This window comes from Elaeis guineensis, chromosome 13, assembly GCF_000442705.2.
Source record: "Elaeis guineensis isolate ETL-2024a chromosome 13, EG11, whole genome shotgun sequence".
Taxonomy (NCBI): domain Eukaryota; kingdom Viridiplantae; phylum Streptophyta; class Magnoliopsida; order Arecales; family Arecaceae; genus Elaeis; species Elaeis guineensis.
In genome coordinates, this window is record NC_026005.2 from 43,366,790 (window position 1) to 43,438,878 (window position 72,089).

The following is a 72,089-nucleotide window of genomic DNA, read 5'->3' on the forward strand; positions in this document are numbered from 1 at the left end:
AGATATGTTAAATAATTATTATTTTAATTCTTGTGTTTCCTTATACTTCTTTTGAAAAATATGGAGAAACAAAAAAAAAAATATAAAAAAATTGTCTAAAATTGGCACACTTGCTCTAATCTAGAAACTCTCAAATGTTATCTACAAGACTTGGTAACTATATCTTCTTTTCCATACTCATGGTCATGGAAAATAGGGGAAGTATATGTTCCTCAACTAAGAGAGAGTGTGTATTTGTATGTAGTAGAGCCTTGCAGACGTATGATCTCCAAGCCATGACTTGCCCTCATTTGATCTTGATAGAACCGTTCTTGGTCATCTTTTTCTTTGTTGTTGTGTATGACTTAAGGTAGATATTCTTCTCAATAGTATTGGAGTGACTTGATGGTTAAATAGCTGTTTGAGCTGCCATTCTCTTTCTGGCTGTTATGATAGGTCAAGTGGATAGCAAATTTTGCTTCTGTCGTAGCTGAGAATCACAAGGGGTAGATAGACAATAATGGAAGATCATGTAATGGTCTAGAATCTACAATCCTTATGTGATCTTAACTAAATGACCTCTAGACCAATGATAGTCATTTTACTACCTTTAATGCATGACCCTTTTTGAATAGCTACCAGATGAGGCTAGGTGGCCCAATGGGACGATTGTCTCTTCTTGTATTCAAATCAATGAGGAGATCTTCCTTGACCGATCAAGTGTAGTATCCAGTAGAACAAGCCGTTACTATTTTCAAAATGGGAGAGGCGGTCTCAACACAAGTGGAACGATTTAAACATGCTTTTTCCACCTGCTTCATAGCTTAATCTTCACGGAGCAGGAGCATATTTTGATTGCTGGATGGTTATCTGATAAAAGAAAGGATGTGAGGTTGTGCCACTCATAAAGATGAGGAGGTTCAAAATCTCCTTTTGGGGGGTTTGGCTACAGAAGCCCACATAACGATATGGAATGGTTAGAAGGTCAACGAAGGATGATAGTTTCAATTGTGTTTATTTGCCAATTGAAACGACATATTATTTCGTAATGGCTTATCGGCATGTCCAAAGATGTGACTTTTTCTAGTCGATTAAATTCTGCTCTGAATCATAAACCAAAAAATAAAAAAAAAAGGAACCGCAGATTGTGCTGCTTGAGATTATTCTAGTAAGAGAACAAGAAAGAAAAAAAAAAAAAGAAAAGAAAAAGGAAAAAAAAGGTCTCTACGCTTATTCCAATACTTACACTATATGATCTAGTTCTGACTACAACAGTTCCGCCGGTTCCAGCTTCAAGACCTACTCAAAAATATATACATAAGTATGTATGCATGGTAAATGACCATCCTGGAATATTGGGACTTTGGCTCCAAATGAACAGCATAAAGCCTATAATCTAGGGCCATGAAGATGACTTTCAGGGTATAGTTGAACCGGCCATAGATAACATGACAAGGAATTAAATAAGTGGCTTCATATTGGAAGTTTTGAATACATAAACACTCATGGTATTCTACAATAGCACCGGTCTTTAATTTAGAGTTGTGGATCACAAGTACATACATAAAAGATTTGTGCGCCAGTATTGTAAACTATGAAACAGCAGAGCCAAAGCATAATGGATTTGGAAACAGTACTTTTTAAAGCTATTGCCACCATTACGGACAATTAATTGTCTTCAATCAAACTAAAGGCCTCTCATCCGCTGCTCCCACCTCAGATCCTCAGAGAATTGCAACATAGCAGCCCTTGGATCACCATCTGAAACAGACAAATAGTATTCTGCAGTTCCATCATCCACTTGCATACTTCGCTTCACTGAGTCGAGTATTGTCCTTCTGGCTCTGTCTGTAATAGCCCGGTTCCCCAGATAACCAGCTTTCTGGTCAGGACCACCCTCCAAATACAATACTGCAACTTCTCTTTTTGCGTGCACATCCAACTCAATGTAGCAGGTGCTGTTGTGAAGAAGCTCCGGTTTGCTAATGGGGACCAGAAGCCTCTCTCTGGAGTATATTCCATGGTCGCTCATCATATTGTTCAAACGCTTGACGTCCATTACCTACAAACACAAGCATATCTAGCATTCAATCAAAAACTATAGTCACAAGCACAAAAAGATGAATTAATAAATCCCGTAAGAATCTTTGAAAACTTCAAAAACTTTTGGGGCGTAGACTAACAAGTTAGAAAATGCGGGATTTAATGCAAGGGAGGAATTCAAGGAAAGAAATCTCCTAAGAACATGAATTGAAATAAGATAACAGAATATTGTGACCGAATCATATTGTAGATCAAATTTGGTGGTACAAAAGGTTAAGGGCCTGTCGTAGAAAAAGGGTAAGTAATGTACTCAAAATTTTTTTCAAGTTACATTACAGTGTCATATTTTACAAGATTAATGAATTATAAATGGATATAGAGCAGCTCATACTAATAAACTAGACCTAATAACCTATTAAACACTGGGAATTTTCCATCCGTGTGCGTGTGAGTGTATCATTTTTTGTCTTGAGCGAGGTGATTGGAGTCATAATAAAATTTTTCAAAAAGTTTTCATGCATGACCAAGTAAGATTTGGTAATTCCAATAGTACCAAAGATAAAGGACCAGTAATTTGATTAAAACACTCATCAGCGTTATATCAGTCAGGCATATAAGAATTTTTTTATGAACAAGCTCCAGCTGTAAATGGGGTACTTCATGTACGAAATTCATCAAGCACAGTGTTTCCCATTTCAGCATCCAACAATATCATCTACCCTAGATATTTCTACACAGCTACTTCTTTGTGGAGCAATACTTTTCTCTTTGAGATCAAGAAATTTGATAAAAGAATAAAACAAATTCATCTACTTACAAGAGATAAGGCCAAACATCGCTTCAGCAATATGCTCTACCTTTTGCACTGTCTCTAAATGTCCTAGCTTTTCTCCCTCCAAGAATCCCATAAAACTTCGAAGGAAAGCTCCAAAGACCACATAAATAATCCAGAGAAACACCCATAACCACCATAAAATTAAAAGGTTGATTCAATGTTCTTGTTTACACACTTGAAGTCAACTTTAGAGGTTTGACATTCCATGTCAGTCCTGAGACAACCTACTTCCATTCACTTTCCTCCACAAACCAGCCCCCTCCAAACCACCATCCTCTTTGAAATCAGTAAAAGATTCACTGATAAATTCCATGGCAAGTTAGGTCCATCCTTGTATATCTTGTTAGCTAAAGGACTACTGCAATTTATTTCTACATGATGTATTGACCTTGTAACTCACAAACAATGTGATCTTAATTATGCTAGACAAGATGCCATATCACTGGAGAAACTCCTACATCACAACAAGCAACAAAATATCAACAGCCTCTATATCAATAAATTAATTATTGTGCTCCTGAATTTTTCTTTCGTCAAGCCAAACAGATAATACTGTTTTCCCTGATAAGTTCTTCCATTTTTTACATGTCATATATATATATATGTGTGTGTGTGTGCACGCGCGCGCGGGTGTGCGTGCGTGGGTGTGTGTGCATGTGTATCATTTGTCTTTTCCTCCCATCATATTCTTATATTTCTTCACCCACTCTCCAGATAACTAAGCAATGTAGAAGATTCAATTGTTATCTCTCCATATTGGATGCCACATCGTAGAATGATATGTTGACATTGTGAAGTGCCCCATACTCTGAAAACGGTCCACTTGGCTATTGATCCAACATTTTTTTGATATGTTCAAACTAGGCTCTTTTGAGGCCTAGAGGAGAGACAAGTCCACATGATGAGAAAAAGGATCTTGCATAAATAACTGCATTTTTCATTCCACAAGCTCATGAACTCTCCTTCAAATGAGGTTTGCAATCTAAATTCTGGTTTTGGTTTCAGCCATGTGAAATGAGTTTGGTTTCTCGTAATCTTGGACCAAATGACATAAAAAAAATAAAGTTTGATATCATTTTAAAGAATATTATAGTGTTTGGAGGCCTTCTGGTTTTGTTATATTGTTTGCAGTTTGCAACCTTTTAGACACTATTTAGAATTATTTTGGAAAAAAAGCAAAAAGAAAACAGAAAGCCAAAAATATGAATCAGACAACATTTTATAATTAGGAGCATCTACCACACCAAATGTATGAACACATATTCAAACACCAAAAGTTTTAAAACTATAAGAGAATAATATATCAATCCAAGATTCTATTAATTGGATCTTGTAACAACATGTAATGTGAGAGTAAGGAAGGTCTACATGACCTCTATTTGTATAAACTTTAAATTAATCAAGTTCTCCCTAAAACTTACATGCTTTATGTTTAATTGTATTTGACAGAAAGTGAATTCAATCTTGCAAAAATGCTTTCCAAATGCTTAATTGACTACCCATGAAAGTACAGCTTAAAATAGCAAAAGTTAACCTGAAATATGTTATAGTCTTATATATGTTACTTTTTGCCAAAGCTAGTTAGTTCTGATTGAAAGTGCAACAAAACATAGGCAGATAGAAATTGATTTCAGTCTTAACATTCAGGTTTTCAAATTTCAGATCTTTATAGAGCCTGTCCTTTGCATTGTCAATGAAATGGAAGGGAAGGAATAGACTAGCAAAATCTTTACATGAAGTTGAATGTGAACTCAGCATGAGAACTGAAATTTGAACATGGGTGCTCTGCTACTTCATGATGCATTTTAAGCTTAACAAAAATATCACAATAATATTGAATTGAACTAGCTCACATTTTAATATGTTACATCCAGGTTTTATGCATTTTTAGATTAAATAATATTTTATAATCCCTAAAATTCAATAAAAACAACAAAAATCCAGATAGAACAATTATAGCTTTCATATTACTTTTTCATATAATTTTCATTTCAGTCTAAATTTCCATAATGAATATGAAGCCTCAATATTAGTGCCTGAAGTTTTCTCCATGCCTCATAGATAGTCTCAATACCTGGCCATATGCCTCCATCTTTTCAGAGGTTGTTGAAAATTTAGGCCATACTAAAATTATAATAAGCCAGTTGAAAAAGCTTTTACTCCTTAGTAACTTTAGGATACTCATTGTGCTTGAATTGAATTGAAAAACATTCTACATTACTCAAGTAATTAGGATAGTATAGCATAATGAAAAAAAGAGCTCTTGTCTATCTAGATGGTAAACTATCATCGTTTTCATAGAAGATGTTGGGTTTTTAATCTGGTTGGGCCACCCATGATGGGCTATACCCTCTAAATTCAAATATTAGAGGGATTAGTTAGAGAAGAGAAAAACTACTGGATAGTTTCTCCATCTCCCTTCCTCATATTATGTGAATTCTTCTCTTAGAAAGTCAGATTTGAAAAAAAAAGGACTCCAAGAAAGAATTCTCTCTATTTGTTTTCATCTTATTTTTGCATCAAAGTATTTGAATGGTGGATTTGTTTATGTGCTCTCCACTGTGATTGCACATATGACCCAGAGAGTCTCTCAGATAGGAGATGCGTGATTCAACCTATGGAGTATGGATCCTAAGTTTTTCAATTTTTGCGGACTTTCCAAGGTAATTTCCAAAATCCGGATTCACATTGAGTTTTATTTGACAGAAGAAGGGATCTAACCTCCAAGAATCACTGGCTTTAATGCACATGACTACTTAGGCTCTCAAGGTATCTCTATTCCATTTGAATCTGCACAGTCACCTGAGCTTATGGTGAAATATGAAAGCAGACAGTGTCTATCCCTACAGTGCATTTTCCCAAATTTACAGTTTCTCTAGTCCCACCTCTAAATGAAACCTCACATCAAAGAACAAGCTGCAGTTACTTGCCTCCAATAACCGAGTCTCTATCAAAATCCATATCCTCAACCCACCCCAAAGTTCTTTTATTCAACCAAGTACTCTGCCTTGCCCCCCTCCTTCTTGGCTAATGAATACAAATCTTTGAGAATTTCATAACCCAATAAACATCAATGTTCCTTAAAATCAACTAATCCTCTACTCCAAATAGAAATCAGGCCTACAAAAAATAGTATTGGGACAATTCCTCTAAAATTTCACTCCCACTCTCACTCACCTTCTCTAAGGGTAGCCTCAATCAAGCATGTCTTTAGATAGCATAATATTAATTTTCATGACAAACTTTTCTCACAAAAAAAAAAAAGACAACTCTATTTTAGTTTTTTTAATGCATAAAAAGACTGACGTAAGTATTTTCCAGAACACTAATATTAAAAAAACATAATTATAATAAATGATCTACAAGATGTTTAGCACATGCTCCTGCTACCCTACTTTTATGAAATCGCATGCCATTTGAGAGAGAAGAATCATCATCATCATATAAATTCAGGGAGCTGAACATTCCATCTGAGCATGCAGCATTTAACGATTAACCAACTCAACTCATCCCATCGGAACCTCTCTCGCGAAAGGAATTTCTTCAATTACGTTCTAGAAATTTAGTGGAGAAGTCGACCCCATAGACCAAAGGGGATACCTGGACAGAGTACTTTAGAGCGAGGCTGGCGACGGTGTCGCCGCGGCGGAGGCGGTGGGAGATGGCGAAGCGATCGAGGGCGGGATGGCGCCAGAAGGCTGGCGAGGAGGGCTCCCCGAGCACCTGCTTCACCTTCCACGGCGCCCGGAAGGCCCCCTCCAGCATCTCCCGCTCCGACGCCACCGCCCTCCACAGCCGGCAGACGCACGCCGCCCGGGCCAGGTCCGCCGGCGGCAAGATCTCCAGGATCGCCCGGAGGAGGTCCCGGGAGACGAGGGCGGAGAAGTTGGAATTCATCGGGGAGAGCACCTCGTCGGAGGAGGGGCCGGCAGCGGTAGAAATCTCTAAGGTTTCGGGGTTAGGGTTAGGGATTGGGGAGACGAGGGTCCGGAGGAGGTCGTCCTCGTCTTCTCCGCAGCATCCCATGGTGGGAGACAAAGGAAAAGCTGTGCGTCGAAACGCAGCATGATGAAGAATTCCGGGATAAGATCAATAATACGGGGTAAGTCAGCGAGACTGGTCGTTGGCGTTTCCGGCTCCGCCCATTTAAATTTGTAATAAAGAATTTCACAAGTTGCTCCGTACAAATTATGTTAATTTCGCCAACTAAATTAAATTTTATATATTGTAGGTTTATGGCGAACGCCCTGAACTCCGGCACTTGTACTGACCCATTTTTGGTGTATAAAACAAATTATTGCTTTAAAGTTATAAATATTTTAAAAATTTAAAAATTGTCAAGTGTTACGGAGGAGACCTGTCAATCGAGATCAACCCTCCATAAAGACATACCAGCATGCCTAAGATAATATAGTGAGATCACATTAACTGTGAACTCAAATACCACCCATACGACTATAGGTAAAATCTGTGCCTGATATCTACGACTAACAATTTCGATACAGAAAAGTGGAAGAAATTTTTCCTATGATGAACATCAGAACGTGACCTAACGGCCTATAGAGCTAGGTCTAATTGATAGATTTCGGCTAGCGGCCTACGGACTCAATCTTCAAATAATAGAGGTACGAAGATGGCCCCAAGAAAAATGAAGTAGAAGCAAGGAAAGGCAAGTAAGAACATCCAAAAACAAAAATGAAGTAGAAGCAAGGAAAAGCAAGTAAAAACACCCAAAAATATAAAGGAGCTCTCACTCCGCCCTTACTATCTTTTTTCTTCACTATTCCCAAAGCTTGAGCTAACTTAAGCATTGGAGGGTCCCCCATCGAAATACACTCGGTGAGTGTGGATTTTTTTACAGATATTCTTTAGCATCGTCGATCTCGATCGGTGCCCAACTCCAGCCATATCAGCACTCCACCAAAGCCTTGCGGCAATAGATTTGTGTTAGAGGAAGGGCCTGAAGCCTTTTCAAAGAAAAGGGAGAGTATGATATGGATGAGAGTACAAAACTCTGCTGCCTCCCACCAACAATCCACTAGTCGCAGGTGGAGCAATGCCACTCGTGGATTCATTGTGGTGCAACCTCTAGCCATAATAGATCGACCACCGTTCTAAGCCCTGACCCACTAGATCCAGACATTGACCGATGCTATGCAATGGTTTCAATAAGTGACGGAGCAGCAGCAGCAATAGGTGGAATCGAATCCTCGAGTGATTCCCTTCCATCTCAGCCAGTGCTCTCACTCCTAGAGTCTGAGATCCACCCTCCGGTGGCATTCATGCCACTCCACTGCTATTCCAATTCGTTTTCCTTCCTATCGAAGTCTAAGAGAAGGAGCATAACAGAGAAGCTCTTCCCCCATCAGCGATTCAATCCTGGCGTACTCCCCTAAGCTTGAGAGATCTCGATGGGGAAGGAGCTCAAGAAGAGAGTTTGGGACATCGAGCGTCGCCTCAATGAGTTTAAATTGGGCCTCAACGGAGTAGTGACAGCCTTGATTTTAACTCTCGACTACTATTTACCCAGGCCATCCTGGAGGAACCGATTTTGAGTCGGTTCAAGGTATCTCAGTTGGACCCATATGATAGCTCCATAGATCCTCTTGATCATCTGTAGGGTTATAGAACCCTCATAATGCTCGAGAATGCTTCAAACACCCTCCTGTGTCTCGCCTCCTGGCCACCCTCAAAAAGTCAATGCGGACATGGTACTCTAGACTTCGGTCGGGATCCATCTATTCATTCGAGTAGCTCAACTGGCTTTTCGTTATCCACTTTAGTAGCTACCGACCCCAACTGAGGAACTTGGACAATCTCTTCTCTCTTCGGTAAGAAGAGGGTGAGTTGTTGCATGACTATTGTTGGGTATAAAGTGCCCTCCGACCGAAGTCTGCAGAGGACTGATCCTTCGGAGCTCCTCCGGCTCCCGACCTTGTACGTGACACCTCTCTGAACTCCCTCGGCCGTCCGGACTTCTTCGATGATGGGCCTCAGTGTTCACCCATCGGGCCGCCCCAAAGGCCCTCTGAGCCTCGCTGTTAGCCGTCCTTCTACAGCAATCGACTACCTCCAAACTTCTTCCGGGCTTCGTCTGCATCCGAGCTTCCCCGACAACGAGATTTCTATAGTAACCAGGCTCCTTCCACGTTTCTACGGTGGTCGACCGCCTTCAGGATTCCAGCCGAGCTCCTGCAATAGCCGAACTTCTACCGCGAGCGGCCTACTCCGAACTTCCACTATGAGTGGTCTGCCCCGAACTCCTGCTGCGAGCAGTCTACTCCGAACCCTTACAGCGGATGGCCTACCTCGGATCCCTACTGTAAGCAAATCCCATCCGAGCCTCTGCTGTAAGCATATTCCTTCCGAACTTTCATTACAGGTAGACTTCAGCCGAGCTTCTTCGTAGTCAGATCCCGCGACAACCGATCTTCGACTGAGCTTCTACAATGGGACAGGACTCATCAGCTAGGTCGCTACTCTGAGCTCCCACGACAACTGACCTTCGACCGAGCTTCTACAATAAGTGGTCTCCTTTCAGCCTTCTACAAAAATCAGACTTCGACTGAACCTCCATAGTGGTTGGATATTGGATGAGCTTCTACGATGATCGGGCTCCAGCAGCTGGATTCCTATAGCGACCGATCGCCTCCGATATCTACCGAACAATCCCCAATGCCATCCGAAGTCCATCACCGACTGACCCTCCACCAGATCCTTCATAAAATTAAACTTCCCAAACGGATCATCTTCAGGTGAGTTTTCACATCGGGCGAATCCCAGACGGACTTCTCTAATAATCGAATTCCTACCGGGCTTCGCCAGCGGAAAGTCTCTATCCGAGCTTCTACAGCAGGTGACTCCCACCTGTAGTATCAGTGCCTAAGCCACCTGACAATAATAGACTCGTCAGCAGCTTCGGGGACATCCGAGCTTCTCCCAGACCAACAATAGAGAGCCATTTCGCTCCATCAGATGTCCCAACCGAGCTCCAGCCGACGGATCAGAGCTCTCTGACAAGTCACGATAAGAGCCGCCCTCCTACTCCACTCCCTGCAATGGATTCCATGCAGCTCCACCACTCTCTGACGAGTCACGGTAAGAGCCGCCCTCCTGCTCCACTCCCTGCAATGAATTTTATGCAGCTCCACCACTCTCTGGCAAGTCCCGACAACGGACACCACCCCACTCTCTGCAACAAGTTCCATGTGGCCCTGAACGACCCCTGACGCCACTACTCTCCGTAACAAACTCCACGCGGCTCTGAGCGGTCCACTACCAGACGGTTACAGACGTCGCTGTCGGTCAGTTACACCCTCCGTCTATAAATAAGGAACCCCCAGACACATTCTTCTCTAAGCTGGTAACTCTATCTCGAAACTCTGCCAAAATTTTCGCTCGAGCACTCCATTTCTGTTGAAGCAGAGTACTGACTTGAGCATCGGAGGGTCTTGCCGGAGCACCCCCAACTCCGATTTAGACTTTCTTTGCAGGTCCCGATGGCGGCTGCGGTCATCCCAGCTCCAGCTTCTCCGACTTCGATGGAATTCTGCACCAACAGAATTGGCGCTAGAGGAAGGGACGCTTGTATCTTTACAGTACCCTTGTTCTTAAAGGAGTGCTCAACGGGACCAATTTCGGTTATCTTCTCCGACATTCTCTTCTCCTTCTTCTACTAGATCCTCACCTGATGCCTCTCCGTAGAGCATCCACCAGGCGATCCACGACCTCCGCGGTCAGATCTCAAGCTCCGGCCTCACCTCCAGTTTCTCAGGCCCCTCCTCCTCCTCCTCCGGCAACAGCGGTCAGAGTGGAGCAATTCGACCTGCTGGTTCAGCAGGTCAGGGGCCTCACTGAAGCGGTGCAGGCCATGCAACAGTAATAACAGCTGCAGACGTTGGTGCGGTTGGAGAGAGCATCGTCGGAATTCCAAAATCCGATGGTAGGACGGGCCACTTGGGCCAGTCGCCCCGTCTTTCTCGGAAAGACAAACCCAAGGGTGGAGAGCCCTCAGTCCGATCACGATTCTACTCTCGAAGGATCTCTACCTTCATTCTGCTCAAAGATCCTCGAGACCCGTAGTCGCGAGGACTTCCTGGATCGAAGGCTCCAAGAGATGAACCGACGGATTGAAGAACTCCACCACGCTCCCCCTGCTTATGGTGAGGACATCTGTACTGACCTCCTTTTTTCTCAAATGATCATGCAGGAACCAATCCCGCCAAACTTTAAGCTCCCCCAATTCGAAAGCTATGATGGGACCTCGGACCCGGTCGACCACCTGGAAGCCTTTCGGACAATGATGCTGCTCCATGGCGCGTCAGACGCTATTCTGTGCCAAGCTTTCCCATCCACTCTGAAGGGAGCAGCAAGGAACTGATACTCGGCATTGAAATTGGATACCATTTTTTCCTTTGATCAGATGAGCCACCAGTTCGCGGCTCATTTTGTTAGCAGCCGGCATCCCCAGAGAGGTTCGGAGTCCCTTATCAACATCAAGCAAAGGGAGGGGGAATCCATCCGGGCTTATGTCAACCGTTTCAACGTCGCTGCATTGGAGGTCCGAAACTTGGACCAATCGATCGCGATGGCCGCTCTGAAGGGCGGCCTCCAGAAGAACGACCTTCTGTTCTCCTTGGAAAAGAAGTACCTCAGGAATTTCGTCGATTTGCTAGCTCAGGTCGAAGGATATGCCCGAGCAGAAGAAGCCTTCAAGATGAAGGATGAGGAGACCGCGAGAGAGCGGCAGGCGGGAGACTCGAGCAAGCCCGTAGCTAGAAAAGGGCCGAGTGAAGCTCGGCCACGCTCTCGAACTCCTCTCGGGCATGGGTGTGCCCGGACTCCTCCCCGAGCTCGCAAACAGAGAAGCCCGGACCGTCGAGTTCGACGAGGCTCTCCTCTCGGGAGATTCCACAGCTACACCCCTCTCAACGCATCGAAAACTCAAGTGCTGATGGAGGTCAGGGAGCAGCTCCCAAGGCCAGAGAGGATGCGCTCGCACCCCAAAAAATACAACCCGAACAAATTCTGCCTCTATCATCGTGACCATGGCCACGATATGGAGGAGTGCATTCAGCTTTGAGACGAGATCGAGGAGCTCATCAGGCGGGGTCGGCTCGATAGATTCATTCGATGCTGATCTGAAGGGAGAGAAGATCGGCCTAGGGCCCCACTGCAGCCGAAACCGCCAAGGAGGGAGGAGCAGCCAGAAGATCGGCCTCCGATTGGGATTATCAACTCCATCTCGGGGGACCCCGGCGAGGAGCAAACCTTCTGCAGTTATAGAGTTTGAAAAACCTACGAATGTATTACCAATAGCTTCGCCTTAAATAAAAATTTTATATTCGCATATTTTTCTTTTAGCATGAGTTTATAACGACGGAGAAAAACTCTCCCATGCAATCGGAGTTAAGCTTATTAGGAACAGGAGGAGAACCTCATCCTAACATGGGCAAAGTCGAAGGCCCGATTTTCTAAAGATCGGATGGGGGGAGAGGCCCTCACAACGGCCCTTCTGTGCCCCCACAGCCTTGTTAGGAACTGGAGGAGAACCTCGTCCTAACATGAGCAAAGTCAAAGGTCTGGTTTCCTAAAGACCAGATGGGGGAGGCCCTCACAACGGTCCTTATGTGCCCCCACAGCCTTGTTAGGAACAGGAGGAGAACCTCGTCCTAACATGAGCAAAATCGAAGGCCTGATTTTCTAAAGACCGGATGGGGGAAGAGGCCCTCGCAACGGCCCTTATGTGCCCCCACAGCCTTGTTAGGAACAGGAGGAGAACCTCATCCTAATATGAGCAAAGTCGAAGGCCCGATTTTCTAAAGACCGGATGAGGAAAGAGGCCCTCACAATGGTCCTTATGTGCCCCCACATCTTGTTAGGAATAGAAGGAGAACCTCGTCCTAACATAAGCAAAGTCGAAGGCCCTATTTTTTAAAGATCGGATGGGAGGAGAGACCCTCACAACGGCCCTTATGTTCCCCCACAGCCTTGTTAGGAATAGGAGGGGAACCTCGTCCTAACATGAGTAAAGTCGAAGGCTCGATTTCCTAAAGACCGGATGGGGGGAGAGACCCTCACAACGGTCCTTATATGCCTCCACAGCCTTGTTAGGAACAGGAGGAGAACCTCATCCTAACATGAGCAAAGTCGAAGGCCCAATTTTTTAAAGACCGGATGGGGGGAGAGGCCCTCACAACGGCCCTTACGTGCCCCCACAGCCTTGTTAGGAACAGAAGGAGAACCTCATCCTAACATGAGTCGAAGGCCCGATTTTCTAAAGATCGGACAGGGGGAGAGGCCCTCACAACGGCCCTTATGTGCCCCTACAGTCATGTTAGGAACAGGAGGAGAACCTCGTCCTAACATGAGCAAAGTCGAAGGTCTGGTTTTTTAAAAGATCGAATGGAGGGAGAGACCCTCATAACGGCCCTGATGTGCCCCCACAGCCTTGCTAGGAACAGGAGGATAACCTCATCCTAACATGAGCTGAATTTGACTGTCGAGAACACGGGGAAGACTTCGTTCCGATGCAAATAAAGGCTTGGTTGATCGACAGGGAGGAGACCTTCCTCAACGATACCTCTACGCCTTCATGACCCTGTTAAGAGCAGGGGGAAAAATCCTCACTTAAACACGAAAAGAAAAGGAGAAGATAAAAGAGAAAGGCCGACAAACTACTTCTGCGACAGGTAAGAACAAACTGCGTCAAAGACATAAGGAACTTCGTCCCAGCCTCTAAGAGAGAACCTGACATGGGCCGAGGATAAATTGACCTCTTCAAGGTAACGAGAAGTTTGAACCCCCGAGCTCGCACACTGGAAGAAAGTGTCAAACAAAAATGGCCTCGAAAGAACCTACGGTCATAAACCAAAGGACAAATCGGCATTGCAACGATCGGGAACCCCCAAATAGCGTTGGCATCGAACACGATGAAGGCCAAAAGGAGTCTAGTAAATAATCGATTGATATCAGAATGGGTGAGGTAATGAGCAATTTCATTCTCATTCTATTGATGAAGTGTACATTGCAAAGCCTCGAAGGCCCAAAAAAGAAGGGGGGGACGAGGTAATGGAAGATTCTTTTTTCATTCCATTGGCAAAGTGCATGCTACAAAGCCTTAAAAAAAAAACAACAAAAACACATATACAAAATAAACAGCTCTAAGGAAGCTCGGCTCCATCAGACTTCGAACTCCCGGTTCCAGCCATCGTCGATAATTACTTCAAGCACTTGGCTTCTTCTTCCAGTCCCCCTCTCGGATCGGTGATTACTCCAGCATTATCTTCGAAGTACACGTAGATGCCATGATGACGGCGGGCATGATCAGCGATTACTCCAGCATTATCTTCGAAGTACATGTAGACGCCATGATGACGGTAGGTAGGATCGACGATTACTTCAGCATTATCTTCGAAGTACACGTAGTTGCCATGATGACGGTAGGCATGATCGGCGATTACTCCAACATTATCTTCGAAGTACATGTAGACGCCGTCTTTGCTGCACCATGGTTTCCGCTACCTCACGATGACGGCAGGCATGACCTTCTTTCTAAGGTCAGGTTCCTCCTCATAGTGACGGCGGGCATGACCTTCTTCCTGAGGTCAGGTTTCTCCTCACAGTGCGCGCACCAGGAAGCCCTCACGGTCGAAGATGTGGCATAAGCGCGAGCTCTGGGCCGTCAAGGCAAAACACGGCTAGATCTGTCTCTTCTACCCTCACCTTCTTCGCCAACCTAGAAGTTGCAGTGTCTTCCCGCTCGTGGACTTTCAGGCTCTGGGCTAACATCAGAGCCGCATCTGTGCCTATATCGGCAACAAAGGAAGGCCAGTGCCGTCTACAAACGAGGTCGCAGAAGTGGAGAAAGCTTTGAGGCTAACCCAAGCTGGTCTGAGAAATGCGAGGGTACAGAGATGAGGATGACTCGACGGACGCCTAAGGTAAGAAAGGAAAGACTGAAGAAGCTCCCGTACAAAGTGAGTCCCAAAAGTGGGGGAGATAGGTTTAAATAAGCAATGAGAGCCGGTGCAACAATGACTGCAGACTCCTCAGACCAGTCCGTGACTGTCGTGTGGCCCACTCACCGTGGCAAGCGGCTAGAGGTGGCCGACAATTAGTAAAACCATTATGGCACCGTACCTGAGACTGCATTCCGACTGAAATTCCAAAAAGGAGAAGCCTTTTTCGAAAAGGCTCCAGTACCAGCGTATCGAGCGTTAAAATATCTGACGATCGTTGGGTATGAAAATCGAGGAGAGCAGCTTCAATCATGAGAAATTCTCTGTACTTTCTTCATTCGAAATTCGAACTCGAAAGTAGGGGGATCGGTGTTGGGTATAAAGTACCCCCCAGCCGAAGTCTGTAGAGGATTGATCCTTCGAAGCTCCTCCGACTCCCGACCTTGTACGTGACGCCTCTCCGAACTCCCTCGGCCGTCCGGACTTCTTCGACGATGGGCCTCAGTGTTCACCCATCAGGTCGCCCCAAAGGCCCTTTGAGCCTCGCTGTTAGCCATCCTTCTACAGCAATCGACTACCTCCGAACTTCTTTCGGGCTTTGTCAGCATCCGAGCTTCTCCGACAATGAGATTTCTACAGTAACCAGGCTCCTTCCACATTTCTACGGTGGTCGACCACCTTCAGGATTCCAGCCGAGCTTCTGCGATAGCCGAACTTCTACCGCGAGCGGCCTACTCTGAACTTCCACTACGAGTGGTCTGCCCCAAACTCCTGCTGCGAGCAGTCTACTCCAAACCCTTACAGTGGACGGCCTACCTCGGATCCCTACGGTAAGCAAATCCCATCCGAGCCTTTGCTGTAAGCATATTCCTTTCGAACTTCCATTACAGGTAGACTTCAGTTGAGCTTCTTCGTAGTCGGATCCCGCGACAATCGATCTTCGACCGAGCTTCTACAATGGGACAGGACTCATCAGCCAGGTCACTACTCCGAGCTCCCACGACAACTGACCTTCGATCGAGCTTCTACAATAAGCGGTCTCCTTTCAGCCTTCTACAAGAACCAGACTTCGACCGAACCTCCATAGCGGTTGGATATTGGATGAGCTTCTACGATGATCGGGCTCCAACAGCTGGATTCCTACAGCGATCGATCACCTCCGATGTCTGCCGAACACTCCCCAACGCCATCCGAAGTCCATCACCGACCGACCCTCCACCAGATTCTTCATAAAATTGAAATTCCCCAACGGATCATCTTCAGGCGAGTTTCCACATCAGGCGAATCTCAGACGGACTTCTCTAACAATCGGATTCCTACCGGGCTTCGCCAGCGAAAAGTCTCTATCCGAGCTTCTACAGCAGGTGACTCCCACCTGTAGTATCAGTGCCTAAGCCACCCGACAACAGTAGACTCATCAGCAGCTTCGGGGACATCCGAGCTTCTCCTAGACCAACAATAGAGAGCCATTCTGCTCCATCAGATGTCCCAGCCGAGCTCCAGCCGATGGATCAGAGCTCTCTGACAAGTCACGACAAGAGCCACCCTCCTGCTCCACTCCCTGCAACGGATTCCATGCAGCTCCACCACTCTTTGATGAGTCGCGGCAAGAGCCGCCCTCCTGCTCCACTCCCTATAATGGATTTCATGCAGCTCCACCACTCTCTGGCAAGTCCCGACAACGGACACCACCCCACTCTCCACAACAAGCTCCACATGGCCCTGAACGACCCCTGATGCCACTACTCTCCGTAACAAACTCCACGCAGCTCTGAGCGGTCCACTACCAGACGGTTACAGACATCGCTGTCGGTTAGTTACACCCTCCATCTATAAATAAGGAACCCCCAGACACATTCTTCTCTAAGCTGGTAACTCTATCTCGAAACTCTGCCAAAATTTTCGCTCGAGCACTCCATTTCTGTTGAAGCAGAGTACTGACTTGAGTATCAGAGGGTCTTATCGGAGCACCCCCTACTCCGGTTTAGACTTTCTTTGCAGATCCCGACGGCTGCCGTGGTCATCCCAGCTCCAGCTTCTCCGACTTCGATGGAATTCTGCACCAACAACTATATTGTTGGGAATAGTATCTCAAAGCCAATCGTGAGCCTGTTGACGGTTGTGCTCTTTCTTGTATATATGAATTATAAATAAATAAAAATTATTTTAATATTTTTCATCATAAATTATTTCATCTTCTAATAAACTTCTGTGTTATGGTGAAGTCCTTAGGACTATTTAGACTCGACAAAGAAGGATTTGTCGTTTAGTCCTTGAACCTGTTCGCGATCAAATGATACGTTGTTACCAAGGACAACAACGTTTATCAAGTATAGGTCGTTGTGTGTGCCATATGGGTTGGTTATCCTTTTAATTAAGGAGTGTGGAGACACTGGTATGGTATACAGGTGAGATGTAAGGGTACATCTACATTGAACATGACCGACTCTGGAGCTTTTTCTGCTGTCAAGATTTGCTTCGATGGGATATGGATATAACTGTCCCTCCGACTTGAGACCGCCACGGTGACTTACAAGCAACTCACTACACTTAAGAACTGGACTATCTGAATTTCTAATTCAATGACGGAAGACTGCTGGGTGTAGTCAAGTACTTGACTTGTCGGTACGTGTGTCAAGATGGGATTGACCACTCCAGTTCAGGAGCTGTGTACAGTCGTATTTCAATTTAGCAAAATCTTGGTCAGGGTAGTCCTAGTGTGGAGTCACAGGACTATTTGAGTTGAGCACGATTCGGATGATCTAATCAGGGTTGACAGTTTAACTCTGAGTCATCCTAAACACAGGGGTTAAAAGGGATGAATTATACAGTAACCATATTCACGTAGGTTCTGAATATTGCGATTGCGACTATTCGATCTATCCGAACGTCGGGTACCATTGCTAGATGATCACTTCGATTAGTACAGAAATTGGTTCCTGTACTACCGACTTAGGTTCGAACCTGCGGGGTCACACACATTAGAGGTTCCTATCTGATCTGATGGCTGATGAAGAGTCCTAATGCTCATGGACTTTGTATCCTATGTGTCTGAAGCTCTGTGATCGAGAATCAGGATTCTATAATCACGAGTTCCACACATTTTGGATATCGGGGTCAAAAGTCTCACTGGTTGGGACTTTTTAATTAGGATTTCATATCGATGGACTCTGATGCCCGATTGCCCATCAGATTTAGACTCAGTATTTATGAGAGGTTTAATTAGTGATTTGATCATTAATTAACTCAATTTGATTGAGTAATTATTTTTGGATCAAATCCAATTGAATTGGATTCAGTTGAGTTTGATCCGATTAGGTTAAGTGTTGACCTAATCGCCAAGATGGTTTGGTCCCTGATCTGATCAGGGGTTGGGCTTAGTCAATTCTTGATTTGATTAGAATTTTATTGAGCCTAATTAAGCCTAATTATGTTAGGTTTAATTTATTCTAATTGTGTCTAACCTATTTTAAATAGGGTTGGTTCAATTGGATTTCAAACCGCCTTGACTAATCTCCCTGTGCCATCTCACTTCACATGCGCCCATTTGAATTCACGAGAAATGAGTTCTCATAAATTTTCTCCCACGCAGAAGCCATCTCATGCCCCTTCTTTGTGCACCATTTTGAATGGATAAGGATGAGATTGGTTGGCCATTCAAATTCAAAAGATATTTGAATTTGAATGGATAACAAATCTCTGCGCCCACCCTTTATTTTGTGCGCTCCTTTTTCCACACGAGAAAAGGTTTCTTGTGTAAAGTCTCCACACACAAATATGCCCACGCCCCTGTCTTCTCACGTATAAAGTGGATAAGAATGAGTTGGTTGGCATTTGAATTCAAATTTGATTTGAATTCAAATGAGCAACCACTTATCTTTATCCTCTCACGTGGAGAAAATGCTGAAAAGATGCATTTTACACTATTTTTAAAAGGAAGAGAAGATAAGGCATGCGAAAATCTGATCATAGAGAGAAAAAGGGTGCGTGAGAAAAGTCTCGTGTGTGAGAAAAGAAAGAAAAAGAAGAGAAAATAAAAGAAACAGAAAGAGGCGCAGGCTTTTCTGAGAGTACCCTAGGGTTTCTGCCTAAGGTTCGAAAAGTGAGAAAGTGAGCTACGAGTGTCGTGAGCCTACCAGATCTCAGAGAGAGATTCATCAACCTCTCAAACACCTCTGTTGATGATCCGAAGCATCCAAAGAGTCGGCAGATCAAGATCAAAGGAGTTCGATCAACATCGACTGTCGAAAGGGTTCTGCCACGAACTAGCATTCGTGAGGAGTCGATCAGATCAAAAACTTCATGTGGATGATCTACAGATGTCAGACATACTATGTAACTATGTTACGATGATCAGACCCTTCCGACGGTGATCAGATTATGGCGATCGACTATCCACACAAAGGTAATGTGTTCTGAACACATAACAATAAAATATTTACTGTAGAAGTTTGAATTTCAAATTTAAATGCATGCTATATATATATATATATCATATTTAGATCCTTGTGTAAGATTTATACATGTTAATTAATTAAATTAATTAATAATTTTTACTGTAAAATAGTAATTTTGAAAAAGTTTTAAAATTATCGTTTTACCCCTGCACTAAAATTTTGCTACAAATGGTATCAGAGCAGGTTCTAAAATATTATATATATATTTGCATGTATAGATTAAATTATAATCTAAAAGTTTAAATTTAAAATTTAAAATTCAAAATTTAAAATTTGAATTTTAAAATTTAAAATTTAAAATTTAAAATTCAAAAATTTGAAATTCAAAATTTGAAATTTGAAATTTGAAATTTGTTTGAAATTTTAAATTTTAAATTTTAAATTTAAAATTTAAAATTTGAAATTCAAAAATTTAAAATTTAAAATTTAAAATTTATTTGAAATTTGAAATTTAAAATTTAAAATTTAAAATTTAAATTTTAAAATTAGTATATTTAGATATACTTGATCTAAGTAGCAAGTAGTCTAATTGGGTTGGTTGCCATGGTCGTCCGATCATAGGAGAAAAGTAGGGTTTAAAGGTCCTCTCCTCCTATTCGATAGGGTTCTCCTATGGCGGTAGGGGTGTCGCTGCAATTATATCCCATGCAGATGAAGCAGCGAAAGGATTTTATTATAAATGTTCAATTATAAAATTTATCATGAATGTGTTAGATTAGATCTAAAGAAATATTCATGATTTATTTTGATTGAGTTATTTTCTGTTATGTAATTAGCAATAGGATTGCTGTTTATGAAATATGCTGATCTGTTTGTGAAATGAGTTAACACATTTAGTGAACAAAAAATAAAACCTTTCAAATTTAAAAAATTATTTTTGAAATGCCAAACCCTGACCCATCAGTCCAAATACTTAATTAAAAGAATTAAGTATTGTCTAGTTGGTCTAGAATTGTGAATTAAGACCTAAGATAATTGCATAAACTTGTGGGTTAATGGGTTAGATGGATTAGGTCCATAATTGGGTTAGAACTAAGGTTAGCTTAAAGAAATGGACTAAATTAGAGTAATTGGTCAAAACTAATCAAAAATTAAATTAGATTAGGTCAAGGACACTCTAAACTTAACTCCAATAGTTGTAGTTGAATGGGTCCATGTCTTTAACTAGACCAAAATGGACTTAATTCATGGCTACATGGTGGAACCCTATTTACTAAGTTGATCAAATTAAAACTAATAAATCAGTTGGTATCTAAGGTAAGTTCGGCAGTTTGACCAGTGGTTCTTAAGTGGGAGCTACTCGCATTGATTCGATCTTTGACGAGTTAATGGTATATCCCCACCACTGATCTCACTTACCTGGCCAGCCTGGTGAGTTAGGTTTTGATTAGATCACTTAATGATTAGGGCTCACCCATGTCATTAGGTAAATCAATGTGACTGATTTAGGTGCTCCTAATGCCGGCTTTAATTAAATCCTTTTTAATCAGACTTGGTGAAGTCAGTGGAAGGATTGAAATTGGCTGGTTATTTTTTTCTCATCTATCCTTTAATAAAATCCTTAAAAATTATTAAGTCCTTTAAATGATTAAGTTATAGTGATAACTAAGTCATTGCCTTCCATTAAGTGAGTGATAATGAGTCCATTAGTTTAATAATCACTGGAGGCCTAAAGGCCTGGTGCTTATTGACTAATGAAATTATCATTCATAGTATGATAATTTGGTTGAGTTTTTCTGATGGTGGTCAGATTGGCCAGCCAAAGTCGGGCCTGATCATTTATTGGTCCGATTCACCAAATCAAGTCATGTTAATGGTTGGATCTAACCAGATCTTTTCAGTGGAGGCTAAAGCCTACTGATTAGGTTCTGGGGCAAAATAAATTACTAAAAATTATTTAGAGAAACAACTGATTATGAACCTACCCATAGATGCACATGGGTTGACCAACCAAAGTTGGGCTCGTGTGTAGTCTGTGTGGATTCTAGTACCCACTAAGGAATTAAAGTAATTCTTCGAATTGGAGGTTGAGGCTACCAGTTCGTAAAAATATTGAGAGAAACTTTAGACTAAAGTCCAAGTCTTTAGTATTAATAATTTATATACTAATAAAGGTCTGATTTTTCTTTATGCAGCTATGGCCACTACTCTGTCGCTCCGATCATTATTAGATAATGACAAGCTCATGAGACCTAATTTCGATAACTGGTATCAAAAATTGAAAATTGTCCTTGAGCATGAGCGGATCCTTTATGTAGTAACGGATCCGGTACCTGAAGAGCCAGCTCTGAATGCTAGAGGGACGGTCCGAAATACTTACCAGAAGTGGCTCAACGATCGCACTACCATTCGGTGCATAATGCTGGTGGTAATGAATGATGAGTTTAGCCGCAGGTTCGAGAACGCCCAGCCGCAGAAGATGCTTCAAATGTTGAACGACTCCTTTGGCACGCCTGACGATGTTGAAAGGCACAAAACTAGTTGTGCCATTTTCAATGCTCGGATGAGGGATGGGGCCTCAGTCACTGATCATATACTGTACATGATCGAAATGATTGAGCGCCTAAGTAAACTGGGCTTTCCCTTGCACGAGCAGCTCGCTAAGGATGCGATCCTTAATTCTTTGCCCAAGTCCTTCCTCCCCTTTCTTACTCATTTTCAGATGACAAAGCCTGCAGTGAACTACCACGGCTTGTTAGGGTTGCTGCAGAACTTTGAGAAGGACCACCAGCTCCATAAGGAGTCGGTGAATGTTGTGGGAGGGTCTTCTTCTGGTTGTCGACCCTTTAAGAAAGAGAAGAAGAACAAGAAGGTGCAGCTGCATGCTGGAACATCAGCACAGGGTCAGACCAAGAAGCGCAAGCCCGACCAGAGCTAGATGAAGTGCTTCTTTTGCAAGAAGCAGGGGCACTGGAATAGAAACTGTCCTCTATACATTGCCTCCCTGGACCCAAACAGGTCGAAGATGAAGCAAGGTAATTATATAATAATACCTTGCAACTTTTCTATTTGTGATACTACTGCCTGGATATTGGATACCGGAAGCCCTTATCATATCTGTAATTCGATGCAGGGTCTGTAGGTCAGTAGGAGATTTGATGAAGGTGAGAGATTCCTGAACGTTGGAGATGGAAGTAAAGTTTTAGTTCTAGCTTTAGGAATCATGAACCTTGTAATCAACTCTCGTAATGTAATTCTAAGTGAATGTCACTATTGTCCAAATTTTTTATTAAATATTATTTCTATAGGCCGTTTGGCCATGTACAATTATGAATTTTTAATAAAAGAAAATATTTGCAATATCATTTTGAATGGTGTAACAATATTTTTTGGATGACTAAATAATAGAATTTACTTACTATCATGGCCTGTTAATGTGGTTCAAACCTCCGGTAAACGTCCTAGAATAGATAATGTGTCAGAAGTCTACCTTTGGCACTGTAGGCTAGGTCATATCAATAAGAACAGGATAAACAGGTTGGCTCAAGAAGGAATTCTTGAAATCGGTGATTGTGAATCACTTCCAACTTATGAGTCCTATCTTCTTGGGAAGATGACCAAGTCACCTTTTACTAAAAAAGATGAGCGAGCCAGTGAACTCTTGGGTCTAGTACATTCTGATGTATGTGGACCCATGAGCTCAAGTGTAAGAGGTGGATATTTCTACTTCATAATCTTCATAGACGACCTATCGAGGTATGGGTATGTCTACTTAATGAAGCATAAGTTGGAGTCGTTTGAAATGTTCAAACTATTCCGAAATGAAGTAGAAAAATAAACTGAGAAGTGTATTAAAACTCTTCGATCTGATCGAGGAGGTGAATACCTTTCCAATGAGTTTCTGACATATCTTGGAGAGAATGGGATTCTCTCTCAGTGGACTCCTCCTGGAACACCACAGCATAATGGTGTGTCTGAAAGGAGGAATCAGACCTTATTGGATATGGTTCGATCCATGATGGAGTTTGCTGGTCTGTTGATCTTCCTCTGGGGATATGCGTTCGAATCGACTTGTTACCTTCTAAATAGGATTTCGAGTAAGTCTGTAACCAAAACGCCATATGAGATATGGATAGGACGTAAGCCAGTACTCTCGTACCTTAGGGTTTGGGGGTGTCTGGCTTATGTTAAATGTTTAATTACGGATAAGCTTGGACCTAGGTCTGACAAGTGTTATTTCATAGGGTACCCAAAAGAGACCAAAGGATATTATTTCTACCTAGCTGATGAGCAAAAGGTGTTTGTCAGCCTTAAGGCAATCTTTTTGAAAAATGAGTTCCTTGGTGAAGGAGCTGTTGCCTCTAAGGTCGAACTTGAGGAAGTTCGGCAAGTGGAAAAACTGACACAAGTTGCTGAAACTGAACTGAATTTGGTTAGATCAAATCCAGAGCCCATTGTTCCTGCATCCTTAAGGCGGTCTGGTAGAGTACCACATCAACCGGACAGATACTATGGTTTCTTGGTCCGGGACGGCGATCCTGTCGAACTTGATGAAAATGATGAGGATCCGATGACCTACATGTATGCAATGCAAAGATCTGACTCTGAGAAATGGCTAGAGGCCATGAAATCCGAAATGGAGTCCATGAAGGTCAATGATGTGTGAATATTGGTTGACCCACTCGAAGGAGTAAAATCCATAGGGTGTAAGTGGGTCTTCAAGAGGAAGAGGGGCGCAGACGGAAAGGTGGAGACCTATAAAGCCCGTCTGGTTGCCAAAGGATATCATCAACGTTATGGTATAGACTATGACGAGATATTTTCTCCTGTGGCAATGCTTAACTTCATTCGAATTATGCTTGCGATAGCTGCCCATCTAGACTATAAAATCTGGCAGATGGATGTGAAGACAGCTTTCCTAAACAGAAAGCTGGACGAAGAGGTGTATATGATACAACCTGAAGGATTCACATCCACAGATGAGTCTAAGGTGTGCAGGCTACGGAGGTCCATTTATGGACTTAAGCAGGAATCCTGGAGTTGGAACATACGTTTTGATAGGACGATCAAGACGTATGGCTTCGTTAAGAATGGAGAAGAACCCTGCATTTATAAGTGGGCTAATGGTCCAGTAGTAGTATTTCTTGTATTGTATGTGGATGACATTCTCTTAATCGAGAATGATGTCCCTGCATTACAGAGAATAAAGATTTGGCTGCCATCATAGTTCTCCATGAAAGATCTGGGAGAAGCTTCCTACATCCTAGGGATGAGGATCTATAGGGATAGATCTAAAAGGTTATTTGGTTTATCCCAGTCCACGTACATTGATACTATGCTGAAGAGGTTCAGCATGTAGAATTTTAAGAAAGGCTATCTACCGATAGGCCATGAAATTTCTGTCTCGAAGAGGGATTGTCCGACAACACCTCAAGAGAGAGAGAGTGTGGATAGAATTTTATATACTTCGGTAGTGGGATCTATCATATACGCCATGACATGTACACAACCAAATGTGGCATACTCACTAGGGGTAGTGAGTAGATACCAATATGATCTAGGGGAGAATTACTAGAAGGTTGTTAAAACCATCCTGAAGTATTTAAGAAATACTAAGGACCAGTGGCTTGTTTATGGTGAATCAGACTTGAGACTTATAGGGTTTACAGACTCTAATTTTCAGTCTGATCACGATGATAGCAAGTGTGTGTCGGGATTTATTTTTACCCTTAATGGTGGGGCTGTCTGCTGGAAGAGTTTCAAGCAGCACACAGTGACTGATTCAGTTTGCGAGGCAGAGTATGTCACTGCATCAGATGCTGTCAAAAAAGTGGTGTGGCTGAGAAAATTCATCACCAAGCTCAGAGTAGCACCCTCCCTTATTAGTCCAGTTCTGCTCTACTGTGACAGCTCTGGAGCCATTGCTCAGACGAAGGAACCGAAGGCACACCAGCAGACGAAGCATATTCTGTGCCGCTACCATCTTATCTGAGAAATCATGGATCGAGGTGACATCGACCTTCAGAAGATCGATGAAAAGGAGAACCTGACTGACCCATTCACTAAAGTCATTGCGGTGAAGGAGTTCGACGATTTCAAGTCAAAGATGGGTATTAGATACTGCACCGATTGGCTTTAGGCCAAGTGAGAGATTGTTGGGAATAGTATCCCAAAGTCAATCGTCAGCCTGTTGACGATTGTGCTCTTTTTTATATTAGTATATGAATTATAAATAAATAAAAGTTATTTTGATATTTTTCATCATAAATTATTTCATCTTCTAATGAACTCCTGTGTTGTGGTGAAGTCCTTAGGACTATTTAGACTCAACAAAGGAGGATTTATCGTTTAGTCCTTGAACCTGTTCGCGACCAAATGATATGTTGTTACCAAGGACAACAACGTTTATCAAGTATAGGTCATTGTATGCCATATGGGTTGGTTGTCCTCTTAACCAAGGAGTGTGGAGACATTGGTATGGCATACAGGTGAGATGTAAGGGTACATCTGCACTGAATGTGACCGACTTCGGAGCTTTTTCTACTGTCAAGATTTACTCCGATAAGATATGGGTATAACTGTCCCTCCGACCTGAGACCGCCATCATGACTTGCAAGCAACTCACTGCACTTAGGCACTGGACTACCTAAATTTCTAATTCAGTGACGGAAGGCTGCTGGGTGTAGTCAAGTACTTGACTGTCGGTGCATGTGTCAAGATGGGATTGACCACTCCAGTTCAGGAGCTGTGTATAGTCATGTTTCAATTTAGCAAAACCTTGGCCAGGGTAGTCTTAGTGAGGAGTCACAGGACTGTTTGAGTTGAGCACGATTTGGATGATCTAATCAGGGTTGACAGTTTAACCCTGATTCATCCTAAACACAGGGGTCAAAAGGGATGAACTATATAGTAACCATATTCACGTAGGTTCTGAGTGTTGCGATTGTGACTATTCAATCTATCCGAACATCGGATACCATTGCTAGATGGTCACTTCGATTAGTACAGGAATTGATTTTTGTGCTACCGACTTAGGTTCGAACCTGCGGGGTCACACACATTAGAGGTTCCTATCTAATCTGATGGCTGATGAAGAGTCCTACTGCTCGTGGACTTTGAGTCCTACGTGTCTGAAACTCTATGATCGAGAATTAAAATTCTATAATCATGAGTTTCACACATTTTGGGTACCGGGATCAAAAGTCCCACTAGTTTGGGATTTTTTGATCAGGGTTTCATATCGATGGACTCTGATACCCGATTGTCCATCGAATTTGGACTTAGTATTTATGAGAGATTTAATTAGTGATTTGATCACTAATTAACTCAATTTGATTGAGTAATTATTTTTGGATCAAGTCCAATTGAATTGGATTCAGTTGGGTTTGACCCAATTAGGTTAAGTGTTGACCTAATCGCCAAGATGGTTTGGTCCCTGATCTGATCAGGAGTTGGGCTTAGTCAATTTTTGATTTGATTAAGATTTTATTGAGCTTAATTAAACCTAATTATGTTAGATTTAATTTAGTCTAATTGTATCTAACCTATTTTAAATAAGGTTGGTTCAATTGGATTTCAAAGCACCTTGACTAATCTCCCTGCGCCACCTCACTTCACATGCGCCCATTTGAATTCACGAGAAAGGAGTTCTCATGAATTTTCTCCCACACAGAAGCCATCTCACACCCCTTCTTTGTGCACCATTTTGAATGGATAAGGATTAGATTGGTTGGCCATTCAAATTCAAAAGATGTTTGAATTTGAATGGATAACAAATCTCTGCCCCCACCCTTTATTTTGTGCACCCCTTCTTCCACACGAGAAAAGGTTTCTCGTGTAAAGTCTCCATGCACAAATATACCCACACCCCTCTCTTCTCACACGTAGAGTGGATAAGAATGAGTTGGTTGGCATTTGAATTCAAATTCGATTTGAATTCAAATGAGCAACCACTTATCTTTATCCTCTCACGCGGAGAAAACACTGAAAAGATGCATTTTACACTATTTTTAAAAGGAAGAGAAGATAAGGCATGCGAAAATCTGATCATAGAGAGAAAAAGGGTGCGTGAGAAAAATCTCATGTGTGAGAAAAGAAAGAAAAAGAAGTGAAAAGAAAAGAAATAGAAAGAGGCGCAGGCTTTTCTGAGAGTACCCTAGGGTTTCTGCCTAGGGTTCGGGAAGTGAAAAAGTGAGCTACGAGTGTCATGAGCCCACCAGATCTCAGAGAGAGATTCATCAACCTCTCAAGCATCTCTGCTGATGATTCGAAGTATCTGAAGAGTCGGTAGATCAAGATCGAAGGAGTTCAATTAACATCGGCCATCGAAAGGGTTCCACCACGAACTAGTATTCGTGAGGAGCCGATCAGACCGGGAGCTTCGTGTGGATGATCCGCAGAGGCCAGACACACTGTGTAGCTGCATTGCGATGATCAGACCTTAACTCAATGGGATTTCAGAATGGAAAAATCAGATCTTATTAGATATGATCCGTTTCATGATGATTTTTATAGACTCTTCTATTTTCTTTGGGGATATTGTCTTTTGACTGTCATTTATGTACTAAATTAGATTCCATCTAAAACCGTTCTTACCATACCATATGAGATATGGCATGGTAAGAAATTGAGTCTAAGTTATCTCAAGATTTGAGGTTGTCCGACCCATTTCAAATGATAACAGATGAACAAGTTAGAAATCAGATCTCTTAGAGCTCTTTTTATTGGATATCTCAAAGAGTCATTAGAATATTATTTTTATCTTTTAGAAGATCATAATATGATTATGAGTCGACATGCAGTCTTTCTTGAAAAATAGTTTATTCAAGATGGAGGCATGGGAAGACAGATTAGGCTTAAAAAAAAGTCTATGAAGAGTAGCAAGCCATGGAACCTGAGGAACCAATTTAGTCTAAGCCGATCCACACACTTCCTCCTCCACCTTGTAAGTCTAGTAGAATTTTTTATCCTCCTGAGAGGTATTTAGGTATTATCTTAGAGAATGTAGAGAAAATATTCCTCACAAAAAATAGGATATATGGAGATGATCCCAAGATCTATTATGAGGTGATATCGAATATCAACTCTAAGAAGTGGTTAGAGGCAATGAAGTCAGAAATTGACTCGATGTACTTAAATCAAGTTTGGACCTTGGTTGATCTATTCGAAGGTATTGTACCTATTAGATGTATATAGATATTCAAGAGAAAGATAGGTATAGATGGAAAGATAGAGACCTTTAAAGCTAGGCTCATGGCAAAAGGGCATAGTCAGCATGACGACATTGACTATCAAAAAATTTTCTCATTTGTAACTATGCTTAAGTCTATCTACATATTGTTTACCATTGCAGCGTATTTCGGTTACGAAATATGACAAATGAATATGAAAATAGCATTTTTGAATGGATGTCTTGAGGAAGATTTCTATATAGAATAGCTGCTTGATTTCACTTTCAGTAATAGTGATCACAAAGTTTGCAAACTATAAAGATCCATTTATGGACTAAAACAAACATCTCAGAGTTGAAATGCTTGTTTCAGTGATGTAATCAAATTATTTGATTTCATCAAGAATGAGAAGGAGCCTTATGTCTTCAAAAGATTAGTGAGAGCGCTGTCACATTCCTCATATTGTACGTGGACGTCATCCTCCTGATTAGAAATGACATTTCCATATTAACCTTGGTCAAAGTTTGATTGTCTAAAGGATTTTTCATGAAAGACTTAGGAGAGGCATCGTTCATTTTGGGGATCAAGGTTTATAAAGATAGATCTAGGAGGATGCTAGGATTATCATAGAAGTACATTGAGGAGGTGCTGAAGAGGTTCATCATGGAGAACTCCAAAATGGGTCTGATACCCTTCAGACATGGTATTCATCTCTCCAAAAAGTTGTACCCTAACACATCGAAAGAGGTTAAATGCATGAGCACGATCCCTTATGCTTCGGTCATAGAGAGCTTCATATATGCCATGCTTTGTACACGACCTGATATCACTCATGTTGTGCCTGTCACAAGCAGATTTAATCAAATTCAGGTGAAAAGCACTGGACTTCTATGAAATGTATCCTTAAGTACTTGAGAAGGACTAAGGATATATTTTGTATCTTTGGAAATGGAGAACCCAAAGTGCAGGGGTATACAGCTTCAAACTTCATGTCTGATATTGATGATCGAAAGTCGACATTAGCAAGCATCTTCTTGTGCAATGGTAGTGTTGTCTGCTGGAAGAGTTCCAAGCAAACTATGATTGCAGACTCCACCATAGAAGCAGAATACATCATTGCATTGGAGACCACGAAGGAGGCATTCTGATTCAAGAAGTTTGCTGTAGAGCTACGTGTGATGCCATCAGATGCCATTCTATTCTACTGCAACAACAACGACGTCATAGCCTTAGATAAGGAGCCAAGGTCTCATCAAGAATTCAAGCACATCGAGCAATAGTTCCACCTCATCCATGATTACCTCGAGAAAGATACATCAAGGTGAAGAGAGTCGACATCGCGGACAATGTGGTTGACCCACTGATGAAGCAATTGAGTCAGCAAAAGACTGAAGCCCACCTTGTGAAGATGGTACTTAGATTTGTAGCCAATTGATTTTAGTGCAAGTATGAGTTTTTGTTAAATATATGTCCTAAGAGCTAGATTGGCTGACACTTGTAAAACACTCTTAAGGGCATATTTTGTAAATTGACTTTGACATTAAAATTAGATTATTTTTATTCACATTATGTTTAATAGTGTCTGTGAATTATCCATTGAATTAATGGGTAAGATAATACATATTCTCAAGAGTTAAGAATTTGAGATATGTGCTAATCTTAGTTAACTCATAAATTGCTCCCGATCGTAGGATCATCATGGAGATAGTGATCAATCCAGAAGATTATTTTATGATTGCTTCCTTCGGATAGATGAGTCTTGAATCTATGATGTGGAGACACAAAAGCGAAAGTATAGGTGCTTGTTAAGAACAAGACTAGTGAGCATGACTATTTACAAACAATCACAAAAAAATCTACCTTCTCATCTGTGACATGTTCATAGCTGCAATTGTATGTTTAGTTCTTTGACCTGAGGTACATCAGCCATTCACCTTGAGGATGCTGTAGTTTGACTACTCCATAACTCGATTTTCTAGTCATATGGAGTCTTGAGATATATGTTGGTGCAATATGTTCATTGAAGGAATTGGATTGTACCAAGATGAGATCTATCAACCTCAATAGAGGACTAATAGTCCTATGTAGATCATGAGATTGAGTCCAAAAGCTCATGGACATGGCAATGTGAAAGATAGAAAAGAGTTTCTATTGGATTTCACATCAGACTCGAATCGATTGATTCTATCATATGACAGTGATGAGGTTTGATGAGTTAACCTTGACCTCAATCCTATCAGAACTTATGATAGAAGAATCGAATCACATGGTAACTATACATAGAGGTTCATCTTTCAGTTCTGTTGGATTGTCACTATATACTGCTAGGTATCACTTGTGGATTGTGGGATCAATTAGAATTATTTTGATGATTGATAATTCTAATTGGATGAATTGAAAAGAGTTTCGATCTATCAAAAAGAGTTTTGATGATATTGCTGATAAAGATCACAACATATCTCACTACCAGACAGAATTGGACCTATGGGGTCATACAAACAAGGATATTGATCTAGAATTGCACAATTGGGCTAAGTATAATCTGATTGGGTTCGGATCAATTGAGTCCTAGCTTTGAGTTTAAGAAAGCCATGTTAGCACATGGTTAAACCTATTTTCTCCTATTTGATTAGGTCCTGTTAGGTAGGATTTAATCAATTTGATGCAAGCTCAAATTGGATTCCACATGTTAGTTCACTCGGGTTCAAATTTGATCTAATTAGATTAAGTTTATGGGAGTGTCAAATGTTGGCGCCATCCAATGTTATTCGATCAAGAAGAGGGGCACACCCACATGGATTGGATCCATGTATGTGTTGCCCAAATCTGGTAAGGGAGGGAGAGAGAAATGGATTAGGACAAGATGGTTTCTTTTGAATTCAAATTCAGATTCGAATTCAAGTTCGAATTCAAATTGTTTGAATTCAAATTTGAGAATTTATTTTTGAGGGTGATAACAACCAGATAGGATCTAGTTTTGGTCGACCAAAATGGGGAGGATAAGGTGGTTGGATGGTTATTTTGAATTTGATTTGATTAAGTTCTATTTAAAGGCTGCATTGTTGCTAGGTTTGAACCTAGTTCTAACCTGAACATTCACCACACCTCCTCTCCAATTCTTCATGCCATCTCCCTTCCTCCCTCTGACCTCTAAGCCTCTTCCATATCCAAAGATGTTGGACAAGCCACCTAGTGGGTTCGAAGAGTCGAAGGCCATCAGTTCTACATGAAGAGATGAAAAGGCTACGATTGGAGGCTGATCGGAGCGCTGCCAGAGATCAGATCGGAGCACTGTCAGAGAGCTTGCAAATCCGTCTAGGAGTAGATAGATTGAAAAATGAGAAAGCATCTCATACCAAACTTGAGTGGATACCTATAGAGGCTAGATACGTGCACGGCTCAACAGCGAACCTCGGATTCATTGATCATCAGATTGTGTGTTCTTCTACCCCTGCATGGTGATGAGATCACCTATTATCTTTATTGCATGCTGGTTTTATGTTTAATATTTGCTTTATTTATCTGATTTAGATCTATGCATGGTATGCTGGATCGACAAAAATTTTTGAAATTACGTTGCCTCTGATCTGATCTGATCCGATGCGCCAACTGATCCTTCATTTTTTCCTCGAATCTACTTTCACTTGATTCAAACCTACAGCATTCTTGGAGTTTTTCAGAAAAGGCTTGTTTGCTTCCCACAACCTTCTATTTTTTTTATTACTGGTATATATCAACGGCTGAAGATAATTCATCAGAAACCTATTCTTAAACTCTTACACCTATGAAATTCTTTTTCTTCTTATCTAGTAATGGATAATCCATGAATCCAAATCGTCTCTCAAAAATAAAATAGGAATAATTATAGCTCAATCGGTTCCATTTTTCCTTGGAGGAAAGAAGTCTTGGGGTTAAATAGATGGTTCGATACCTTTACCCGACTCATCCAATACCATTGAATTTTTTGATGGGACAGTAAGAAGTTGATCATGTCTTGGCTGGTGAAAGCTATGCATTGATTTCCTTTTCTCGTATCGGGTTGGGAACGAAAGCTTTCTAATGTGGGTAGAGACTTCAGGATCGATTGTAACTGAAGGATCCTCTGGATTGATATTTTATCTCTCTAGGTGCTCTTACAATCTAAGACATTTATTTTCATTCCCCCGATGGGAGGATTGTCTGGGCCAGCCTAGATCTCTTCATTTGGACCAGGGAAGGGAAAGAAAATGATCATGTTATCCATGGGTCTGGTGGCATGAAGATTGATGGTCAGATCCCTCTAATTGCATTCTTTTGTTGAGACTAGCATGTCTAGTATTCCTGGTCAAATTTAAAGTGGCTCTATACTATCATTTGCAAGATTTCACTCCATCGATCATCTTTAGGAATACGTTATTGCCATCTCCAGTGCATCCATTCATAAAGAAAGCATGCCTCCCTCATTGGATTAGCCTGGCTCTTGTGAGACTTCTTTCCATGTGGAGCTAGCATGGGCCTCCCATTCAGTATCAAGACTTAGAGCCCAATCCAGGGACTGAAGGGGACTAATAACATTGAATAGACCGACCCTTCTCTTTTCCCTATCTCCCGCACCGATATCGATGGCTGAATTGCAACTGCTAGTGATGGGATTGAGAAAGAACTCCTCCCCGTCAGATTGGTTCTCTCTCACCAATTTGGAGAGGCTCATAAGAAATCGTATCAAATGCTATTGCCCACCCATCCACCAAAGAGAGGAACTGTCCTAGTTGAGCTTTAACTCCTTTATTCAAGAAGAGCTCGGAGATAGGAGGAAAAAAAGAGGTCAGCAACGTATGAATGTTTTCCAAGCGAGCCACAGGAGTCTAGGTTTTACGAGCTAGCCCGAAAAAGAGGCAAGCCTGTATAAAGGTTTAGGTCCAATCATTCTCCCCATGTGCTCTCAGGCATAACCATGGGGATTAGGACATAACTCCTGTTGTTTAAGGGTAAGAGGTTGATGAATGTGGTGGTCAAGAAAAAAAGATTAGCCAGGGTTGGGATTGGTAACAGACTCATGCAGAATGCCTAATAGCGAAATATCAATAAAAAAAAGGCAAGAAGTAAGACAGACTATTCTCGACACCGAGGAAGCACCGTAGGTTATTGCGTTAGGTGCAGATTGGAGAGGATAACTTCTTGAATAAGCCAAGATAAGAGTACAAAGATGTGATCACATGGACATACCATGATCTTACTAAAAGGCATATCCCTTTTTTTTCTTTTATTTGCAACCAAAAATCAGATGCGGGAGGTCAGGCGCCAAGCCTGTGAAACAAAGGCCTAGACAAATGAACCCGACTTATGCTGAGCTTATATATAAAAAGGAAAAAAGAGATTCAATGAATGCACCGATATCATATTCAGAGTTAGCACTGTTGGAAAATATGTCCTAAAGCCAATCATCTAGGTTGTACATGATTGCACTCCATACATATATATGAATTAAAATATAATAAATATTATCTGGCATATTCATCATAAGGAATACATCTTCCTAAATAGAACTCATATGTTATGATGAAGTCCTTAAAGCTACTTCCAAAATGATAAAAGAGGATTTATCTTGTGATTCTTAAATCCTGCTCGTAACCAAATGATACAATTATTATAAGGATGATAATTATATCGAGTGTAGGTCATTGTGTGCCATATTAGTTGGTTGTCCTCTTAACCAAGGTATGTGGTGATACGGGTATGGCATACGGATGATATGTAGGAGTATATTTCACTGAACGTGATCACTTTTGGAGTACTCTACTGTCAAGGATTATCCTGATGGGATATGGGTATAAGTATCCCTCTAATCTGAGACTGTCTCGGTGACTTGCAAGCAACTCACTGTGCTTTGATGTCGAACTATCCAAATTTTTAATTCGATGATAGAAGATTATTGGGTACAGTCAAGTACTTGTGAAATCTGAGTGTGAGTAAAAATGAGATTGACTACTCTAAGTAAAATTGAAGATGATGCATCACTATATTTCAATTTAACAAAATTTTGATCAAAGTAGTCCTAGTGAGGAGTCACAGGATTTTTAAGGTTGAGACATAAAGTGGATCACTCTTTTTGAGTTGATAGTTTAATCCTTAGTCGTCTTTGAGCATCAAGTATCAAAGGGATAAATTATACGATAACTATATCCACATAGATTCTAGAGTGTTGCTGGGCATACATTCAGCCTATCCGAACATTAGATATCATTGATAGATGGTTACATCGATTAGTACAAGAATTATTCTTGTGCTATCAATTTAAGTTCGAACCTATGGGGTCACACACATAGAAGTACCTGTCTGATTAAATGGTTGATCGATGATTATGAATCGTTGCAGGATTTAATTATCAATTTGATTGATGATTAATCCTATGCAAAGGTTGTAATAAATTATTTACTATGATTGATAAATTAGAACAATAATTAATTAATAATTTGATTATTAATTGGCTCAATTTGATTGAGCAATGAGCATTGAATTAGATCTAATTGAATTGGATTCAATTAGATTAGTTTTGGATTGATTGGATGCATCCCTATTGGATAACAGGGCTTGTTCCAATTGATCTCAGAGATGCAAATCAAATTTTAAGTTGAATAAGATTCAATTAGTTTTATATAGATTTTGATTGGATCAAACCTTATTGGATAATAGGCTTGATTGGATCAAGCCCTATTATCAAAAATTTTCCTGATATCCATCAAGAATCAATCCCTGGATCAATGGAATTTTAATCTAACTAATTCTTCAATTGGATTGGGGCCTAATTGGTTTTATAATTAGGCTAGGACATAATTAATTAGTTTGTTATAACTAATTCTTAAATTGGTTAGGATTGGATTCAAGGATTAGTTAGAGTTGGAACAAGATTTTTGAATCCTATTTGGAATAGGACTCAACCAACTCCTAAACCCCATATGATATTAAATCCTCCACGCCACATCTTTTTACCATGAGAAATTTCCATGCCCCTCTCCACATGAAATAACCTGTACCCCCTCTCTTCTCTTGCATCAAATAAGAGGCATCCCCCTTTATCCATGTCGCAAAAAAAATAAGGAGGGGGCATCCAAGAGTTGGATGCCCCAACATCCCACATGCCAAGCCTCATCTCCATATCTCCTTGGAAGAGATTTTTGAGAGCTTTTGCTGCTGATTTTAAGGCATCAAAGAGAAGCTTCTCTACTAATTTTACAGTAAAAAATTGGAGAAGAAAAGCTCTTCCCAACAAGAGAAAGAGAAGGAAGAAAAATGATCTTCTTTCTTGTGTGCAGCCTTAGAGAAGGAGTTCTTTTTCTAGATTTTTTTTTATTTTTTTTAAAAATAAAAATTAGATTAGATCTAACTTTTTATATAAAGATTTGGAAAAAAAATATTAAAAAAATTTGGTTGGGTGTTTGGGACTTTCTAGAGTTCTAGATTAAGGAGAAAAATGGAGAAGAAGAGAGAAGAATGGTTCTTCTCTTGAGTCTCTCTTTTTAATTTTTTTAGAGCTTAAAATTTTATATAATTTTTAATATAAAAAAATTAATTTAGATATAATTTTTATCATAAAAAATTAAAGAAGAAAAGTTCTTCTTAAAGGCATAAAAGGAAGAGGAAAAAGTTCTCTCTTGTGTATGAAAAAATTGAGAAGAAAGTATTCTTCTCTTGATCTCTATTATAGAGATCTGATGTGTGAATCTAGAAAGAAAAGGAGAGGATCTCCTTATTCTTCATCTTCTTCATATTTCTCTTAGATCAGCCAAAGCATGGTGTCTTCGTGAGCTAGCACTCCTAGGGAGATCGATTAGCATAAGGACTTCATACGGATATCCATAGAGGTCGGACACATGTGTGACTATCGAGCAACATGAAGAACCAACTACTATAGATTTCAGATTTACATACATACATATTAGTTCATGTCATAGATCCTATATGATAGTTTTAGATTTGATCTATGCATGCATTGTAGATTAAATTATTTAATCTATGTATGTTCTACTATAAATTTTTTAAAAATACATGCATAAAGCCACCACGCTTCCCTTTTAAATGGTATCAAAGTGAGGTTCATTATGACATGAACATATATGTATGTGGAGTTGAAATCTAGATTTAGTAATGTATGAGATGTATTATGATCTGATTTTAGATATTATCTAATATAAAATCAGATCTAATATAATTTAGATTAGATCTAAATATTTGTATATATAATATGTGAATTAGATTAGATGTTCTGAGTAGCAAAATATTCGGATTGGATAATCACCAGGCCATCCGGTCATAGGAGCGGGTAGGGTTACATGATCCTCTCTTTTCATTCAATGGGGTGCTCTTATGGCGTGTAGGAGTACCACTGTAAGGTCCCATAAAGAATAAAGTGAAAGGAGAACTTACTTTCTTGCAAAATCTTAGATCTTAAAACCCTAGGTGTTGTTGTATGTGATGCAAGTTGCGAAGAAACTAGTTACATTTAATCTTGATTAATCAAAATTATGTTGATTTAAAATTATAAAAAATTAAATTTGATCTAAAAGATGATTTAATATAAAAGGTTTACATAAAAAATTATTTCAAAATCTTAACCATGTTGATGCAAAAATTTAATTGATAATTAAGTATTGAAATCAATAGATCTAGAATTGTAATTTGAGATCTAATGATATTGCATAAAACATAGGGTATGGATTAGCTCAAATCAAGTCCTCTTTAATTGGGTTAGACCTAAGGTTAGAATCAAAGAATTGATTGATCATGTAGTAAAATTGATTAAGTCTAACCAAATATTGAATTAGATTAATCAGAATTTTTTTAATATAATAGTTGTAGATGGTCAATTTCATATCTTTGATTAGACCAAATGGATCTTGATTGTGGCTCAGTGGTTGAACCCGAATCATTAAGTTAGTTAAATCAAAACTAGTTAACTAGTTGGTGTCTAAGATAAGTTTGACATTTCGATCGATAATTTTTAATTGAGAGTGGCTTATCTAATCATTTCGACGGTGTCTAAGGTAAGCTTAGCAGATCCTCTCATCGATCTCACTTACCTGGCCAATTTGGTGAATTAGATTTTAATTAGATCACTAAGTGATTCGAGTTAGTCCATGCCATTAAGGTTAATCAGTATGACTGATTTAGGTGCCCTGGATCGACTTGTCTCTAGTCCTTCCCATGACTTGGTGAAGTCAATGGGAGGATTTACGACATGCCGATTAGATCCGCTAGTCACTAGTCCTTTTCATGACTTGGTGAAGTCAGTGGAAGAATTTATGACTTGTAGATCGATCGATATCTTCTAAAAAATTTAATCAAATTTTTTAAATTATTAGGTCCATAAAATGAGCTGGTTACGAGGATAACTAGATCATAGTCCTCCATTAAGATAAATGGTAATGGTCCACTATTTTTGATTGACATTACAGGTGCCATCCGTCTGGTATTCTCTCTGAATGATAAAATTATCATTCATCATATGATGACTCTGTTGAACTATCTGATGAATGGATGGGTTGACCGAGCCATCCTTGAGTCTGATCATTCTTTAGCTAGAATCACTGAGTAGGTTCATGTTAATTGTTGGATCTAATTGAGACTTTTAGTAGAGGCCCATCGCCTACTAAAATAAAATCTAAGGCTAAATTAAATACTAAAAGTTGTTTGGAGAAATAATTGGTTGAGAACCTACTCATAGGTGCATATGGGTTGATCGAGCCATCCTCGGACCTATATGTAGTCTGTGTGGATTCTAGTACCTACTAAGAAATTAAGATAATTTCTCAAATTGGAGGTAGAGGCTATCAATTCATATAAAATAGTGGGAGAATCTTTAAACTAAAGTCTAAGTCTTTAGGCTTAAAATAGTTCATATACTAATGGTCAATTATTTTCTTTTCAGAAATGGCTAGAATATTGTCGCTCTGTTCACTATTAAATAGTGAAAATATTATCAGACCTAACTTCGATAGCCAGTATCAGAAATTAAATATAGTTTTTGAGCGAATTGATCAAGAAGTCTCAGGCTAACCCAAACAGACTTAAAAAAGAAATCAGCAAATAGTTGCTGGTCAAGATAGTTATATGATAACTCCTTGAAGTTTCTCTATTAGTAATACTACTACCTAGATATAGGATGCTGACAGTACAAGTCATATTTGCAAATAGTTACAAAAGACTTCAGGATAATAGAAGATTTGAAAATGGCAAGAGACTCTTGAATGTAAGAAATGAAAGTTTGTTCCCATCTTAACATTAGGAATCGTCGAGCTTGTTTTTAATTCTGAAGATATCATTTTAAGTGATTATCACTATTGTCTAATCTTATTGATAGTGTCAATAAGTATGATTGTTGTGATATCATTGTGAATGATACTACAATAATGAGTAGATAATTAAAAATGATATAAATTCAGTACCATAGCCTGTTAGTATAATGTACACGTCTGACTAGCACCCTAGATTAGATAATATCATAGAAATCTGCCTTTGGCATAATTGACTTAGTCATCTTTTATTGAAAAGGATGAATGAGCTTGTGATGTTCTGAGTTTGATACATTTTGATGTATTTGCACTCATGAATATTAATGCAAGAAGAGGGCTTTACTACTTTATTAAAATCTTTGACAACCTATCTTAGCATGGGTGCATCTTGCTTATGAAGCACAAGCCCGAATCGGTTGAAATATTCAAATAATTTCATAATGAGATAGAAAAATAAACTGCAAAGAGTATTAGAACTCATCAGTTAGATTGATGAAGTGAATACCTTTACAATAAATTTTGACATGTCTTGAAGAGAATTGGATTCTCTCTTAATGGACCTCTCCTAGGACATCACTGTTTAAAAAGGATATCTGAAAAGAGGAATGAAATTTTGTTAGACATGGTTTGATCTACTGTGAGGTTTGCTGGTCTGCCTGAGGTTATGTTTTACAGACCACTTTATATGTACTCGAGAACATTCTGAGCAAATCGATAATCAAAACTCCATATGAGATATGGACTTGGGTAATTCGATACTCTTTTACTTTAGCGTTTGGGGTGTCGAGCTTATGTGAAATATTCACAAATCGACTAGCTTGGATCTTGGTTTGATAAATATTATTTTAAAAATATTTATTCTATTTTTTTGATGGAAATGAGATGTTTATGAATCTTAAGATATTCTTTTAAAAAAAAAATTTTTTTGGTGAAAGAACTGATGTCGTTAAGAGCAAGCTTGGTAAAGCTTGATAGGTAGAGGAACCAACTCTGACACAAACCAATAAAATCAGAGTTGATTAGATCAAATCCGAAGCTCGATGTAAAGGTATCTCTGAGTAGATATGGTAGAGTACTGTATCAGCCGAATAGATACTTCGATTTCTAGGTTCGAGATGGAGATTTGATCTCCCATACAGATGCTATATAGGAATATAACTTTGAGAAGTAGCTTGGAGCATTAAATTTGAAATAAAGTCCATGAAGATCGACGATGTATGGACATTCGTTGATTCATCTGAATAGGTGAGACCCATAGGGTGTAAGTAGATTTTTAGATGGATAGAGGTGCAGACAGAAAGGTGAAAACTTATTAATTCTATCCTGTTGTCAAAGAATTTCATCAAAGTTATAGTGTTGACTATGACGAGATATTTTTTTTGTGACAATCCTTAAGTCTATTTGGTGAATTAAAATTTTCAGAGTTGAAACATATATTTTGAACATATGACATCATTGAGAATGAAGTAGAATCCTGTATGTACAAATGGGCTAGTAGTTCTGTAAAAATATTCTTTGTGTTGTTTGGATAAAATTCTCTTAATAGGAAACGACATCCTTACATTACAGGGAATAAAAGCTTGGTTGTTATCTCTGTTCTCCATAAAAGTTTAGAAGGTTATGAGAACCATCCTTAAGTATTTATGAAATACTAAGGACCAATGGCTTGTTTATGGAGAGTTTGACTTAAAATCTGTGAAATATTGATTTCAATTTTTAATCAGATTGAAATGATAAAGTTGTGTTAGATTATGTTTTTATCCTAAAAGGAGCGACATGTTGGAAACGTTTCATGCAATAGTCTTTATTTACGATATAGAGTTCTTTGTGGTATTTGATGCTGGTAAAGAAGTTATTTGGTTATGAAAGTTCATCAGCGAGCTTGAAGTGGCATCCTCTATTGATGATCCAATCCTTCTATATTGATAGCAGTACTTGAGCCATAGCTCAAGCTGAAGAACTGATGTTCCATCTGAGGACTTAACACTTTCTACATTGCATTCACCTTATTCGATAAGATCAAAATATAGTCGACCTTAAAAAGATTGACTGAAAGAAGAACTTGACCAACCCATTGACTAAAGCAATCGGATCTAATGAGTTCGATGATCTCAAATGGAAAATAGGTATTTGATATCAATCTGATTGGCTTTAGTCCAAGTGGGAGTTATTGAAAAATATGTCCTAAAGTCAATCATCTAGATTGTAGATGATTGTACTCCATACGAGTATATAAATTAAAAAATGATAAATATTATCTAACATATTCATCATAAGGAATACATCTTTCTAAATAGAACTCATATGTTATGATGAGTACTTAGAGCTACTTCCAAAATGATAAAAGAGGACTTATTATGTGGTTCTTAAATCTTGATCACGACCAAATGATACAATTATTATAAAGATGATAATTGTATCGAGTGTAGGTCATTGTGTGTCATATTAGTTGGTTGTCCTCTTAAACAAGGTATGTGGTGACATGGGTATAGCATATGGATAATATATAAGAGTATATTTTACTGAGCGTGATCACTTCTGAAGCACTCTGTTATCAAGGGTTGCTCTGATGGGATATGGGTATAAGTGTCTCTCTAACTTGAGACTGTCTTGGTTACTTACAAGCAACTCACTGTACTTTGGTATCGAACTATCTAAATTTCTAATTCAGTGATGGAAGATTACTGGGTACAGTCAAGTACTTGTGAAGTCGGAGTACAAGTCAAGATGGGATTGATCGTTCTAAGTAAAATTGAAGATGTGCATCACTGTATTTCAATTTAGCAAAACTTTGATCAAAATAGTCCTAGTGAGGAGTCACAGAATTTTTGAAGTTGAAACGTAATGTAGACCACTCTTCCTGAGTTGATAGTTTAACCCTTAGTCATCCTTGAGCATCAAGTGTCAAAGAGATAAATTATATAGTAACTATATCCACATAGGTTCTAGAGTATTGCTGGACATACATTCGGTCTATCCAGAAGTCAGATCTCATTGTTAGATGGTTACATCGATTAGTACAGAAATTATTCTTGTGCTACTGACTTAAGTTTGAATCTATGGAGTCACACACATAGAAGTATCTGTCTGATCAAATGACTGATCGACGATTATGAATCATTGAAGGATTTAATTATCAATTTGATTGATGATTAATCCTATGCAAAGGTTGTAATAAATTATTTACTAATGTTGATAAATTAAAAAAATAATTAATAAATAATTTGATTGTTAATTCGTTCAATTGGATTGAGCAATAAGGATTGAATTAGATTTAATTGAATTGAATTCAATTAGATTGGGTTTGGATTGATTGGATGCATCCCTATTGGATAACAAGATTTATTCCAATTGATCTCAGGGATGCAAATCAAATTCTAAGTTGAATAGGATTCAATTAATTTTATATAGATTGTGATTGGATCAAACTCTATTAGATAATAGGCTTGATTGGATCAAGCTCTATTATCAAAAACTTTCCTGATATCCATCAAAAACAATCTTTGGATCAATAGAGTTTTAATCTAACTAATTCTGCAATTAGATTGGAGCCTAATTGATTTCATAATTGGGCTAAAATCTAATTAGTTAGTTTCTTATAACTAATTCTTAAATTGGTTAGGATTGGATCTGAGGGTTAGCTAGAGTTGGAATAAGATTCTTGAATCCTATTTGGAATAGGACTCAACCAACTCCTAAATCTCATGTGATATTAAATCCTCCATGCCACATCTTTTTACTGTGAGAAATCTCCATGCCCCACTCCATGTGAAATAACCCATGCCCCCTCTCTTCTCTTGCGTGAAATAAGAGGCGTCCCCCTTTCTCCATGTCACAAAAAAAATTAGGAGGAGGCGTCCAAGAGTTGGATACCTGAACATCCCACACGCCAAGCCTCTTCTCCATGACTCTTTGAAAATTTTTTTTTAGAGCTTTTGTAACTAGTTTTAAGGTGTCAAAGAGAGGCTTTTCTGCTGGTTTTATAATAAAAAATTGAAGAATCAAAGTTCTTCCCAATGAGAGAAAGAGAAGGAAGAAGAAGGGTCTTCTTTCTTATGCGCAGCCTTGAAGAAGAAAGAGTTCTTCTTCTAGATTTTTTTTTTATTTTTTTTAAATAAAAATTAGATTAGATTTGATTTTTAACATGAAGATTTAGATAAAAAAAAAATTAAGTTGGATGTTTGGGGCTTCCTAGAGTTCTAGATCAAGGAGAAAAAGAGAGAAAAAGATAAAAGAATGGTTCTTCTCTTGGATCTCTCTTTTGGGTTCTTCTAGAGCTTAGAATTTCATATAATTTTTAGTATAAAAAATTAAAATAGATCTAATTTTTATCATAAAAAATCAAAGAAGAAAAGTTCTTCTTAAAGGCATGAAAGGAAGAGAGAAAAGTTCTCTCTTGTGTGTGGAAAAATTGAGAAGAAAGTATTCTTCTCTTGATCTCTATTGTAGAGATCTGATGCGTGGATCCTAGAAGAAAAGGAGAGGATCTCTTTATTTTTCATCTTCTTCATGTTTTTCTTAGATCAGCCAAAGCGTGGTGTCTTCATGAGCTAGCACTCTCAGAGTGATCGATCAGTATAAGAGCTTCGTGTGGATACTCATAAAAGTTGGATACGTGTGCGGCTGTCGAGTAATATGAAAAATCAACTACTACAGATTTTAGATTTACATACATGTATATTAGTTCATGTCATAGATCCTATATGATAGTTTTAGATTTGATCTATGCATGTATTGTAGATTAAATTGTTTAATCTATATATGTTCCACTATAAATTTTTTAAAAATGCATGCACAAACCACCATGCTTTCCTTTAAGCACGAGCTATTTGGTGTCCCCAATAGCTCTTAATAAAAATGATAAGAGTTTGTTCTACATAGACTTTAGAGAAATTAACAAAGTTATAAAGAAGGATCCCATCCCTTTCCGTTGCCGTTCCAAGATGTGATCTTAGAAGAGGGAATGACATGGACAACGCATATGATAGATTACTCTAGAATCGATGTTCATATCATCAAAGAGGATAAGTGACTACCTTTGTCACGTCATCTTGGATTTATGCCTACAATCGGGTGCTGTTTTTATTGTGTAATTCACCCTTTGAGTAATCATTATCTTTGAGAAGATGACTTACTCTAAGGCCTTGTAAGGATTGACTTGGATGATTAGAGTATCTTCGAAAAAGAGGCAGAGCACTTAGAACAGCTCAAGGAGTGCTTAGGCATCTGTCGCATGGCTTGTCCCTAAATGCATAGAAGTCTTAGTTCTTAATGAACCAAGGATGGCTGCTAGGACACAAAGCCGTTAAGGATTACAAGGGGATCCATGAAGGTGATCGTGGAAATGACGACGCCTGTGAATGTGAAAGGAGTCAGATCCTTCTTGGGACACATTATAACCGATATTTTAGAAATGATTTTTCTATGTATCCTAGACTTGCTTGTTATTGAATGAAGGTAGTCAGTTTGTTCTTCGTGGTGCCCTGAAGGATAAATTCACATCGATGCCTTTTCAGCTGATAAATGGAGTACTTTCTAGACTGGGTTTGGAGTACGTGTGTGTATTTGGAATAATCCTCTGATGTGATGCGAGAGGCACACCAAAAGTTGTCAGAGGCCATGGGCGGGCTTGAAGTCACAGTAAGAAAGATTCTATTGGTAGGACTCCGGTGGCCTACCATTATGACAAATGTGAAGGATTTTGTATAGGCATGCGATGCCTCCTAGAGGATCGGGAAGCCAGGTCCTAAAGTCTATATGCCCTTGATGCCACATTTTAAGGTAAAGGGAGGAAGGCTGGGGCATCCATGTCGTAGGTTCCTTGACACGTGGAGTGCATCTCGTGGGTGCAGTCATCACCGCTATCGAATAATGCTGAGAAAAATGGGTCGAGGCAAGGGTGGTAGGTGGGGAAGGAAGCGCTAATAGCCAACAAACCAAGTCTTTTTTCGTATTTAGTGCTTTCCACCACATGAAGCAAGAAGCATATTGCCCATACAAGTAAAGTCAAGCTTCGCAGCCATCCTTGCATTTTCAGTGAAGTTTTCCACTTCATTCAGTTATAGGGGGTTGGAACTCACTACTTTGTGCCATGCTGCTACTTCTTTGGGATGGAGGTGTGAATATACTGCTGTGTAGTTGTAGATTGTCTCTGTCCTCCTCAAAACTCCACCAAGCGGTACTCTATCTGTGCATCCCTTCACTTGCCTTAGGTGGCGAGTGGAGTTGGGCTCTTGTGTAGCATGTGTTTTCCATTGTGTGAAGGTGTGCTTGGCCTTTGTCTAGAGTGGTAGATGTGCTGATGGTGTGGAAGGCCACTATTGGGTTCACTGGATCAAAGAAATGACATTCGATTATACTCTTCTCGATGACGATATTATCATCAGGGATCAGAAGGTAGGTACTCTATGTTATAGAAAGGGTCTCACACTAGGGGTCGGCCTTCCGATGTCGAAATCACTGGTCTCAGATATCAAAGCCTTGGAATTAATTAGCAAAGAAATTCCATGTCAAGGGCATCGATCTCTCCCCTATTCATATTAAGATGATTAGAGCTGTGACTCACACTTTGGCATGGATGTCGATACTAAAAAGTTTAGGGATCCCACAAAGTTTGCAGACTTCATTATGTCTGAGAGGTGCGGGTTATCATCGTTATTGTGTGTCTGCCTTGGCTTTGAATCTAAAGTTTCATCGGCACTAGTACCGCCACATCTAGGTGGCCTATAGTTCCAAGGGCATACTACTGCTACCCTTTGAGATTTGGCTGGGGTTCCTAAAAGGGTTCCTCATTACGCCTTATCAATTAGGGATGGTGTGGTATAGCTTACTAAGCTTACTCATCAAGGGCTGAACGATAGAGCTGCTCTTGTTGCTAATGGGAAAAGATTGGAGTGAAGTTTAGTATGCTTTTTAAGATTAGAGGGGGAAGAGAATGAAGATGTGGGTGGGAAGGAGGTTTCCCAACCTCAATGTGTATTTGACTACGTATTACGGAACCACCGATTGCTCCGATTAGACTTCCCACGGGATAGAATAGGGAACTTGCTGAATCAACTCCTTGGAATTGGAGGCCTAATTGATGGTCGATCCTATGGTAACCTCAACCTAGGAATGCCTATTTCACTTCCTTGACAGAGCCAACTTAGATGCCCCATCTTGATGTTGACCTAATATGGATTAGCAATTCAGAAAGGTCTCATCCTGATCTCACAAAAGATCAGCAATAGCTGTGTATACTCGAGTACCATTAAGGAAATAAAAGCACTTTTCTCTCTCAGTAGTTAGACCAGCTATGGTGGGTTGGTTATATACTTTTATGTGCCTTCCTTCTTTGAACCTTTTGGTATGTATTGCCCCCTAACTATAGATCAAATCCATTAGATGAGAAACTTAATTCCACACTGCTGTTGAGTCATTGGACTTATCCACCATAGAGATTTGTGGAATTTTCATTTTTGAATTGCGTTGGGGGAAATCTACCAAAGCTAGGCAGATAGATAGACTCTTTTCCCGCTATTAAGGGAGAGCAAGAAACTAAATCAAATAATTGTTTTTTCACCAGTGCCCCTTTTTTTATGGTACTAAGAGTCCTCTCACTACCAACCAGCAGACATCATCATCTGGCAGGGCCTTGTCGGTATCAACAATGAGAAAGAATAAGCAAATGGAAACAGCAACTAACTATGGCTCTTGGTCCAGACAATGTCCTAGGCATAAGGGAGATCAAAGCAACAGGGAAGGCCTAGATGATGATGCCCATCTTGGGCTACAGTAAGTAGATTGAGAGATCATTCCACCCCTTGTCTCCAAAGATGAAGGAACCAAATCTAGGATTTCAGGATTAGATCTTGAAATTTTTTCAAGATCAGGCAGTGAAAGACTAAAATAAATTAAAATTTATTTTCTAAAACTAGAGAATCCCTAGATCTAAGATTCTATTACATGATTATTACATAACATTAAATTAAAAATTAAAATATATAGAGTATGAACTACATGTTGATCATATCAGCATGTTTCTATACTATATCTAATGTATGTATTAAACAATAGATTAGATCTATTACCTTGCAAGTTAGACATTCTAACCTTGCTGATCTGGGCTTGAGGATGATATTGCAAACCGTACATGCATCCGATCTCTAGGAGTCATTCACACGAGCCCACGAATCTCGATCAGAAGTTCTGCTTCAGAAAATCAACACAGTATGCTAGTACTGCGCTGATCCTTCTTCGATGGTTGATCAGGTGCCTCTTTCTTCTTGATTTGGGCTCTTTCAAAGATGAGAAGTAAGAGGAGTTTTAGATCTGAGATGCTATCAGAAAATTCAAGATAGAGGAAGGAAGGAGATGAAACTAACAACCCTAGAAGAAGACCCTCTTCTTCTTCTCTTACTCTCTCCTAGATACTCTATCTTGTGTATATTATATCTCCACAATCTAAAGGTCTTTTTCTTTGATTTTTGGATGCCCCAAAGATCTCTCAAATCTCTATCTTCTACAAAAATTTTATGAAGAAACTCATTTTATAGAGAGAGATATGATAGAGTCCTTGTCTAGGTCAAATACCTAGTCAAGGCTTATCCAAACATGGCAAGATAAGGGGAGCCCAACTCTTGGGTTCCTCCTCCTTATTTTCATGCATGGACTACAAAAAAATGGTGCACAATGTGTGCCCTAAAATCCATAAAAATTTCAAAAAAAATCTGGGTAAATTCGGTGCAAAGAGGAAAGAGTTTTGGATTTCTAAAACTCTATCTCATAGAATTTGAAATCCAAACTTATTCCTACTTTGATTTGATCCACAACCACTTTACATGTATGAAAGAAGAGAGAAAATCTTTTGGATGTGGGAAAGACCTAGGAGAGGGCTTTTGTCGCACAAAATAAGAGGGGATTGATGTGGAATAAGAGAGAGGGCGTGGGGGTGGCTTATGTGGCGCAAGGTGGAATCCTAGTCTTACTAGGATTCTATCTTATGAATTATTTTAATTTGATTTCTCAAACCAAATCAAACCAAAATTAGATCAACCTAATTAAAATAGATCTTAACCTAATTAAGAACCTAATTTAATCAGATTAAATTAGATTTAAATCTGATTTAATTTTTTAATCAAATTAAAAATTAGATTGACCCAAGTCCTAATTGAACTAGGACTAGTTTTTTTCTTGCACTTGACTTATCCAATAAACCAATTGGACTTGATCCAATCAAGATCAAACCAAATTTAATTAAATTATATTCAATTATACTTAATCTCAGCCTATTGGCTTAATCAAATTAAGCCAATTAGCAATTGAATTGCTAATCGATCCTCCTGCAACACTTGCACTAGGTTAAATGTCAATCGTATTGATCATTTAACCCTAGAACGATCCTTAATCGTTGATCAACCATCTGATCGGATCATGAACTCTAATGTATGTGATCTCATAAGTTCGAACCTAAGTCGGTAGCATAGAAATAAATTTTTGTACCAATCGAAGTGACCATCTAGCAAATATACCCGACGATCGGATAGGTCGAATGTGTAGAACAACATCCTTAGAATCCATGCGGATATAGCTTCCATATAATTCATCTCCTTGACCAAAATAATCATAGGACACCTCAGAGTTCAACTGTCAACTCTGATCAGGTTGTCCACATTGTATTTCAAAATATCAAATCCATCTGATAGATTATCCTAGCCAAAGTTTTGCTAAATTGAAATACAGTGACTCATTCTTCTCTAACTCTTGGAGTGATCAATCCCATCTCGATCACACTCTGACTTCGCAAGTACTTGACTATGTCCAGAAGCCTTCCATCACTGAATTAGAAATTCAGTTAGTCCAGTACCAAAGCACAGTGAGTTGCTTTCAAGTCACTGAGGTGATCTCAGGTTTAAGGGATACTTATACCTATATCCCATCAGAGACATTCTTGATAGTAGAATGCTCTGGAGTTGGTCACGTTCAATAACGATGTATCCTTACATCTCATCTATATGCCATACCAGTATCTCCACACTCCTTGGTTAAGAGGATAACCAACCCATATGGCCTACAGTGACCTATGCTCGATAGAAGCTGTCGTTCTTATTAACAGTCTATCATTTGATCGTGAACAGTTTTAAAAACTAATCGATAAATCTTCTCTTTATCGAACTTAAATAGTCCTAAAGACTTCATCATAACAACGGAGTTTATTAGAAGATGAAAGCTCATGATGAAAATATCAAAAATATATTTTATTTATTAACAAATCAATTACAATACTTGGTTGCTCAACCATCAACAGCTTGACGATTGGCTTTTGGGACATATTTTCCAACAGAAGATGGGTAATATGTTCTCATACAATGTTGCTCCAACTTTCTTCTAAAGGGCCTAGTTGGTGAGTGATCCCAGTCTGCGGCAGAGAATAAGACAGCAAGCGAGCATACCTTTGTTCGCTTCTTCTTTACCAAGCATGGAAGTTTAAGGATAACTGTAGGTCGGTGGCTACCTAAGGAAACTCTGATTCAATCCACCCCCAGGCTGGGAGGCATCTACCTCATCCCGATCACAAGGAGAGGTTCACCATGATAGGGGGTAAGGTACTTTCATTCTTTTCATTCTGAAAAGAATGAAATGCATAGGGGACCATCCTTAATATTTTCGGCATGCTTGAATATTTACGGATTCTTAGGGTGCTGTTCGCCCTACTTAATTGACTGACAATGACAAAGGCTTACGAAATAAAGTAGCACCTTTCAAATTGAATCTTAAGTAGTCTATCAATGGTGCGAAGTGGCTTTGCCTCAGGGAGCAAAAGGTTATACCTTAGTAAGTGAACAATGGTTCTTCTATGTAGGGCATCCCCCTTTACTCTCTTAACATCGAGCTAAGTGACTTTGCATAGCATAGTAGAATGAAGGCTACGCACCAACGCTCTCTTATCTATTAGCCTAAGCATCTTCGCTTACTCGCTCACCTACTAAAAAGAAATAGTAGGCATGGCTAGGCTAACTTAGCTGTTGACTTCGACTATACTATAGTGGGCTTTCATTGCCTTTTCCTTTATAACCCTTTCTCATCTTCTTTTATTCATCAAGTAGGCAAACCTAGAGGTCCTAAGTAGCATTGACAAAAAAGAATAGCTGGTTAAAAGAAAGCTAACATTTTTATAATACATAGGCCAGCTTGACAAGCTACCTTTCCTCTTGATCTGAGGTGCGAAGAGAAGCATCACACTGTCTTAATATAAGGAAAGAAAGAACATTCTTTCCTCTTGTTTATATTGTTGGTGAACATAGGTGATTTCATGCATGTATTTTGAAATTTTTTTTGAATAAATTACAGTAAAAGATAATTAGATTAATCAAATTAATCTAACATGTATATGATCTAATCATCAAATCAATCTACTCTAGGATCTATGACATGATATGTTGCATATAAAATCTGAAATAATCACATGATAAAATTTGCATGCTTGGATGTAAGCAGTAGATCACATCTACTTCTAATCTGAGTTTAGAACTCAATACCTGAGTACGGATCGATGATCACCATTGTTGGAAGATATGGTAAGGATGATCCTTACTAGTTACTCACAACTGTACATACGTTCGACCTCTACGGAAAGTCCACTCGAAGCTCCGATTTGATCGATCTTCTCGGGGGTGCTAGCTCGCGTGAAGACTTTCTTCTTGACTGATCTGGATCTTTTCTTTAAATCTCTAAAATCTTTTTAGAGATTGAAGATGAACTTCTGGAGGAGAAGAAGAGGTAGAAGAAAGATGGAGAAGAAACTATTTTTTTTTTTATTTTTCTCTCTTCCCAAACCCTAAGGAAGAAACCCTAGAATTCAGCTTTTGCATTAACTCAAAGAAAGAGGGCTCCCCTCCTCTTTTTTTCATACCATGAACCACCCCCAAGGACCCCTCACCGTATAAAGCTCTCTCTGGTTTCTCTCTTACATGCACACACAAATAAAACCCTTTTATTATTGTGTGTAAGGAGTAGGGGAGAAGAGTCCTAGAAATCTTGGACTCTTTCAAGAGCTATCGCCTCCTCACAATTCCCACACCCAAAATATTAGATGTATATCCTAGAAGCCAATATGACTGATACATTATAATAACTCTAGGACATAATTTTATACTTAATACATTGATTTGATCAATAAAAAGATAAATTTATTTTTCATTCAAGTGTGATGTATCCTTGAATCATCCATGGAATTAGTTTCGATACATATTCTCAAGGTGTTGAAAATTAGAAACATGTATTTGATTCTTAAATGCTCCCGATCATAGGATCATCATGAGAATGGTGATCGATTCAGATAGACTGGTGCACAGTTCATTTCTTTCAGGATAGATAAGTCTCTGGTCTACAGTGTAGAGACACTAGATGATGAGTGCGGGTAGTTGTTAGAGAATAATTAATACTGAGCATGACCATACGAGAGATCACTTAGATTTCTACTCAATCGTCAGTGATCATCTCGATGCTATAGTTATGTGAATGGTCTTTTGACCTGAGATTGTACTACTGTTCGCAGTGAGGCTGCTGTGTTGGATTTCGATAACGCAGCGGAATGTAAATTTTAGGTTTCCTTAGAATCTCATAGGTCATCATTGTTTGGGCAAAGACTTCATACACCAGCCTTAGCTAAATCAACACGGACGTTGCCCTTGCCCAAGAACAGGTGAGCCTTCTCGATCCTTTTTGGAAAATTTTTGGTCGAGGTACAGGGGTCCATTATGCTATGGATGAATGGCAGCGACTGCTTGAGCTCTGCTGGGAGCTATCAGTATGAGGATATTAATGCTCCAAATCATTTGATTGACAAAGGGGGAGTGATTACGTCAAGGATGTGTTCGATGCCAACGGTTGATCTATGGATCCTGCTGAATATGGGAGCAACGAGGCCTTTATGATGGCAATGTAGGATGCTGAGGAAGCAAAGTTGCCCATTTGATTGATGCCCCTTGCTGGATTGAATGATTGTGAGGGAGGGAGTCTTTCTTAAATTTTCTTGCTTGCTATCTTTTCTTGATTTCATTAGATCTTGAATGGAACTAAAATTTGTTACTTTTAGGAGATGTAGAAGACCTCAGGGACCATGGCAGTCACTCTTAGGCAAGAGATTGGTAAATTTTTGTTATGTGATTGCTTCAGTTACTGATGACCATGGTATTTATTGAACACTAAGAATAGCATAGTTCTTATGAAAGTTAGATTGGTCCACTTGGACAGCAACATGATGCATGCAAAGACCCGAGACATCATTCTATGCTGCATGGGTATTTGCATTCTGCAGAATTGATTAGAAATTTTGTTTACAGAAATCAAAATCTGATAGAAAAATAGACTATTTGTGAACATAGCAGAATCGAACAAGCAATGGGTTGGGTCAAAGCCTTCAGAAGCATTAATTCTTTCACTAGCCTAGTTAAGCATCATAGTTTGCTAGCTGAACCTATAAGCATGTGTGAGGCAACTGCAAAAGCCAATATAGCATCTGATCACTCGAAGAACTTGTTAGGTGCTGGAAATATAGCGGAAGGTCGAGATGTTTAAAATTTTTTATTCAAATACCTTGATGCTCCAAAATCCTAGAATCCAGGAATCCTTGATAATAGCAATAAAAGCATAGATCAACAAGAAGTATTAGGAAACATATCTTTTAAATTTTGATTTGGTGAAGAATTACTTTCATAAGGCATATAAGTATCTATCCTCCAATGATGATCCCCACAGAAATCGATCCAAGGATAGCGTTCCTTCTTCACCTTGCTTCAAGAGTCCAACCTCTTAGAACTCAACCAGCTTCCAACTGATCAGACCCTTCTTCAGGCCTGAGTCTGGACCTCTCAAAACCTCCTTATGGCCTTGACCTTCTTCTTTAGGATCTCTTAAATCTTTTGTCCTATTAGGAGTAGGCTTGTCTTAAAAGAATAAACCTTATCCTAAAGACCTAGAGTTGTAAGAGAGGGAGAGAGGAGTAGATATGGCTTGTAGGAATTTAATGACTAATCCCATCTACTGTTTTCTATTTATAGAACCAGAGGGGGCATCAAATAAGAAGTCACACCTCATTTAAAAAGCCATATCATATTTGCGTATCACTTATCTGAGAGTCTTCAAGCCGAAGGACTCATCAGAGTATGATACGTCGATTCCCTTTCTCCTGTGCGTGCACGTCAGAATGAGATGCAAATGGCATCTCTTCACAAATCAGATTCATGCAGAACTTGCCATGTGGTAAGAGCATCCAAAAATGAATTCAGATAACTTGATAAAGAAAGAAGAGGCACCTCCTTCTGCTTGAAACAGAAGCACTCTTCATGCGATTCTTTGCGTGATCTGCTTCTCACCCGCATGCACCAAATTTTTTCGAGCATCCCATGCCCATTCAAAAGAAATTTTTACTCTTTAAAAAGTGTGCCAAGGAGGTAAGAGTCTGATCTCCACATCCTATAGGTCAAAGACTCAAAGCAGAAGGACTCTGGTCCTTCTATATGCCAAAACTAGAGTGGGCATGCACCCCCTCTAAAATTTGCGTCAAGAGTCCCTAACCACTTGGACTCTTGGTTTCTTAGCATGGATAAGGGCTTTAGGAGTCCTATTTTGGGCTACATCTAGATGACTAAACCTAATCCAAGTACTTATCAAATTGGATTAGCCAAATAGCAATGTTTGAGATCAAATCTGATCTTCCAAGGAGCTAGGGTTAGCCACACGTGCTAACATGCTTACCGACTATCCGACTAGATCCAAATTTCAATCAACCATATAAAATGGATCTTTTATGTGTGTGACCCATTGAGTTCTACATCTAGCCAGTAGTAGGTTCGAGTGTAAGTTGACTTAATTTAATTAAACTCTTTTTAATCGATTAAGGTCCAAATCGTGCGAACTCAAGTTCAGCAATTAGAACTTTTTTTAATTAGCGATCGAATTAAAACTCTTTAATTTGATCAAATCTGCAAGTCAAGATTGATATCTAACAATGTATCATGACTATCCAGAAGATGTAAAATTTGATAGAAATATCAAATATATCCTTTAATGGTAAATTATCGTATAATTCAATTCTTCGATCATCTCATATTGTGAATATGTTCATGAGTATGGAATCATGTCAAACTCAAATACATATTTATATTGATTCCCCATCAATCAATAATGACTCCAATTAAATATTAGAAATCTCTAATCTTCAATTCTACTTTAGCCAAAGATTTTTTTAAGTCATCTAGAGATGAGAATGCATAGGATATCATCTCCTCTTACTAAGAGTGATCGATTCTTTATTGATCGACTCACAACCTCCATACATACTCCTCCATATCCAGAACATTCCATACATGTCTTTAATATCATGTCTAAGTATGAACGAAAATATGGATTCATATGCATAAGATTCTATGGTGGTCTCAGGTCTAAAGATCATTTGCATAACTCTCACTTAGAAAACCATCTTTTGATATGCAAGTAAGGCTTCATAAGATGTTCTCTATCGACGAGTCAATTTAGTGAACTCATTTCTTAATAAGCACCCGCATCTTTGTATTAGTATCTCACACAAGTGACTTGTGAAATCAGCCATCCTCTCCATCGAGCATACATAGGATGTACCAGTCTATCTGAAATATTGATCTCCAACTCAATATTCCTACGATCAAGAATGTTTAAGATTAAAATTTTGAGATTTTAAGTTTCACAGGCAAAAACTCTTCATGGTCCTAAAACAATTATCCTAATCCATGAGATTCATCATAATCCTAAACACAATAAGATACAACTAAAATGATGAATCAATACCTCAACGAATAATGTCATTACATGAGTTGAAAGTTTACAAAAAAAAGTCCCATCGTATCACTTACGTGATTGGCTTGTAGGGCACACTTCTTTCAGAACTAAAACCAGTTGTTTCTTTTGTATCAAACAGCCTTTTCCCACCAGAAGATCCCAATGTTGCGAATATGGAGGAGAAACTTACCCAGTCGAAGATGTTGGAAGTTATCAATCTTTATGCTTGCAGGATACTGGATATATGGTTCAGATGTATCCAGTTGTTAGAGGATGTAGATGTCAGGCTCAGATAAAGACCTGCCAAGAATGTCCAGAGATGCATAAATTTCAAAGATTGAATGGAAGCCTCGAAAATGATGTGGTACATACCCATCTATAGAGTGATTGAATCAAGCTTTGAGTTTCTATCTTCAATCTTTGGCCACTGGCTAGGATACTTCAATTACTTGTCAACATTGTTCTTGAGCACTGCTATTTCTGGAGTTCCCTTCGATGGATATTTGACAAAGAAATTGATAACCACCATGAAGAAAAGCTGCTGATATGCCAAATCTGTTGCTCACATTTACTGCACCTCTCAAAATCAAAATCTTGGACGGTTGGGGTTGATGAAGGCTTCAATAAGAGCACTATCAAAGTGTTTATCCTACAAAGTTAGAGACCTAGATTTTTATGCAAACTGATGTCACTTATCAAGAGCTTTCTCAACACCGAGGGGAGAATAGACTGGATTGGAGGCATTGTAACCATAAGAATGCTTTTATATCCACATATGCCAATCTGCACTACAACAAAATAGGATATTAGCGATGTAAAAAATTCATCACTAATAATAGATTTTTATTGGTAATAGTTATTAGCGATGAAATTATCGTCGCTAATATTTCATCACCAAAAATGGTGTAGTTGATAATTTTTTATAATAAAAAAAATTTTTCATCATCAATAATCGACATTACTGATGAAAAAATTTTGTCATTAAAAATATCTTTTTTTTGAAAACTATTTACAACTATAATTTTTTATCATAAAAAAATAATTTATGATAAAATATTACATCGTTAATAAAAAAATAATTATTTATGATGAATCAGCTTCATCGCTATTAATTTAATTAAAAATTTTTATAAAAATTAAATTTAAAAAAATATTAGCAACATAAATTTTTTATCACAAATATAATAATTTTTTATATAAATTTTTATCATAAATAAATTATCAATTATTTATGATAAAAATATTTTTATCATTATTAATTTAATTAAAAATTTTTATAAAAATTAAATTTAAAAAAAAAATATTAGAGACATAAATTTTTCATCGCAAATATGATAAGTTTCAATAAACATTTTCATCGCTAACCGATTATCAATTATTTACAATAAAAATATTTTTATCACTATTAATTTAATTAAAATTTTTTATAAAAATCAAATTTTAAAAATATTAGTGACATATATTTTACATCACAAATATTATAATTTTTGACATAAATTTTTATCGCTAACAAATTTTTAATTATTTACAATGAAAATATTTTCATCACTATTAATTTAATATAAAATTTTAATATTTTTAAATTTATTAAAAAAATTATTTACGATCAATTTTTTATCACTAATATATTTTTTGGTGATCAATATTTCATTAAAAATAATTTCATCACTAACAATTTATATATATATTTTTTAAAAATAAGTTATGAATATATATATTTAATTTATATTTATAATATTTTTTATAAATAAAAAAAAATAAAAATAAAAAATTTATATAATAAATTTATAAATAAATTTTGTTATTTTATTATATTAAATTAAAATTAAAAGAGATCTAAAATAAAAATAAAAAGCTACATAAATAAGCCATCAAGTGTCGGTATTTGCAGAAATGGAGCAGGCTGGAGAAGGAGAGTACTCGAAAGAGCTCAGACCGACCTGCTGCTACATCATCTGCTCCATCTGTACTATCCACTCCATCATCTAGATCTAAAGTCACTGATACTCATCGACACATGCAGTCAACTCATCAATACGCTGCTCAGTCTGCCTCTGCACCTCCGCCAGCTGAGCATCACAGGCAGCATAGATGTCAGCCCTAGAGAAGTGTGAGGATGAGGGAGCATTGATCCCATGTCCTAGACTCCTAACATAACAGAGTCTCGTACCAAGCATTTGATCACAAATCTTGTTATCTATGGATGCAATCGAGCCCTCAAAGGTAGGCTGGGATCTGATATCTATCATACGATCTTGAAAATTAAAATTATAGCTATTTTAACTTCATACTAAAATTCAAATTATGAATAAAAAAATAATTAAAAAAACTTATAAAAAGCTTCTGGCTCCTCGTCGTCCACTCTCCTGACCGTCGCTGATGGGTTTGCTGGTAGATATCGATCCTACCAGGAAGCTCGCCACTCTCTACATCTCTTTATAATTTAAGAATAATTATTAAAATTTTTTTAAATAGTTAGAGAGTTAAAATATATTAATTAAAAATTACTTACCATCTGCTCCGTATGACGAGTGAACGAACTCGAACCTCCACAGTGTGATACAATCTATGTCGCCTAATTCACGACGTTCTGGATACATCGTCTCTATACAGTTAGCAGTCATATTAGTAGATAACAAATTGAATTTAAGAATAAATAATTCAATCATTAAAGTCTAAAAAAAAAAAGTTTGGATGTATAACCTGACATGCTGGATCCTCGTAATGCCGGCATATGAGAGTCCAATCATCCATAGTGATGCTTATTAGATGTATATCTTAGAAATCAATATGGCTGACACATTGTAATAAATCTAAGACATAATTTTGTACTTAATATATTAATATGATCAATAAAAGGATAATTTTTTTTATTCAAGTGTGATGTGTCCTTGAATCATCCATGAAATTAGTTTTGATACATATTCTTAAAGTGTTGAAAATTAGAGATGTATATTTAATTCCTAAATACTCCCGATCATAGGATCATCATGAGGACGATGATGGATCCGGACAGACTGGTGCATAAATCACTTTCTTCAAGATAAATGGGTCTCTAATCTACTGTATAGAGACACAAAGCGACAAATGCGGATGGTTGTTAGAGAACAACTAGCACTGAGCGTGACCATATGAGAGATCACTTGGATTTCTATTCAATCGTCAGTGATTGTCTCGATACTGTAGTGTTGCTCCTAGATTGATTTTGATGATTACAAAGCAGATTGAAGGGATACAAATAATTTTAAATTGAAAAAGTCCTTATGTTCTTCAAGGGCAAAATCATAATTTCACTAAAATCCTAATTTGATAGTATCATTTGGTTGAATAAATGATTAGTAATCTATTGGTGAAAATTTCATTATGTTTGGACTTATATTTTTGAAGTTATGAAGATTTGAAGTGCATGAGTCGACTCATAAGTCAACTCATGGCACTATGAGTTGATTGGCACGCAAAAATTCTCCTTGGCACGCTAGTTTTCTGGCTTGGCACGACCTGTGAGTCGACTCATGAGTCGACCCACAAGGTATGAGTCGACTCATGAGTTGACCCCTGCTGATTTGAGCCAAGAATTTCCAGAAACTCATTCTCTGGTCTTTGCAACAGAAGTCGACTCATGAGTCGACTCCTGATGCATGAGTCGACTCATGAGTCGACCCCTGCGATGAAAAATATCAGCAACGGCTATTTTTTTGCCCATTTTAATTGCCTTTTATGCTTCCTAAAATTGCTCTAACGGCTCTTTATCTGCCTAAATTATTTTCTCTTGCTTCTAATGCTATAAAATGCTTCAAATGGTGAAAGAAATTACAGATTAAATAGCAGATCAAACGTGAGATCAAAAATAATAGAGAGGATCCGAAATCTGCACGAAAAAGCCTGAGATCAACGAGATATTCGAGAGAAAAAGAAAAGAGGATCCAAAATCCACACGTGAGATTGTGAAAGAGATTCAAGAGCTTTCAAAGAGAGGATTTGTCACGCCTATTGTTTCAACCTTGATCTAGAGATCCTTCAAAGCTTTCAAGAGATCTTCAATCAACGATCATCCTCTTCTCAAGCATTCGTTCAAGCGTTCATCTATTTTGAGAAAATTCAAAAAGGGGTTCTTCATTTGAGTAAAGTTTTTATTGTTATATTCGCTCATTTAAGGAGCTGTTATTGTATTAATTTGTGCTCTAAATTTTCTTACTCTTGTAAGTAATTGTTCTTGTTTTTGGAGGATTTCCAAAACAAGGAAAGGTTGATCCGAACCTGAAATCGGAGTATTTTGGGTTTACTTGTACCCGAGAAACAAGTGATCTAGCTTGAGATAGCTAGTGTCGGAGTTTCCGACGTTTTGTATTCAGGTTGAATACAAGCATAGTGGATTGAAATTCCCAAGTAGGAGCTTGGGGAGTGGACGTAGGTGCAAGGTTGGCACCAAACCACTATAAATCCTTGTGTTTGTGGTGTGGTTTATCGCTTCACTTTATTTCTTTATTATATCCTTGCATTCCTGCTTTAGGTAATTAATATTGAATTAAAATCTTTGTCTTGTTCATCATAAGTAATTAATTAAGTCCAAAATTTTTAGAAACCCAATTCACCCCCCCCTCTTGGGTTGCATAGCTGGGCAACAAGTGGTATCAGAGCCCAGTGCTCTAGCCCTTCTTTGATCTAACAATCAAAGAGCCAAAGATCTATGGCAACCCACGTCGGTACTTCTCTAGCCGAGGGGCAATCTACAAACCGACCTCCACTTTTCAATGGGTCTAATTACACCTATTGGAAAGCTCGGATGAAGATATTCATACAAGCACTTGACTATGATATGTGGAGTATCATAGTGAACGATCCTCACACACCCACCAAGATTATAGATGGTGAGGAGTCAACCAAACCCGAAAAAGATTGGGATGAGGTTGACAAGAAATTGGCACAATTAAATACCAAAGCTATGAATGTTCTTTATTGTGTACTAGATGCAAATGAATTTAATCGCATTTCTACTTGTGCATCTGCTAAAGAAATATGGGATAGGTTAGAAGTAACCCATGAGGGAACAAATCAAGTAAAAGAGACTAAAATAAACATGCTAGTGCATAAATATGAATTGTTCAAAATAGAGCATGATGAGTCCATAACTGCTATGTTTACTCGTTTTACTGATATAATTAATGGTTTGAAGAGTCTTGGCAAATCTTATACTAACAGTGAGCTTGTAAGGAAGATTCTCAGGTCATTGCCAAGAACTTGGGAAGCCAAGGTGACTGCCATCCAAGAAGCAAAGTACTTGAACACTCTACCTCTAGAAGAGCTTCTTGGATCCTTGATGACTCATGAACTTAGCATGAAGCAACATCAACAGGATGAAGTCAAAAAGAAAAGAACCATTGCCCTCAAATCCACAACTTCGCCTGATTATGAAACGGATGACACTGAAGATGAAGAACAAGATGAAGAGATGGCACTCATCACCCGAAAATTTAAGAAGTTTCTAAGAAAAAGGAAACAGGGGATGAGAAAGAAGTTCACAAAAGGGGAACAAAGCAAAGAGAAAGAAAAAGATCAACCCCTTATATGCTACGAGTGCAAGAAGTCGGGACATTTCAGATCCGAATGTCCACAACTGAAGAAAGGTCCAAAGAAGTTCAAAAAGAAGGCAATGATGGCTACTTGGAGTGCGAGTGATGACTCAAGCTCCGACGAGGAAACCTCAACAAAACAGGCCAACCTGTGCCTGATGGCACACGAAAATGAGGTAACTTCTGAATCCACTAGTGAATTTACTTTTGAAGAATTGCATGAAGCATTCTATGATTCAATTGATGAATTAAAGAAACTAGGAAAGAAAAACAAAGAACTGAAATTGGAAAATCAGTCTCTAGTAAAACAAGCTGAAAACCTGTCAATTGAAAAATTCAAATTGATTAAAGAAAATCAAAACTTTAAGGATGAAATTAACAAGCTGAAATCTATAGTAGATAAGTTCACCTTAAGTTCAAACAAACTAAATATGATCCTTGATAATCAGAAAGCTATATATGATAAGGCTGGACTTGGCTATAAACCCCTGAAGAAACAAAAATTTCTGAAGGATATTTATGTAAATTATTCAAGTAACAAGCCTACAAATATTACTTATTTCAAATGTGGAAGAATAGGACATAAATCATACACATGTCTTATTAACAAATATGCAAACACAAAGAAAATATGGGTTCCAAAAGGAACCATCTTGACTAACCTAAAAGGACCCAAGAAAGCTTGGGTACCTAAGACAGAAACTTGACCTTTGCTTGCAGGTGTGTCTAGCATCCCAAGAAGGAAACAGGAAATGGTATCTTGACAGTGGATGCTCGAGACACATGACTGGTGATGAATCACAATTCATCACACTTGATGCTAAGGATGGAGGGATGGCACCTTTGGAGAAATGACAAAGAAAGATCATCGGGATAGGTAACATTGGTATCACTCCCTCCAAATACATTGAGAATATTTTATTAGTTAAAGGTTTAAAGCATAACTTACTTAGCATTAGTCAATTCTGTGATAAAGAGTATAAAGTAGTTTTTGAATCATCTGTTTGCATTGTGACTAGTCCTATTAACGATGGCATTAAATTTATAGGACATAGGCATGGCAATGTTTATATGGTAGATTTGAATGATTTAGCCAAATTAGACATGCAATGCCTAGTATCCTTGAATGCTAAAGTTAATGAAACTAGTTGGCTGTGGCATCGTAGACTTGCACATATTAGCATGCATTCTCTTTCAAAATTAATAAAGAAAGATTTAGTTCTTGGTTTGCCAAAACTGAATTTTGAAAAGGATAGAATTTGTGATGCATGCCAATTAGGTAAACAAACTAGAGTTTCATTTAAATCCAAAAATGCTGTTACAACTTCTAGACCTTTAGAGCTCTTACATATGGACTTATTTGGACCAACAAGAATCACTAGTCTAGGAGGAAAACGATATGGATTTGTAATAATAGATGATTACTCTCGTTTTACTTGGGTTTTCTTTTTGACACACAAAAATGAAACTTTTCAGATTTTCACTAAATTTCATCGAAAAGTCACTAATGAAAAAGGGTTTTCAATTCAAAATATTAGAAGTGATCATGGAACTGAATTTGAAAATCAAGATTTTGAAAATTTTTGTGATGAAAAAGGAATAGGCCATAACTTCTCTGCTCCTAGGACACCCCAACAAAATGGGGTAGTTGAAAGGAAAAATAGAACCTTAGAAGAAATGGCCCGTACCATGCTTTGTGAAAGCAACCTTCCAAGATATTTTTGGGCGGAAGCAATTAACACAGCATGTTACATTTTAAATCGTGCTTTAATTAGACAATTTTTAAAGAAAACCCCCTATGAACTTTGGAAAGGAAGAAAACCAAATATTGCATACTTTCATATTTTTGGTTGCCGATGTTTTGTATTAAATAATGGCAAAGAAAAACTTGGTAAATTTGATGCAAAATCAGATGAAGCAATCTTTCTAGGTTACTCCTCCACTAGTAAAGCATTTAGAGTTTTCAACAAAAGAACTTTAGTAGTTGAGGAGTCCATACATGTTGTTTTTGATGAATCTAACGATCTTCCTTCAAGGAAGAATGAGGGTGTTGATGATGCAGATCCACTAATAGAAGGTATGAAGGAGATCACTCTGAAAGATTCAGCAACTCCAAAAGACAAGGATCAAGAAGACGAACAAAATGAGAGAGGTGAAGAAATTCAAGAACAACCTCAAGGTACAGATAACCTACCCAAGGAATGGAGGTATATTCACAACCACCCTAAGGAGTTAATTATTGGTGATCCTATGCATGGGGTAAAAACCCATTCTTCACTTAGAGATGTAGTTAATCATTGTGCTTTTGTATCTCATCTTGAACCTAAAACTTTTGAAGAAGCTGAAAATGATCATAATTGGATTAATGCTATGCAAGAGGAACTTAATCAATTTGAAAGAAATAATGTTTGGACTTTAGTATCAAGACCTAAAGATTATTCAATAATTGACACAAAATGGGTCTTTAGAAACAAATTAGATGAGCATGGAAATGTAATTAGAAATAAAGCAAGACTAGTTGCTAAGGGATATAATCAAGAAGAAGGAATTGATTTTGATGAAACCTTTGCACCTGTTGCTAGATTAGAAGCTATTAGACTTCTACTTGCATATACTTGCTTTATGAAATTCAAGTTATTTCAAATGGATGTTAAAAGTGCATTTTTAAATGGATATATTACTGAAGAAGTATATGTAGAACAATCCCCTGGATTTGAAAATCATGCTTTTCCTAATCATGTCTTTAGATTAAATAAAGCTTTATATGGATTAAAACAAGCACCTAGAGCATGGTATGAAAGGCTAAGCAAATTTTTACTAAATAATGATTTTACAAGAGGTAATGTAGATATAACCCTATTTATTAAAAGAAATCAAAATGATATGCTAATTATACAAATTTATGTTGATGACATAATTTTTGGGTCTACTAATGAATCCCTTTGTCAAGACTTTGCTAAGCTTATGCAGGGGGAGTTCGAGATGAGCATGATGGGAGAACTCACCTTCTTCCTCGGACTCCAAATCAAACAATCAAAAGAGGGAATCTCCATCACCCAAAGCAAGTACACCAAGGAACTACTCAAAAGATTTGGAATGGAGAACTGCAAACCAATTGGCACACCAATGAGTCCCTCATGTAAGCTTGACAAGGATGATGAAGGTAAATGTGTAGACTTAAAATACTATAGAGGTATGATTGGCTCATTATTATATTTAACTGCAAGTAGGCCTGATATCATGTTTAGTGTTTGCTTATGTGCTAGATATCAATCTAATCCTAAAGAATCTCATTTGAATGCTGTTAAAAGAATCCTTAGATACTTAAATGGTACTCAAACTCTAGGGTTATGGTACTCTAAGGACTCACAAATTGATTTATTAGGATATTCAGATGCTGATTTTGCTGGATGTAAATTAGATAGAAAAAGCACAAGTGGAACTTGCCAATTTCTTGGAGTTAACCTAATCTCATGGTTTAGCAAGAAACAAAATTCGGTGGCACTGTCTACGGCTGAGGCCGAATACATTGCAGCCGGAAGTTGTTGTGCTCAAATCTTGTGGATTAAGCAACAACTCGAAGACTTTGGAATCAAACTTAATGAAATACCAATAAGATGTGACAACACAAGTGCCATAAATCTATCTAAAAATCCAATTCAACACTCAAGATCCAAACATATTGAAATAAGACATCATTTTATAAGAGAACATGTTCAAAACAAAAATATAATTCTTGAATATATTTACACTGAAAATCAATTAGCTGATATCTTTACAAAGGCCCTTAGTGAGGATAAATTTTGTGAAATTAGGAGAAATCTAGGAATTCTAGATCCATATACCTGAATTTTTCTCAATTTCCAAAGAATTGATGTCAAAAACTATTAGAGCTCAATTTCCAACATCTATCCTGGTCTCAAAAGCTCAAATTTATCATTCTAAAAACTTATCATTGAGCAAAACTCCTTCTCCCAAAATTTCAAATTTTTTTTGGAATTTATTCATATTTTTCCTGATTTTCTGAACTTCATGAGTCGACCCCCATGAGTCGACTCAATGGCAAACTTGTAAATCCCACCAACTTCCATCGGGTTCATTGTTTTTATAAAGAACCCTGTTCGTGAGACGACTCATCGTCCTCCTTCCAAAAGCCATCTTCTCCAACTCTTTTTTGCTCCAAATCCAAGGATTAATTTCGAGGCAATTCTCTCTCCTTCTCTCCACCAAAAATTGCCTCCTTGGAAAAAGATTTTCTATGCTTTCTCGCATTGCTTGGCGCGGTTGGAACGTGCCCTAGCACTTTACCGAACTTCCAAAATCCACTTCTTTTCTCCACCAAAAATCCCTCTTTACTCTCTTGTGATCCCTCCTCCACTCAATTCAAGTCTCCTTGCCTGCTACTATAGTCGATATGGCTCCAAAGATGAAACTTCCCCAAAGAAGAAAATCAATCCGTGAGACTGAAGAAATTGTCCGAAAGAAAAGGCATGCTCAGTCTTCAACTGCTCCCACTCCAGTTTCAGTACCTGCTCAAGGTCCCTCTCAATCCTCTATAAGCCCCAGTGTGAATCCTCTTTCTGATAGAAAAGTAGAAATCGGGAAAAATATAGATTTTCGGTTCTTTGAGAAAGAGGGCTTTACTTTTGCAAGTAAGATTAAAAACCAAGGATGGAAACTCTACTGCTCCCTTAAGGAAGTCACCTTTGTTGACCTAGTTAGAGAATTCTACCAGAACCTACATTATGGAAGTGGGTCAGTGACTTCAACTGTCAAGGGAATTGATATTTGCTTGGATTCTAAGATATTGGGAGAAATACTTCAGTTGCCAAGTGAAGGATACTCATATATGGAACTCCCAGTAAAAGAAGAGGGGATCAGAATTATCTTAGGAGAAACTTTTTCAGGAAGTTTAAACAAATTGGAAGCAAAGATTTTGTCTATTGAGATGAGGATCCTGCATCAGATTGTAACAAAACTCTTCTTTCCTAGGAGTGGTAGGCATGATCTACTGTCTGGCAGAGATGTATGTGTCATGTTTCATGTCATCACTCAGACCCCCCTGAACCTCCCTGCACTTATGATAGAGGCCATGAGAGAAACTTTGAATAGATCCAAGGCACACTTGCCTTATGGTATGGCCCTTACTAGAGTATTCAGGAGGTTTGGAGTTAGCTGTGAGGGGGAGGCACCTACCAAGCTATCTCATGTGGACACTTTCAACCAACACAGCCTGCACCGAATGGGATTTACAAAGACTGATGGTGGTTGGATCAAGGGCTCTGAAGAAAGAGCTGAGGATAGAGCTGAAACAAGAGCTGAAGACAGAACTGAAGGCAGAATAGAAGAAGAAGGTCCATCTTCTCCTGTACATGACTTCAGGGCAGCATCACCAGATACCCAGTTCTTTCCTGATACTGAGGCTGGCCCTTCAGAGTTTACTAGGATGCCCACACCAGTGTATCAGCCAGAGAGTAGAGCACCTCATTCAGAGTTCAGACTGGCTGACGATCAGATCGAGCATATATCACAGCGTGTGGCTTCTTTGCTGTCTAGTCAGTGGGGTAGTACTTCTTTTGCACCTGGAGCCACCTCTTCTGATCAGACCATTACTCCCCACATCTCCACTGTGTTTCAGATGATATCAGATCAGTCCATCAGGATACAGCAGCTTGAGGACACAGTCTGGAGACTGATTGGCAGAGTTCTTGACTTGCAGGGGCAAGTCCTTGCTTTGGCCCATCCGAAGCCACAGGAGTCTACTATTGAGGTCACAGACCTCACTGCAGAAGCTGGCAGGCTCAGAGGAGCACTAGAAGGTGGATATGAATTACTGAGGAAAGAGATCCGAGGATCGAGTGAGCATGCTACCACTCAGTTCACTGCTCTACTTCAATCTATTTCCAGAGCACTGAACGTACTTGATTATATCAGACTCACCCTTTCTGTTCAGTCCTTAGCATCTCAGCATTCTTAGCCTCCCAGTTCATCTCGTTCTCCTGCTCGTGCCAGAGGCAGACGGGGTAGAGGACGCACTTCTGATCCATCAGCTTCTCATACCATATCTGATGACTCTGATCCATGACTTGTCTTGATCATTATTAGATCCTAGGTGTTAGTGTCTTGTTTTAGGATCTGTACTTTAGGGCCATGTATTGAAAATTAGCTGGTTAATTATTATAATATGAACTATGTATTGAAACAATTATGATATTAATGGAATCATCTTTTACTTATATTTCTATCTTTTGTAATTGTTGATCATATTTTGATTAAATATATATTCTCCTTGTTGAAATATTGTCATCTCTTTGTTGTTGTTTGCTGTTGATAATTGCTATATTAAGGGGGAGCAAACATCTGTGATAAACTCTAAAGGGGGAAAAATTAAAGAATATTTCAGAAAAAGGAGAAGTTAACCATGTTTGATGATGTCAAAAAGGGGGAGAAATTAAACAAAAAGTAACTCATCAAAAGCAAAACCCTAAAAGCAAAACCCTAAATTATGAAAAAAAAAAAGGAGGAGAAATTAAACAAGCAACTCATCAAAAGCAAAACCCTAAAAGCAAAACCCTAAATTATGAGAAATTTGGCATCAAACATAAATTAAACAAAAAGCAATTCAATTATGAGCAATTAAAGAAAAAGCAACCCATCAAAAGCAAAACTACAAATTATGAGAAATTAATTAAAAAATTTAAAGAACAATATCAAAAGTACAATGCTAAGTACAATGCAATTATGTAACTTTTAAATTACTTCTTTACATATGCTCTGATTTACTTTAAAAATTTAAATATGCTTTGATATACTTCAAAATTTCAACTTACTCTGATACATCTTAAATTTTTTTTTAACTTGCTCTGATACATCATAAAATTTGTTCTGATACATCATAAAAGTTGTTCTGATACATTATAAAATTTTCTCTGATACATTGTAAAATTATTTTTCTTGCTCCGATACATTGCAAAATTTATTTTTGCTCTGATATATCTTAAACACAAAATGAGCTAATACACTTTCAAAATCAACTCTTAAACATGCTTTGGCACACATAATTATTTTATGTATCAATAGCAATTAAAGCACATAATTAATTTTTGCTCTGATGCTAAAACTAAAATCAAATGAAAATAGGCAAATTTTCAAAATACAACTTGCTCTGATAACAAAAATAAAGTTTTCTGCTCTAACACCAAAATCACATATTCCAATGAGCATATCTTCAAATCTTTAAGAAGATGGACAAACTATTTTTGTATATGATCATTTATATTACATGCCAAAAGAATCTTACTCTTTTCAAGCATATAAATGTATAATGCATTCTTTTGAAATTATTGATTCACATAAATGCTTTTGTTCAAATGTTTTGTCATCATCAAAAAGGGGGAGATTGTTGCTCCTAGATTGATTTTGATGATTACAAAGCAGATTGAAGGGATATAAATAATTTTAAATTAAAAAAGTCCTTATGCTCTTCAAGGGCAAAATCATAATTTCACTAAAATCCTAATTTGATAGTATCATTTGGTTGAACAAATGATTAGTAATCTATTGGTGAAAATTTCATTATGTTTGGACTTATATTTTTGAAGTTACGAAGGTTTGAAGTGCATGAGTCGACTCATAAGTCAACTCATGGCACTATGAGCTGATTGGCACGCAAAAATTCCTCTTGGCACGCTAGTTTTCTGGCTTGACACGACCTGTGAGTCGACTCATGAGTCGACCCACAAGGCATGAGTCGACTCATGAGTCGACCCCTGCTGATTTGAGCCAAGAATTTCCAGAAACTCATTCTCTGGTCTTTGCAACAGAAGTCGACCCATGAGTCGACTCCTGATGCATGAGTCGACTCATGAGTCGACCCCTGCGACGGAAAATATCAGCAACGGCTATTTTTTTGCCCGTTTTAATTGCCTTTTATGCTTCCTAAAATTGCTCTAACGGCTCTTTATCTGCCTAAATTATTTTCTCTTACTTCTAATGCTATAAAATGCTTTAAATGGTGAAAGAAATTGCAGATTAAATAGCAGATCAAACGTGAGATCAAAAATAATAGAGAGGATCCGAAATCTGCACGAAAAAGCCTGAGATCAACGAGATATTCGAGAGAAAAAGAAAAGAGGATCCAAAATCCACACGTGAGATTGTGAAAGAGATTCAAGAGCTTTCAAAGAGAGGATTTGTCACACCTATTGTTTCAACCTTGATCTAGAGATCCTTCAAAGCTTTCAAGAGATCTTCAATCAACGATCATCCTCTTCTCAAGCATTCGTTCAAGCGTTCATCTATTTTGAGAAAATTCAAAAAGGAGTTCTTCATTTGAGTAAAGTTTTTATTGTTATATTCGCTCATTTAAGGAGCTGTTATTGTATTAATTTGTGCTCTAAATTTTCTTACTCTTGTAAGTAATTGTTCTTGTTTTTGGAGGATTTCCAAAACAAGGAAAGGTTGATCCGAACCTGAAATCGGAGTGTTTTGGGTTTACTTGTACCCGAGAAATAAGTGATCTAGCTTGAGATAGCTAGTGTCGGAGTTTCCGACGTTTTGTATTCAGGTTGAATACAAGCATAGTGGATTGAAATTCCCAAGTAGGAGCTTGGGGAGTGGACGTAGGTGCAAGGTTGGCACCGAACCACTATAAATCCTTGTGTTTGTGGTGTGGTTTATCGCTTCACTTTATTTCTTTATTATATCCTTGCATTCCTGCTTTAGGTAATTAATATTGAATTAAAATCTTTGTCTTGTTCATCATAAGTAATTAATTAAGTCCAAAATTTTTAGAAACCCAATTCACCCCCCCCTCTTGGGTTGCATAGCTGGGCAACATGTAGTTGTGTGACTGGTCCTTTGACTTGAGATGGTACTGCTACTCATAGTGAGGCTACTGGAGTTTGATTGACACATAAATATGAATCTCAATAAGCCCTTGTAGTGGATGTTGGTGACAGTTGGTCCACTATAGGAGTGGAGTGCGTGTCAAGATAGAATCTATCGACTTTGATAGAGAGGAGCAATCCTATGGGATTTGAGAGGCTAAATCCAAGAGTCTATGGCCACAGTAGAGTGATTGATGAAAAAGAGTTTTCATAGACATCATATCTGGACTTGAGCTAATCAAATCTATCATATGACTGATATTGAGGTTTGATGATTTATCCATGACCTACCATCTAGTCGGGACTCATGATAGAGGGACTGAATCACATGTTAACTACATCTAGAGATTCATTTCAGTTCGACTGGATTGCCACTACATATCACTGATGGATTGTAAGAGCTCACTAAGATTATTCTAGATCGATAATTCTCGTTGAGTTAGAGTGCAATTATTCTGATCCATTGAAAAGAGTTTCAATGATACGATGATAGAGATCATTGTATGTCTCACTACCAGATAGAATTAAACCTATGATGTCACACAACAAAGAGATTAAGACTGGAATAAGAAATTGAGCTTCTAAAGTGTCAATTGGGTTTAAAGAAATCCATTGGGTCCATGATAACCTTGCTAGCATATGGTTGGACCCAATTTCTCTTTCTGTTGGGATTACTTATTTGATAAGTTAATTCTAATTTAATTACCTGCTAATTACCTGCATGAATAAGATTCATAAAACTTTAATTGTTGGGTGTCTAAGGTTATGGATTACATAAATTAAAAGTGCAAGTCCCTTATAAATCTCCTTGATAGTTATTATAGGGCGCCACTTTGATTTGATCAATTTGGGCGTGTCCATTAATTAGAGGACCTTTGATTTTCATATGGGGTGTCTCTTGGGTGCAAAAGAGAGTGTCTAATTATGGGTGCAAGAGATCCAATAGTTGGCACCTAATGGGCTTCCTAATGTAAGTTGGATAACTTAAGTTAATAGAAATCCTAATACAAGTAGGACTTGTATTATATGATTGAATAGGATTCAATCCTTCTGTCTATTTAAAAGGACCTCCCCTAAGATCCCTAGAGCATCAAAACCAGCAGCCCCTCACATCCAAAAGCTCTCCCCATACCCTCTCTTCCTCTCTCTTTTTCTTCTCTTGGGTGTTCTATACACCCCTTCCTTAGGACGCGCATCCCAAGGAGTTCCACACCCAAAAGAGTTTAGGTGCCTCTTCCTTGCTAGTTTCTAGCATTTGGTAGTAGCACATAGTAAGAAAAAACTCTAGAGAAGAGGAAAAGAAGAAGATCAAGGAGAAAGATCAAGTGTTGATCGTGATCCAAGCTTCATTCAGATTCAGTAGGTTGAATTTTGGAGAATCAAAATTCAGATTATAGAAGACTGTTCCAGGCTGATCTCGAGTGGATACTCGTAGAAACCGGATACTTGTGCGGCTAACAGAGAGCCTCATCTCTTCCAGATCCAGTTTTGAAGAAAGAAATTATGAAACAGGTATGTGATTTGATCACAATCTAAATTTCATTATATATCAATTTCAGCATATGAAATAGATTCATGTGGTTTTATATTTTTATACATGCATAATTCAGATCAAAATTATTTTAATCTTATTCTCCACTGTGGTATTTAAAAAATAAAAATTTTGAAACATATATGCATGCACCAAACCCAGAATTCCAATGATACTGTCATAGGGCTGCTACCGTGCTGTCTCCACCCCATGATCCTGCACCACATGGTACCAATGCTGATGGATGTGGTGATGATACTCCTTGAAATGCAAAGATAAATGAGCATCCATAGCTCGCCGTGCGCGATCCTCCTTAAAATCAATAATATCAAATACACCTTGCCAATAACAAATATTAGAAGAATACCATGCTAATTAAATATTCACAGTATAATTTATTTTATCTGTAACTGAATATAAAAAATCTCTCTCTAAGCCTGTACAATGTGACGTCAATCGAAAAGCATCACGAGGGCGTAGCTGCGGCATATGATGCCCAGCTCGATCTACCCCAGCTCACACCATCTCCTAATGGGCTTAGTGTAGTCGGGTGGTATCTCAATACGGAGATACTGTCTCGGGTACTCACGTCTCCAACGCTCTAGAGCGAGGTTCTTCGATGGACCTCACTCTTGCCTCATCACTGGTGGAGACTGACCTGAAATAACAATAAATAAATCATTAGTATGATAGCTATCCAAATAAAAAAAATTAAATTTTATTATATAAAAAATATAATAATATCACTTGAATCCACCTCACTCAGACCCGCCTCACTGGGACCTACCAAAACAAGACCCTTTGGCAACGAAGCTGGTGCGATAGTGGAAATAAGTGAAGGCACCTCAGTCTCAGGGGTAGAATGCGAATGCAAACATCATCGTCTGTCTCCTAGTGCCATACCTATAATTCTTGATATATAAATAAATATAATATTAAATAATAATAAAAAAAATAAATTATATTCTAATGAATAGAATTATATCGCATACCATTATTGCAAGAGAAGATTGAATAAAGAATATAGATCTACTCATCAATATTCGTATCTTCCTTGATGTGTAAGTTCTCCTTTGAATCATAATAATCGACTAATGTATCATCTTCTATCTCATCATCATTTATGAACTGATCGTCGCCCTCTGACTCATCAAGATTAAATATAAAATCAGCTTCAACTTCATTGAATGGCAGATCAGCCCTATTCAAAAGAGCTGTTACAAGTTCTTCATCAATAAGAAGCTCGACTAATGTTTGTTCTTCCTCTTGAAAAGCTTATTCTTCATATAAATCTGAATTTTCATCCATCTCTAATCGGGTTGATATGTCATATACACTTTTAGGTGTTATTTTTTGTATGACATGCTAATTACCTCGATACTTTAGATCCTTCAGATATATTACTTATTTTGCTTGAGTTGCTAATATATACGGCTCATTCTGGTACCATATTCGTACAAAGTTTATACTGATAAAATATGAATCAATATGAATATTGATCTTTTTGTTGCTAATATCCCACCATTCTACTGAAACAAGAATGCAAAATTAGTGGATCCATACTTCAGTTTTATGATATCTATCATACACCATAATATTCAATCTCTTCTTCTCCCTCATATCCTATCGTAGCAACCCCACTATTCTGGGTCC

The 72,089-nt window shown here is 38.4% G+C and overlaps 1 protein-coding gene across 1 annotated transcript; it reads right to left on the reverse strand.

The window, feature by feature from the left end:
* Nucleotides 1-1,438: 1,438 nt before the first annotated feature.
* Nucleotides 1,439-6,947, reverse strand: LOC105032462 (F-box protein At1g55000). The gene is made up of 2 exons (XM_010906916.4): nt 6,458-6,947; nt 1,439-2,041 (listed from the first exon to the last, which is right to left on the reverse strand). Exons 1-2 carry the CDS (start codon nt 6,881-6,883, stop codon nt 1,667-1,669), a joined length of 801 nt encoding a protein of 266 aa, XP_010905218.2. The 5' UTR covers nt 6,884-6,947; the 3' UTR covers nt 1,439-1,666.
* Between the last annotated feature and the right edge of the window lie 65,142 nt (nt 6,948-72,089).

Excerpts from the sequence above, each read along its gene's own strand:
- LOC105032462 (XM_010906916.4), bottom strand. The coding sequence starts at position 6,883 with ATGGGATGCTGCGGAGAAGACGAGGACGACCTCCTCCGGACCCTCGTC. Across the intron at positions 2,042-6,457 it reads CTCTAAAGTACTCTGTCCAG|GTAATGGACGTCAAGCGTTT; the intron begins GTATCCCCTTTG and ends TTGTGTTTGTAG.